The sequence below is a fragment of the Artemia franciscana genome, unplaced genomic scaffold (assembly GCF_032884065.1).
Source record: "Artemia franciscana unplaced genomic scaffold, ASM3288406v1 PGA_scaffold_23, whole genome shotgun sequence".
Lineage (NCBI taxonomy): Eukaryota > Metazoa > Arthropoda > Branchiopoda > Anostraca > Artemiidae > Artemia > Artemia franciscana.
In genome coordinates, this window is record NW_027062649.1 from 1796276 (window position 1) to 1865551 (window position 69276).

At 35.5% G+C, this 69276-nt stretch overlaps 1 protein-coding gene across 1 annotated transcript; it reads right to left on the reverse strand.

Annotated features, from left to right (window-relative positions):
• Nucleotides 1-3002: 3002 nt before the first annotated feature.
• Nucleotides 3003-51238, reverse strand: LOC136041441 (WD repeat-containing protein 74-like). The gene is made up of 8 exons (XM_065726109.1): nt 51131-51238; nt 46619-46758; nt 44141-44235; nt 41541-41763; nt 31627-31728; nt 27010-27107; nt 8886-9084; nt 3003-3232 (listed from the first exon to the last, which is right to left on the reverse strand). Exons 1-8 carry the CDS (start codon nt 51183-51185, stop codon nt 3014-3016), a joined length of 1131 nt encoding a protein of 376 aa, XP_065582181.1. The 5' UTR covers nt 51186-51238; the 3' UTR covers nt 3003-3013.
• Nucleotides 51239-69276: the final 18038 nt, after the last annotated feature.

Sequence of the window (69276 nt, forward strand, 5' to 3'; positions counted from 1 at the left end):
TTCTGCTTTTTAAAACAATTAAAAGCTTTAGCGTAAAGAGCGAGGGATGGCGGAGGGGACAACCCATTTCATATACGGAGTAATTTCTGTTCGTTTTAAGTTTTAATGTCGCTCCTTACTTTCAGTTAAAAAAACTAGTTTTTTTTTATTTAATAGATGAAAAGAATCCAAATCAATCCTTAGATAAGTTTTATGATATATGGACTGAAAAACGTGATCAATTTTGCCTGTATAGAATTCCAATGGGAGAGAGTAATGCTGCAAGAAAACCTTGGGTAAATGAGTCCCTTTTGAGTTTGATTAATGAAAAAAAACAATTATATAAAATCAGACTGAAGCATCAAATAGAAATGAATATAATGAAATAAATATAATAATAACATAAATAAATATAATGCGTTATAAAAATTATAAAAACCAGCTGGTAAGAACTCTTCGAGAAAGTGAAAGAGCTTATTATGAAGATTCATTTCAAAATTCTGATTCTTCTGGAAAACTTGGAGTTTGATCAAGGATAAAATTGGACGAAATAAACAATTGTTGCATCCCGGGGTATTATGTGACATAAAAAGTGAGGACCACAAGCTGTTGCTAATACGTTTAGCGAATATTTCATTGGCGTTGGACAGTCTGTCGTTTCTGCAGAAATAGGTTTTTCTTCTTGCAGGATGCATAGACATTATTTCCTTCCCTCTCAAGGTACGAGCATATTTCTGGCGTCAGCTAGTCTTGCAGAATCTCATAATACTATTGAAAATATAAAAGCAGGCGCTCAAGTCATGATCTTACCATTAACGTAGCCAAGTCGAAGATAATTCGTTTCAACCCTCTGAAGCGGAATATAGATATGCCTCTAGTCCCTTTCCCGATTGTGAACGAAATAAAAATCTTAGGAGTTACTTTCACTAGTGACTGTAGTTTCAGTGCCCATATTAATTTAACCGTCCACAAGGCTAATGCAAGCCTTCAGACACTTACCAAAATGAGGAGTTTTGGGTGTGATACTGAAAGTCTTCTCCATGCCTACATGTGTTATGTTCGCCCGTTGCTCGAGTACGCGTGCCCGGTGTGGGGTCCATATGCTATCCGCACAGCGTACCTATTACGCGACCTAGTCCGTCCAGAAAAGAGCAGCAGGGATTATACTCCGAAACCGTGACACACCCTATGATCAAGCCCTCGCTAAATTAAATTTATCTCCACTTAAAGTCTGGCTTGAACACCTTATTCAGCAATTTGGAAAATCCGTCCTAGCCAATAATAGCCATAGATCAATACTACCCGAACCAGCCCCTCCCAATAGTCGAACTCGGTTACAAAATAAACTTGTACCCCCTAAAGTACGAACTAATCGTTACGCCAACTCATTTGTGCCTTTCTTCACATCAATTTTTAATGTTGAGTCGTAGTATATGATTTTTGTTTAAATGTATGATTTTTGTGAAAAAACTGAATTTAGCTATGCTAAGATAGTTTTTAAATATACCGATCTCTCTCTCTCTCTCTCTCTAATTCCGTGGGATATGATGTACTATCAACAAAGTTTTTAAAAAATATTGCTAGATTGATTTCTGAATCACTTATTCATATTCTAAGTTTATATATCAGTATGTTTCCTAGTAGATGGAAAATTGCCCGGGTAATTCCATTGCGTAAAGAATCTGATAAATCTAATGTAAATAATTAGCGTCCCACTGCAATTTAATGGCCTTTATCTAAAGTGTTTGAAAACAATTTAAAAGAAAGGACTTCTAGCTATTTGGATAAAATAAATTTCTTTATCAAATATCAATTTGGATTTAGGGCAAGTAATTTGACACAACACGCAATTGCATCTCTTTTATTAGAATTAAATAAATTTTTAGATAATCATTTCCATGTGTCTACTGTTTTCTACAATGTTAAGAAAGCACTTGACACATTAAACCATGAAATTCTTTGAGACAAAATAGAAAATACAGACATACGAGGGATAGGACTAGACTTAGTAAAATCATACCTTTGTAGACGTAAAGTTGTGGTGGATGTAGATGGAAAACTGTTGAATCCAAAAAAACAAAAAACTTAATGATATCGGTGTTCCTCAAGGTTCAGTATTAGCTCCGCTCTTATTTCTAATTTATATTAACAACCTTCCGTAAAGTTTGTAGGGGAGTATTAGTCTTGCTATTTTATTTGCAGATGACACAGCTATATCTGTCAAAGCGAGAGATTCAACTACATTAATTGGACACTTAATTGTAACCGCTACTTCAATTTATCGACGGTTTGGTTCCAATAATATAGTACCAAATTTTACTGAAACTGAACTTATTGTTTTGGTGATTCAAAACGCACCTCTCAATTTATTTCTTGTCAGGAGCTTCAGGTTAGTCAGAATAACATTTGTTGGGTTCAGTCATATCGTTATTTAGGAGTTTTTCTTGATCCACTGATGTCTTTTCCTAATCACGTTGATCATTTAAGGGTTAAACTTGCTCAAAATAAGATGTCGATGCACAGTGTGAAAAATATTTAACCATCTGTTGATTTTACCCCCTTGTCCGGCTCGATGGTGGGCGGGGTTATACCGAATTCCTTTTGTATGATCTGAAAGGTCAAGGTTTTCACTTAGGTACCTAATGCTATTGCTTGCGAATAAATACAAGCTGAATGATAAAATTCAAATTGATCAATCACAAAAATCTCAGCTGTATTTAAAGAAGCAATTATTAAAGATTGTTTTTTTAATGTTTGTTTATTTACCTTTAATGTTGTAATTTTAATAATTTATTATGTTTCTCTTTATATGTTTTGTTTTTGTCTCCACGATGGGATGTCCTCCCATGCCCGCCCTGTCCAGCATTTCTTTTCTCCCATCCTTTCTTTTATTCCTTGTTTTTTAGGTTTTTGTTGTTATTGTTTTTTTTAATTAAGTTAATTTTGATACTATTGCTATTATTATGACGAGATTTTTGTTTTGTGTATGATGTTTTGTGTATGAATGACAATTACAAAAAAACTTCAGGAAACCTCATGTGTATTTCAACTTTTTAGAGGCATTGCCAGATACACACTCCATATTATTCCAAATATCATCATTTTCATCATCCGATATCGTGATTTCTTCAATACTATCATCCCCTTTGGGAACTGGAGTTTGCATTTCCTCTTTAATTTCTAGCTCTTCCGTTTCATCTAGGGCAAATGAAGACCTCATAAGGATAGAATTTAATCGACTCTTCAAATAAACCTGAAAAAAAGTAAGTTGAATGAGACACGATAGCCTAAAATAGATTTTGGTGCCATGTCAGAGAAAATAAGGAGTTTATTATCTTCTTAGAAACCAGGTTTCTAAGAATATTCTCATTTATGTCCCTGGAGGCTCACTGAAAGCATTTTGGGTCTTAAGTCGATAGGAAGAAGGTCTTCAATCACTCATTCACGTTCTTGGAGGCTCACTGAAAGCTTTCTAGGGTTTTAAGACGTAGTAAAAGGCTATTCAATGCGTCATTTTACGCATACATCCCTTAAACTCCAGGCCAATCAAAAGCAACGGTTATTAAGCTTTCGGACGAAAAAAAAAAAACAAAGGATAAAGACTTTCCCGAACTACTGATGGCGGATAGAGCGTCGAATCGACATTTGAGCCGCCGATTTTTTTTTTTTTTTAACAGGTAGCAGGCCTGTGACCCAGCCTTACGAGAGCGGGGATTGAATCCTGGGCCCTATATTGCCACGCAGGACATCACCTACTGTGCTACCATAAGGGGAAAAATCAGACATAATCAGTACTCCGCTACACTATGGGACATTTAACTCTGTATACAGTGCCATTTTAAACGTAACCTCATTTACAAGCATAATATCATAATACCAAAGCGGCAAAAATGCGCATTATTTCAAACTAGCAACACTCTCCAATAAGGGGTTCCACCCCTTATTTTTTTCTTTCTTCAGATAAATGACACGTTTTCGTTTCCGTAATTTCATTTGCTTAGATTTGTTTATATTATAATTGTCAATAAAAAGTTAAAGTCTCGTTGCTAAGCTAGTGATTTTGCAATAAGGAAGCATTCAAGCTAAATTCTATTTTTGTCTTCTTGATCTAGGCTATTGAAAGATAATATTATTCAAAAGAAGCCAGTGGTTTGAACGTTAATTTATCGGATTGGCCAGGGCCAATCGAAGGTCCACCCCTACGCAAAGTTCGTTGTATAGAACTAGTGATTTAGTTTTTAGTCAACATTGAAACTCCGCTTTAGGGAATCTGTCTTCAGAGTTTATAGATTTGGGTTAAAATGATCTTTGGAAGAATACATATGAGTTGTTTTCTATAGCCGAAAAATAGATTATTTTTCCAGGAACCCAGGCAGGGTAGGAATAGAGTTCGCGAGAAAATACCGTCATTTGTATATCGCGAAGGGGGAGGGCGTTTACTCTCCAAAGACATAGGTGGAGATATTAGTAGTGACCCAGGTTGTGGTACCCGTGGCCGAGAGTGCCCGTTTGACCATTCAATCACATTACCATACCCTGGAACAGGGTATACCGTAATAGGGTATTACCATACTCTATATTTACGGTACAGTAGTGGCGGCCGCGATGCTCTCCATTACAATATTTGGCACCAGCGTTGGTTCCATTCCAATAAGGGATGCAGCACCAATTTCCGCGCCAACAGAAGTACTAAAAACTTAGTAAACAAACTTCAAGTATTATTTTTTAAGTTCTTAATACGCTTTGTTCCACAATAACACAATCCAATAATTTCAGTGGCCATAAACATTTACAGTTAGCGTTTACGCCTTGATGAGCCGCTAATCAGCTCCAAAATAGTTGCTCTAGCAGTAATTTCTAAGGAATCACTGCGGAAAAACTTCAACTATGTATCTGAGAAATGTACGTAAGCTCAAAAGAAAGCAGACAATTTTAAAACCAGAGATGATATAAACAATCAATTGGAAAATGTCAACCAACAATAGTTGCGGTTTCTTATGTAGTTTTTTCTATTATTTAGTTTGGTCGAGCTTTTTTTTAATATATTTTTTTCATTGAAGACGGCTTAGCGGAGGTATTTTACAAACACGTCTGCTTTTTCTCTTATTCATTGGCTAAACAGTGCTCATTTGTCTGTCCATTTGTTCTCTTCATTCTTTCGCTCTTGTTTTTCTTGTACGTCATGTACATCCAGTGTGGTTCCCCAACCTATTTACGACAGACGTTGTCTAGTTGTATTGGTTGGGGATAATCACAGAACAAAATTTATCATCTTCAGGTAGATATTAGCTTTATCTTCACGAAATTATTTATAAAGAGATACATCTCTCACGATGTATTTTTTTTTTCTCGTGCAAAAATAAACTTCCCTATGTATAAACCATTATTCAGGTACATGAGAAAGGTTATATTTCTCTTTAATTTATAAGAGAGTGGAGCATTCCCGAGTGCTAATTATTTTTTATTTTTCTGCTTTCTGTGCTGTGCTAAAGTTCATAAGTTCACAATTTTATTACTCCACATTCACAAACAAATAAGTAAACTAAATTACAGTTTCACACTGGAGAAAACCTATAAGGGTTTGCGGTCGCGCAAAAGTCCACACAACTACTTACCTATTGATTCCACTATTTACTTAAGCCTCAACTATTTAATTAAACGTATTATGAATAAAGCAAAAATAAATAAACAATAACCTATACATATACGCCAGCATTACGCCTATGCATACAGCATACGGCAGTATATACACCGGCATTTGTGAAAAAATAGATAAATAAATAAATAAACTGAATTAAAAATAATAATGAATAAATAAGATATAAAAGAAAAATAATAAGACTTAAAGTCTATTTCATTAAAAAGTGAACATTGACACACAATAGACTTAATGAAGTGAAAATCTCCAGCCTTTCCAATGCGAGATTCGCTTTTCTCACCAGGTCTTTCACAGATGAGGCAAACAGAGTTAAAACGGCATCACCAGGAAACGAAATAAGACACATATCTTTCTAATAAAGACGCATGAGTTTAACAAAGATGAAGTAAAGCAGCGGACCTAACACTGACCCTTCACATCACACTCACACATTCACACATCACACACATAACACTACTTTCAGGAATCTCCCTGTGAGATGCCTTTCAAACCACTTTAAGCACTTTCCACGGACATCTAGCACCTCCATTCGACTTCGTAGCATTTGAACAGCAACTGTATTGAATGCTTTGCGAATATCTATAAATATAGACTAAGGTGTTTCACCTCTGTCCACACCACTGTTAATTGATTCCATAAGTTGCTGCGAAGCTTTCGTTGTCGATTGCCCTTAGCGAAATCCGAATTGGGTCTCACTCAGCAAGCAATTAGCATATAGGAAACTATAAACACATTTATCAACAACTTTTTCTAATAAATTCGTAAACAATGGAAGGATCGAAATCGGTCTCCCATTCTCAACTTCCTTTTTAAGGGCCACCTTATGAAGTTATATCATTTCCCAGCTTTTAGCTGATCAGGCAAAATGCCCTTTCAAGTGATAGGTTTATAATAAAAAATAGACACAGTAAAATATAATGCAATATTGCCTTAAACACTCGAAGAGATAAGCCGCCCACTCCCGCATAAGAAGTTTTATTATTTTAAGCAGTTCACCACTTGTACACGGATCAAGGTTAATTCATAACTCTCCACTCTAATATCACATATAATGTGTTCTTAAACCTGTTGACATCTATTTTTTGCACTATTAGAGAAAAAAATCACCAAACTTATTTAAAATTCCAGGCTTATCAGGGGCGATTCCTTCAAGCTGTACTTCATCCCCTCCAATTTCAGAATTCCCACCGATCACTTCATTTATCAGTTTCCATGTTTCTTTCTTGTTTCCTTTACTATTTGAAAACTTTCTATTATAATATTCGGCCATAGCTTTGCGGCGTAATTTGTTCACTAAATTGCGCTTTTTTTTAAATTCATGCGAACCATCACTTTTATCATCTACATATCAGAGACAACGCAGTAGCGACAATCCTTCGCTTTCTTTCTTCCAATATTCCACTAATTATCCATCGCTTACGGGCTTTTACGGGGTTCCTGTTTCTCCACTTTCGTTACCTTAATGGGACACGCACTATCATAAATAGGTAGAATAACAGACATTAGATTATCAAGTGCCCTCGTAGGAAACTCTCTCGTAGGGGATTCTTCTCCAGAAAATACGGGGCTTAAATCGACAACACTAACTTCCTCCACAAACTTGTTGAAGATTCCTTTTTCATTAACCTTGTCTTTATTTAATTTGTCTTTGGCCTGTGCAACTGACACTTGACAACAGTGTCTTTTAAAAGATAAAAGATACTTGGTCCTTCAACTCTTCTTCTTCTGAGTTTCACTTTCAATCAGACTATCAGCCACAATTTAAAGCCTCCCTTTATCATTTTCAATTGCCATAATTAGCCGTGTTCTAGAAATCAGATATTCTGACATAAAAGTAAAGCATAAAGTTTATAAAATGTAGAAGTCCGCATGTGTCAACATACATTTTGATATTTAGGCTACTGAATATTTAGTCAACTGAATTTACCGTTTTCTAATTAAAATCAGATTCTCTGACATAGAACTAAGAAATAAAGTGTATAGAAAGTAGAAGCCCAAATTATTGTGTCACCCTGTATCTTATTATTTAGGCCATTGAATATTTCATATACCGAATATAAGCATTTAACCAGCTGATTTTACCGTTTTCTAAGCAAATTGAGAAATTCTTGCCTAGAACTAGGAAATAGTCTATAGAAGGTTAATTTTCACATTTTTATTCCGCCCCTCATTTTAATATTCAATCTATTGAATGTTTTTACCGCCAATTTTTAATGTTAATACTGACGTTCTAATATTTACAAATATAATTCTTAGACAACTAAAAGATTTTTGAATTTGACTTTGGAGTTGCAGCTACCACACTAAGAACTCGTCGCAATACAAGATTCAGAAGAGCCCAAAAAGGTACTAGATTCATTGCTAATTTTATTTATTGTCGAATTTATGCTAAATTTATTTATTTCTAAATCTATATTTATTTCATGTATTTCTTAAACAGTTATAAGATCTAAAATAATAACTTGACTTATGAGCTGCCGCTACCACACTAAAAACTCGTCGCAATACAAGATCACCTGATTCAGAAGAGCCCAAAACGGTACTAGATTCATTGCTAATTTTATTTATTGTCAAATTTATGCTAAATTTATTTATTTCTAAATCTATATTTATTTTTCACTAGCGTTTAGCCCAAATACTGTTATTTTTACCTGTTTTCGCTGGGGAGCCGATAAAATAGCTAGATTTCTCTCGAATGAGTCTATTGATTTGATTGTAAGAGTTAACAACTTTCCTGAGCTTTGAACAATAAACATCACTGTTGAAAACCTTTGAATCTGGTGAATATGGTTGGCGAAAAGGGTTCCTAATGGAGACCAATTTTAGGATTTGAGTTCAAATTGTTCGTTGCGGCGGTAAAAGTTGCCACAAGAACCACCAGGTCCTGTCACAGTTATCTTTGACTCACAGTCTCCATAGCTCCTGGCAGCGGCTTCATCCGTTACACTGTTATTAATTTATGCATCTGATTCTGTTTTGGACCAAACTTAATGAATTCAAGACCTTACTCTAAGGCCCTAAGGCCACTAATATAATACCTTAAATAAGAGTTCCTCGAATTAAGTTCGTGGATTGGGAGACGGAGGTAAAGACTGACATTTGCGACATAGTCTTATCTTACTCTGGGCAGTCATTAAGTTCTGTATTTGGTGTCGCATTTCTGTTCTGTTTTGGAAGAAACTATATTAACTTAAGACCTTAATCTAACACCTAAGAACTTAAGACCTTAGAGACATTAATCTAATACCTTAAATAGGAGTTTCTTTGTATTAAGTTCGTGGATTCGTAGATGGCGGTCCAGACTGACACTAGCTACATACGGTCTCGTCTTGTGGCATACTACATCTCTAATTCCGCCGACTAGCCCCTTCATGCTGTGAACTATTCTTCTTTGTCTCAAGTCGAAGAGGCCTAACCGACCTCGGCCACTACCAACTACAACTTCCCTAAAAGAAATAAAGTGCAATTTAGTAACAAAGTAAATAATCGAGACTTAAGAAAAAGAAGGGAAAAAAGGTTAATCGATTTACGAAAAATTAAGTAAATTAGTCTAAGAAATTAGTTAATCGATTTAACATGGATTCAAAATGACCTCATCCCTAAGAAGCTAACTTTCGGATCTTTTAAAAACTCATAAAAAAAACTCGTTTTAAAACCGAAAAACGGTTACCAGACAAATGAGTGTAAAAGTATAAATTGGAAAATGGCCCTTTTACTAGTTTGGCCCTCTAATTTTGGAACCTTATTCATCTTCTTTTCATCTGGAATAACTTTTGTTATTAACTTATTTAACAGAACTAATTAGCCTACTTAACAGTACCAATTCATTTATTTGGCTTTCGGACCATTGAAAAGCTCATAAAAAACTGGTTTTGAAAACAAAAAACGGTTACCAGAAAAATGAGTGTAAAGCATAAATTGGAAAATGACACTTTTACTAGTTTGGCCCTCTAATTTTGGAACCTTATCCATCTTCTTTTCTTCAGGAATAACTTTTGTTATTAACTTATTTAGCAGAACTAATTAGCCTACTCAACAGTACCAATTCACTTATTTGGCAAACAATTAACGGGCAAAACAGGTTCGGCTTTCGATTTTCCAGCACTTACTGCATTTCATTTTAACAGGATGAAAACAATTGACATATTTCTTTTACCAAAAAAAACTATTTAATTGGTATCATAATTTTTAATATTTGTGCAATTTACTGGCAAGATTAAATTTTAGACAGTATAATTACGGAGATTGTTATGCGAAAAGGTAATTGAGACGTCTTGAATCTTGGGTTTTATACCAGCTATAATAATGAGGGCTATATAATAATCCGTCTTGTTCAATCAAGTTCAGGAATTTATTTCCTGATTTTTTCCCTTCGATTTTTTTTAAAGTTTTTTCTATATGTCAGTGCTATCGTCTACTACACTCCGGTAAAGATTCTTCACCCAGTGGAGCCAAGATTCTTTTTGTTTTCCTTCTTTTTTTCAGAGAAACTACACACCAAAACACGATAAACACAAAAAATAAAATCCTAAATTTTTGTTTTACGGAACATGAAATTATGGAAAAAGATTTCAGGATAAGGATAACTTAAATTAGGGATAAAATAAAAGTAAAAAAAGAATACTACGTCATTGCCATGCCCAAAGCTCGTATATGACATTTTAACACTTCTAAGATAATTATATCCCAATCAAAGAGATTGAGTATAGTAACATCTTAAGATTTGTTTCTTCAGATCTCAAGTGGACTGAATTCAAGAAGATTTTTCTGTTCCAGGGAGCTAGGTGTTATTACAAAACTCTCCTCCCTGACAGGTAAATCTTGCCTTTTTTCACGTCGTGCATAAGACCATTCAAAACCGCACACGCCCCTTTTTGGCTGTTTTAGACCGCTATCAGATGCTGAACAAGAATCTGTATGTGCGTGGGGTTGACATTTCAAAGGCGTTCGATTCCATTATTCATTCACAGGCTATTTTTTCTCTATTGAGAAATTGAATAAACCGTTTTCTCTATGGTTTTTATGGAATTGGCATGGCAGTGCGTCCTTACGGGTGCGGATAGGTAGCAAGCTTAGCTACTCCGTCACTGTTCGGAAAAATGTGAAATAAGGCTCTGTCCTTAGTCCAGCTCTTTTCAATAACGCCATCTGAACCGTCATTAAAAACATTCCTCAATCCCTAATTGAACCCTATATTAAAGCCAGCCACTTCTATTATGCACACCATTCTTCTGATATCAGATGATCTCAAGGTTCTCCAAATTGCAGTTGACATAGTCTGCTCTGGTCTCAGTGAGATTGGGCTTCATGTCGCCTTCTCTAAAACTGAGATTCTCGTCTACGCTTGTCTCAGAAACCTCCCTTAACTATCAATGTTGGCCCAGAAACTATTTCCGCGTCGTTTCCCCTGATATATTTAGTTCTTCCTTTTGGCTCAACGTTAAAAACTACTGAAAACTTGTTATCACAGCGTTGTAAGAAAAGCTTACAAAGTCGCACGGGATGCGTGCTCGAGCTAAAGGCCAGTTTCACAAAATAACCCTGGACAGCTTTCCAACACTTTTTCCGCTCCGCATGTCTTCTTCTTGGTCCGTTTATGGAATTTTTTCACATTATTTGAGTGGAAGAAAATTTTCCATTTTCCTTTAATTTCCTGTATCTTCGAAATGCTCTAAGTTTATTTCATCCTTGTACAGACTGTTGAAATAAACTATTATTATTAATAATATTCTTGCCCTCTTTTTGCCGATATTCGAAAAAGCCGTACCTCTCGTCTCCATCGTGCTGAAAATCTAGCAGATTTAGCGGCAGCTTCTTGATACCCTGATACCAAACCCCTGCCATCAATCCAAGATCGTTTCGACGTGGTAACTATGCCAGTCTTTTACAACAAAAAAAATGCAGTCTTTTACAACAACAAAATTAATAAAGCTCATTCCTGAAAGAGCTTTAAGCGTAAGTCGTCAGAACACAGCCCGGCAGGAATACTCTGAGCAGGTATACACCACCAGAAATATCTAAAAATAAACTTTGCTCGACAGACCCTCACCATCTGGAATAGCCTCCCAGCAAGGTAATTCCTGAAAATTCCTTGCTTGAAAAATTCAAGCGAAAGTACAACAAATATTTCAAAGTTGAACGTAGATGAGAAACTTGCCAGGACCAACGTCATGTCATATTATTGGAGCTGCGAAAGTTGTAATAAAAAAGGTAAGATCAAAAAAGCAATGTTTTTCCAATCACAATTCAATCATTAAGTAAAAAAAAATTCAACTGAAAGTAAGAAACAACATTAAAACTTAAAAGTAACAGAATATATTACGTATATGAGGAGAGTTGCCTCATCCTCAACACCTCGCTCTTAACGCTGAAGTTTTTTAGTACTTCTAAAAAAGCTTCTTTTCGTTCTAATTAAACGACACTTGTGTTTCAGGAGTCGTTCTTAAAGAATTGGGACAATTTTCAAACCTTAGCGTAAACAGCGAGGTGTTGAGGAGGGGTAACCCTCCTTGCGAAGAATTTCGCATAAAAATCCAGGCAAATTCCCCCAGTGGAAAATTTCCCCCGAAAAGTTCACCCCATGGAAAATTCTCTCCGTGGAAAACACAACAGCTGAAAATTCGTCCCCCCACCCAAAAAAAGTACGCATACTTTCCAAAGCAAATAAAATACGTATACAATGGGCAAATTTTATAACTTAAGACCTTTCCCCAGGGGCTGTAGGAGGTCATTTTATCTCCAAACGCGTAGTTATCGGGCACTTCAACTATGCTGAACAGGATGGTTACCTCAAACTTTTGATCGGACGTTTTTGGCGATAAAAGGGACATGGGAGGGGGCCTAGTTACCCTCCAATCTTTTAGTCGCTTAAAAAGGGCACTAGAACTTTTAATTTCGGTTCAAATGAGCTCCCTCCCGATATTCAAGGATCACTTGGTCAATACAATCATCCCTGGAAAAAACAAACAAAAATAAACAAACAAATAAACACGCATTCGTGACCTTTCTTCTGGCAAAATTCCAATGAGTAAGGTCAAAGGTCATTGCATTGACCTTTCAATGCAAAATTCCATATTTTCGCAGATAGAAGCTTGAAACCTCTAAAGTAAATTCTATCTGACACGCTGAATCTGATTGTGTGATTTTCATTAAGATTTCTTTGACTTTCATGGGGTGCCCCCCTTTTTTCGAAAATCAGACAAACATTCTCAGGCTTGTAGCCTTTTTAACACAAAGCTCAAGGAAACTTAAATATTTGGAATCAGCATAATAAGCCAATTCTTTTGTCATATATATATATATATATATATATATATATATATATATATATATATATATATAGAAACTGACGATAGGGTCAACAACAACAAAAAAACTATCAATATCATCTAGCGTTTGGCGACACTTGGCATTTTTTCAGTGTAATAATAAGAATAACCAATTTGATAAGTATAATTTGTAAAATTAGGGTAGTAATAAGTGTCTGATCTCACTTCCTGAGAGAAATTAAATAAAAAAAAACAAGTTTTTTTTTAACTGAAAGAAAGGAGCGACATTAAAACTTAAAACGAACAGAAATTAGTTCGTATATGAAAGGGGCTGCTTCCTCATCAAAGCCCCGCTCTTTACGCTTAAGTATGACTCTTTCTCTCAACTCTTCTTTTTAAAACAGTAAAAAACTTTAGTGTAAAGAGCGAGGCGTTGATTAGGAAGCAGCCCCTTTCATATATGAAGTAATTTCTGTTCGTTTGAAGTTTTAATGTCGCTCCTTTCTTTCAGTTAAAAAAAACTTGTTTTTTTATTTAATTTATCTCAGGAAGTGAGATCAGACACTTATTACTACCCTAATTTTGTCAGTACCTCGCTCTTTACACTAAAGCTTAAATTTTGTCACAATTCATTAAGAATGACCCCCGAATCACAAAAGCCGTAGAATAAATAGTTGAAATTACTAAAAATACTTTAGCGTAAAGAGCGAGGTATTAGGAGGAGGTGAGCCCCTCATATGCGTAATAATTTCTGTTCGTTTTAAGTTTTAATGTCGCTCCTTACTTTCAGGTAAAAACACTTTTTTTTTCTTTAATTTCTGAACGTTTTTGAATCAATGCATGTTTTGATTTTGGCTCTCCGCAGAGGAATAAATAAAACGAAATTTGCATATTTTTTTTTTTTGGCTAAATGGCTTTCTCATAGTTTTGATCGAATGATTTTGAGAAAAAAGGAGTGGGGGAGGAAGCCTAATTGCCCTCCGATTTTTTGGGTACTTAAAAAGGCAACTAGAACTTTTAATTTTTTACGAATATTTTTATTAGTAAAAGATATACATAACTTATAAATTAGCTTCCGTAACGAACTTTTGCATTCTCTTGTTTTTATTACATATATGAGGGGGTTCACCCCCTTGTGATCGTTGAAATTACTAAAATACTTTAGCGTAAACAGCGAGGTATTAGGAGGAGGTGAGCCCCTCATATGCGTTATAATTTCTGTTCGTTTTAAGTTTTAATGCTGCTCCTTACTTCCAGTTGAAAAAACTTTTTCATATTTATTTTTCATTGTTTTTTTTTAAATAATGCTAGAAAATCCTGCGCTCCCGTCATGGAAATTTTCTTCCCCCATGACATATTCCTCGATGGAAAGTTATCCCAACATATCCCCCTCTTCTCAACCCCTCCCCCCACCAAAAAATCCCCCTGAAAACGTCTGTACACTTCCCAGTAACCATTACTATATGTAAGCACTGGTCAAAGTTTGTAACTTGTAGCCCCTCCCACGGGGACTGTGGGGGAGTAAGTCGTCCCCAAAGACATAGTTCTAAGGTTTTTCGACGACGCTGAATAAAATGGCTATCTCAGAATTTTGATCCGTTGACTTTGGGAAAATAATTAGCGTGGGAGGGGGCCAAGGTGCCCTCCAATTTTCTTGGTCACTTAAAAAGGGCACTAGAACTTTTCATTTCCGTTAGAATGAGCCCTTTTGCAACATTCTAGGACCACTTGGTCGATACGATCACCCCTGGGAAAAAAAACAACAGAAAACAAACAAACAAACAAATAAACACGCACCCGTGATCTGCCTTCTGGCAAAAAAAACAACAAAATTCTACATTTTTGTAGATAGGAGCTTGAAATCTCTACAATAGGGTTCTCTGATACGCTGAATCTGATGGTGTGATTTTCGTTAAGATTCTCTGACTTTAAGGGGTCTTCCCCCTATTTTCTAAAATGAGGCAATAACTTTTAATAAGACTAAACTTGACGAAACTTATATGTCTAACATCAGCATTGAAATGCGATTCTTTTGATGTAGCTATTGGTATCAAAATTCCATTTTTTAGAGTTTTGGTTACTATTGAGCCGGGTCGCTCCTTACTACAGTTCGTTACCACGGACTGTTTGATATGATTACGAAGTTGGAACAAATGCCAAGTGTCACCACTCTTATAAGTTACTCATATTCTTTGCTTCGATCTTCCTGTTCTATATTGCCATTCTGATCCTCATTTTTAGACCAGCCAAACAAACGGTTTTGGGGAGTTATATCAGTAGTGTCTACACAGTAGATATTTCCCAGATAAAAAAAAAGCCCATACTGAGCATTAAGAAGAATACTTATTGGCATCGTCTAGCATATTTAGAATTCATAAAAGGATTCTGATGTCTGGTTGAAATGTCCATAAATCTTTTATTTTCGATTTATTAGCATGCTGAAAGTCGTAAAACAGAAATTTTAAAATTTGTAATCCTTTTACAAGTTCATTGTAATCCATCGTCCTTCCATTATCTATACTTGATAAACTCCACCAAATCTTTTTAAAATTTAAGGGTCAAAGTGCTGGCTTAACTCCTAAAAGTCTATGCTAAGAAGCGTATTTCCAAATAAAAACGATTAATGCTCCTAATTACGATAATGGCATGGCTTAATATATAGCCTATAAAAAAAACTGTTCGTGGTAACGACCTGTAAGTAAGGTGCGGCCTAGGCTAATAGCAGCCACAATTCTAACAACAATATATTGAGTTTTAACAACAATATATTGGTATAAATGTATGGGTATGTTTACCGGCACAATAGGTGGAGAGAAGGAAGGGCATCTTCAGTGTCGTCAAGGAATTTCCCATGAGGGAGGAGGCAAGTGTAACCAGTGACTTACGATTTTTTCCCACGTTTAAACCGAAATATTGGGTTTCGTGTTATTTTTATATAGCTTATCTTTTTTAATTATACTAGTTTTATTATAAATTTTATTTAAGTTATTTTTTATACAGTTTTTGACGATGAACTACAAGTAATTTAAGAACTGTAAGCTACTATTAGCAACAAACTCGTACTATTAGTAACTAGAACTATAAAAAAAGAAGAAAAAAAAGATATTAATATCTACATGAAAAGAACAGACTTTTTATGGTAATTCCATTTGAATAACATTCCTTAAATTTAAAATTACTCAACAGGTGGTAAGAGCCTGATCAAATTTGATGTACTTAATTAAAAGGGGTTAACACTCCTAACAGGGCCAGCGGTTTTGATGAAAATTACACCATCGAATTGAACATATCAGAGAACCCCTTTGCAGAAACCTCAAACCCCCTACATAAAAGACTTGAAATGTTGCATTTTTTTCGAGAGGGATGATCACGAATTTGTATTTGTTTCCTTTTTTCTTAAAGAGTAATCGAACTAAACCCAAGGTTCTAGAAAATCAGGAGAAATTGCACTTGTACTAGTGGCGGGAATCAGGCGTTCCCACCTTGCCCGATATCAAGGATCTTTGAGACCCGTTTGAACCATGTAGTGTGGTCTACTGCCAGCTGCTTTGCAAATGGGAGCCACTGAGTTGCCCATCTGAGACCAAACTCTCTGAACCCCCACCCCGCAATAGGTTCAATATATGATTTAACGAAGTTCCACCAGCTTTTCCGCTGTCTCTCTTGGCGTCTCTTCCATGAGCTAAGTGGCTCAGCCTAAAGGATTCGGCGAGGCAAGTACTCTGTTGGCCTTCGTAAGACATGGCCCAACCATTTAAGTCAGCGCTCCTTGATCGTGATAGAAACGTATCTCTTGATACCACAAATTCGTCATATGTTAAGCCTTGATGAGAAACTAGCCAATCATGATGTTGTTCTCTTACAAGAACACCTGCTCCCAAGTTGCAGTGTAAACTTTCTAAGGCGAAGTTCTCAACATGCTGTTTTCATCACGAATGCCCGACGTACCCGAGGCAGGCCTTCTGGCGGTCTTACCTGTATAATTAAGCGATCTCTGCCTAGCTATTTGTCTCCTAGCTGCTACCAATCCTCTGAACACTATCTTGCAATCCGGCTTGCAGACGTGATCATAATCAACGCCTATTTGCCCCATGATAGAAGATCTATTTCTTCCTTCTCCAGATATGCGAATGCCTGCAATAACTTTAAGACTCTCATATCTGGCATTGAGCGTCTGGGATACAAGTGGGTGCTTATAGGCGATAAACTGTGACATCACCGTTTCCTCGACACGAAAGGAAGCGCTTTTTCAGTGTCTACCCTCAGTATTTAAGGTCCTAACGAAAGACCTCAGTTTTACATATATCCACTGTAGTGGTTCTGTCTCAAATTTATACCACTGTATCTGCCATCATTCATTACAAACTTCAGCAGTACATGTTGATGAAGATGAGAGAGATTATGATCATTTACCTCTGTATTTTGATATTATGGTTACTTCTGACATATACTCGAACCAACCCTCAATGTCGCATAAGTGGTTTGAAAACGTGATTGGTCTAGTGCGAAAAAGCCTCTTTACCTTGCTACACTTGGAGCTCTACTGTCCACCGTACGTGTCCCTTTCCATCTTCTTTGCACAAATCCCTACCATATTATTGACAATGCTCGTGCTGATTTGAATCGCTATTATCGTGACATTATCTTATGTATAAAGCAAACTGAAGATGTGGCCATCCCGCTGATCCGTGTCAGGCGGAATACCCAAAAACCAATTTGGAAGTGTGATCCTTTGCTAAAAAAAGTTAAGAATAAGGCCAAATTCTGGTTAAGAATCTGGTCTGCCTGTGGTCGACCTTCTCGGGGTACTGTGTTTGATCTAAAACAAAAGACGAAACTCGAATATAAGCGCCATCTTCGTGCAGTTCGTTACTCTGGTGAAACTTTTCTGAAAAGTAATAGTGAGTGGCGAAAAGTGATAAATTCTGCCAAGTTTCCGGATGCAAGTTCTAGTGATATTATATCTCGTCCATCTTGGATTGAACATTATTCAAAAATATTTTCGAATGTTAATTATGCAGTGCATAAGCGTTTCTCATGTTTGCTTGAAAAAAATTTGCCGTCACGTTTATGTCAGAGACATGTGATTCCAGTTGAAAAGTGGGCTATTGTAAAAGGTATTAAGGGTTTAAAATCAAAATCTTTGGATGTTGATGGGATTAGTGTTTTGAATCTTTTTCCGAATTCTTTTGAACTGGTATCTCATCTCCAACTGTTTTTTCAAATGTGTTTGAGTAGTTCGAGTGTGCCCGACTCGTTCTTATGCGGTAGCGTTACGTCACTTCTAAAAAAAGGAAAAGATCCTGTTTCTTGTAGTTCTTATAGGCCCATAACGGTAGCTTGTACTCTTAGCAAGCTTTTTGAACACCTCCTACTACCTTATATCTCTAAGCTTGCTCTAAATGATGATAATCAATTTGGTTTTAGATCTGGGCTAGGCTGTCAGCATGCTCACCGTGCTTTGACTTCTTTATTAATAGATGCCCATCGCACTCGTCGCGTACTTCATTTCACAACCCTAGACTTGCCTAAAGCATTTGACAGTATTTGTCATACTCAAGCATGGACAGCATTATGCCAGAGAGGAGTAAATCCGTCGGTAATTCACGTGCTTTGTTTTTGGTACTCGCATTCTTACCTTCGCCTTAAGTCATCAGATAATTCTTATTTTGGTCATATCCCTGTTCGTTGCGGTGTAAGACAAGGGGGAGTTCTTTCGCCGTATATTTTTAATGCTTGTATTGAAAATGTATTATCAAAAATATCAACTACGTGCCTACTAGGACCATCTGATATCTCATATCTGGCTTATGCGGATGACCTTCTTCTAATTAGTCAAACTGAGTCTGGTCTTGTCCGTTCAGTGAAGTCAGTTACTTCTGCTTTCCGTGAAATCGGCCTGTACCTAAATATTGACAAGTGCGAGTTTCATGTTTTCAACGGTAATAATTGTTCAGAATCACTATACTGCGATGGTTTTAGAATTCGTCGTGTTAAATCGTTTCGTTGGCTTGGTATAACAGTTTGCGATTCTATGAATGCTCTCCGGTCTCGCGCTGTCAAAGACATTAGTGATAAGCTGAGGCTCGGTTACTCTAAGATTGTAGCAAATCGTGGACACTATAGGAGAAGAGCGCTAACTCGCCTTTACTCAAATTTTTGTGATCATTCTGTGCTCTTCTGTTCTGGTATTAGGCCACTTCTGTTGACTGGCGATCTAAAACGTATTCGCATAAATTATTACCGATACTGTGAATTTCTTTTATACCTACCTCGTTCTTACCGGAATACAAAACTGGTTAAAAAGTATTGTGCGACAGATATTACTGGTGCTTTCGAAAAATTATCTGCGGATCCAGCTATTGAAGCGCTTTATAGGCTAGGATGTTTTCATCGCCTTATCCGTCTTTTTTCTGTATGTGATTAAATTTCTTTCTTTTGTATTACTTTTGCTGTTTTTCTTTTGTATTTTACTCCACTTAACCTCTGTTTTGTGAAGTGGGTGATAAATAAATTATTATTATTATTATTATTATATCCACGTTTGAGTTACGATCATTCAGATTTAACCTAAGGATGCTACGCAGACAGGTATGATCAAACAACTTCAGTGCATTTTCATGTAGTCACTTTACTGACCAAGTTTCGCATCCATAAAGAAGGATTGTTTGAACCAAAGCCATGTAGACTCGAACTTTAGTTCTCACACTAATTTCACGCCAGTTCCAAAACGGTTTTCTAAGGGAAGCAAAGACCATTTGTGCTTTCTGCAATCGCTGTTGAATATCGGCATCAGAAGACCCATCAATACAAAACTGGGAGCCAAGGTATGTGAAGCTGTTGACCTGACCCACCTGTAATTGATTTACAGTTAACGAAATAGGATCAATGTGATTTATTACCATAAATTTTGTCTTCCCTGTACTGAATTTCAAGCCAATGCGATCTACCCGAGTGACTACCTCATCGAGTACAGATTGAACTTTCTCTGGTCCGAGAGGATTGCGACATCATCAGCGTATTCAAGGTCTCCAATTGAATGGTTCTGTCCAATCTGAACTCATGGACAAGAAGATAGTGCATTTTCAAGTACCCAATCAATACGGTAGTTAAACAGAATCGGAGACAGAACGCAGCCTTGTTTTACTCCAAACTGGAAATTCTTCAGTCTCTTCTCCGTAGACTCGAACTCGGCTCACAGAAGTTGTAGTATGCTTTAAGTAGTTAAGACAAATTTCAGGGATACTCCATCATTTTCAAGAATTTTCCTAAGTTTGACGAGTGATCGAATCGAAGGCGGAAACGAAGTCCAGAAATATCAGAATCACGGGCAAATTATACCTTTCAAACTGCTGGATAAGGGGGTAGAGTGCAAAAATATTGTCAGCGCAGCCTCTAGCAGAACGGAAACCGGCTTGATTTTCACGAGTTCTTTTCGCCCTTGCCCCCTTGAAGCGGTTAAGGGGATAATACCAAAATTTTTTACTGCAATGTCAATTAGATTTATTCCCCGATAATTGTTTCATTCAGTTTTATCCGCTTTCTTGTAAAAAGGGAGAATAACTGATGTCTTTCAATCCTTTTGGAAAGTGTTGGTCCTCCATACGTCCTCAAAGATACCATGGAGCTGCTCTGCTATGATCTCGGAGGAATGTTTGATATTTCAGGGGGGAGACCATCTTGGCCTGTGGTTTTGTGTTCTTCGGGGGCCTTCATCGCTTTGAGTATTTCCACTCTTGTTGGGGCGGACAGCTCGATACTGTAAGGTTCTTTTTTAACACTAGGCGGGAAGCAGCCAGGAATTGACGATGGGGATTGGTTGAGTAGTGTTTGAAAGTGATCTTTCCATTTGATCAAACGTTTCTTTTGACAGCTAATAGCTTTTCCTTCTCTGTCTCTGACAACTTCAGACACAGCGACTTTCTTACCAGTCGATTCTTTAAGAGCCTGGTAGAGTTTGTGGGTGTCATGAGCGCGTGCTACTTTTTCGAAAGACAAAACAGTCGCTTCCCTCATTTTGCGGCGGTCTAGACGAGCAGAGCGCTTGACCTGTCTGTGCAACTCTTTCATGATATGTCTAGGCCGCCCATCTTTTTCCTACGTTCTTCAACTATTGACACGGTTTTGGTGGTAATCAAGTGCTGTCGTTTCACCTTCGTTCGGCCTAGGATCTCTTCATTGGTCTCTCTAATCATTGTTTTGAAGGTCTCCCATCTTTGCTCAGGGTCGCGGTTTTCTTCTTCATTCAAGTTTAGGGCATCAAAACGGTTTGTTAGCTCCATATTTAGAGTTTGCCGAACTTCTTTATCTTGCAGCTTACAAATGTCAATTCGAGCTTTCGGTTTATTCTTTCTCCAAGATGTAAGACGAAGTAGTATTTTTGCAAGCCCCAGCTTCTTATCAGACCCCGATTTCGAGCCTGTGTCTACACCGTTATGAGAGCGGGAATCTATTACTGAGCTTCTCCAACGTTGGCGGACGAGAACAAACCAATTTGAGCCTTAGAAACAAAGTCGTTAGAATGCCAGGTCAGTAGATGGCTTGGCTTGTGCTGAAATATGTTGTTGGTTACAACAAGATGATTCATCAAAGCATAGTTTACCAGCCTTTGCCCATTTTCACATCTATACCCCAGTCCAAACTTTCTAAGGACTTGTGTCGGAGCATCAGATATATCATCTCTCGCGTTGAAGTCCCCCGCAATAAAATTGCAGGAAATTGATAAATAAAAATTGCATTGAAAATTGTTGGAAATGTAGACGACTATCTGTCCCTTGGTTCCCTTTAACGCCTGTCGTGCTCAGTTTTTGTTTTTAAATTTTTATCTGGTTTACTTCCATCTCCCTTCTACAATCTGTTTCGGTTGATATCTGAACAGCATAATCGAAACACGCGCTCTGCCTTTGACCTTCAAGTGAGACGAACTCAAAGAGTACGTTCAGATTTTTCCCAGATGTAGCATGCGCTAAAGTGTGGAACATGCTTCCAAAAGAGCTGAGATGTAGAAGCTCCCTTGGGTCATTCAAAAATAATTTAAATAAATATTTAGTTAAAAGTCAATAAGTGAAAGATAAAAAAGAAAGATAAATTAAATTAGATAAAGTTTGGATTTTTTAGTTTATTTATTAAGGTTAAGATTAAAAAAATTATATAATGAGGAGGCGTGTTGTTGTATCGAAGAGTGAAGTGGGAGCCGTGCTGCGTGTTAGTGAAGAATCTTTTATGTTTATGGGTATCAACGTGAGTTTTGTCACAGAGCAGTGTACTTTAAGTTTAGTTATTTCCTTCTTTTAATTAAACCCGATTGAACTTTGAGCTTTTGAACTTTGAACTAAAGAAGACAACTGTTCAATTCCGAATGGAATTCATCCTTAGCAGTAACTGTGGCATCACAAGTAGGGGCTTGTGCGGAGAGAATAGATACGTTTGCAGGGCTTCCTTTAAGCCTAATCATAACCAGTCTGGGAGAAACAGGATTCCAATCAAGCACTGCGTTTCTGGTTCTTTGGTTCATGATGAAACCAACGCCATGGAGTCCCGAGTTATCGTTTACTCCAGAGTAGAAAAAGTGGAACTGTTGTAACGTTTCGGGTGCTGTAATTACAGTAGAGCCAGAATCAGAGATTCTGGTCTCAGAAACGCATAATATGTCAATACTGTACTTCTCCATCTCATGGACAACGAGAGAGCTTGGGTAGCTTCTTCTTTAACAGATCTGACGTTCCAACAACCAATAGTTATTTTGGATTTCGCTTATTTTATGACTGTAATTGGTTTCTCAAGGATATGGCTGGTGAATTTTTCGACTTCGTCACCATATTCAAAGTCGTGTCGCCTGCCGGGAACGCCGTAGTATGGTTGGCTTGTATACTAAGGGAAGTGTATACTTAGTTCCACTAAGGGAACTACCTCACCGTATTCATAATTTTTCTAGATCTAAGGTTTCTCGGGAATAGAGTTAACTGCAAGGTCTCCAGTCATGCGGGTCCCCCGAAAGGGCCAATGCAGCCCTTTGCAGAGGTCGTTGTCCATAGATCTGGATCTTACGCCCTGCCACAGCTGTCCTCCTATAAAGAATCCTCCCACGATGGTGTTCTACATCACCATGCAATTTAACCCATTGCTTGGAAAAGGTTTGTAACTCAGGGGACGTGTCCACACACTCGTGGGTCCTGCTGAGTGTACATTTGAGGGGCCTTCTTCCTCCTCCACCTGTATTTACGGCCCCCGGGCGAGGGTACCCCAGTTTCCATTATGGACCCCCAGGGGCCAGGTCCCCCCTTGGTCCACACCTCCTATGGAGATACCCTACGTGTCTGTAGGGTGTTCCCCTATCCACCACCCGGGGACACGCCACAGTTAACTATGCCACTTAACTGTACCACAGTTAAGTGGTGTTGTAGCCCATTTTTGCAAAAAAAGGCAGTATTGGCCCAAAAAGCGCCAAAAAGACATCAAATTATCAAACAAATTATCAAAAGACAACAATATATATATATATATATATATATATATATATATATATATATATATATATATATATATATATTGGGCTTTCCAGTTTCAGATGAATTAATAACAAATGGTGGCGCATTCGTTACTAAAGATGCACGCGGTCCAATAGAAATGAAACGGTTAATACACACGTTTATTTTAAAGCTTCATTTAAATTAGTTTAAACTCGTTGTCAAAATTACGCTCAGTGGTGAATAGTTGTACATAAGCTGTAATGGAAAAGGGCCGGTGGATCTTTATGTACGAATTGGGGAGCATATATATATATATATATATATATATATATATATATATATATATATATATATATATATATATATATATTGAACTGAAGATTGTCCTTTTCAGCCAACCGTCTATGACTAAACGGAAAGCAGGTCGTCCGCGGTTAGGGTGGGAGGATGTGATTAAGAAAGATTGAAAGGAAATGGGAACTTCCTGGAAGGGTGGAAAGAGGAAGGCTTTTAATAGGTTGGAAAGGAGGAGGATCGTGCGTAGCTGTGTTAGTCTCAGGCGGCCTGATGCTGCGATGAGTTGTTAGCAGTAGTAGTAGTAGTAGTATATGGCTTCTTGTTTCCCAGGAACATTGCCCCCCCCCCACTAGCGTCCATAGCGTCCATACAAACACCCCTAATAAAATGATTCTTTCAAAAAATTCGTCTTGAAAACCATGGAAATGTTGAATCTATAATTAATTGTTTTATTTTTCAGATCCCTTCCCTCCTATTAAATATTAGCAGGGATACATTTTTTCAGCGATGATTTCATCCTGAAAGAATCGTTTTACAAATATTAAACTTGAATATAAAAGGATAATAGGGGTTGAAGGAGGCGTAGCAATACTCTTTTATATTTATAAGAGAGCCTTGGCTTAAACAGCTGGTAAAAATAAACTGTCAGTAAAAAGTGACCTTCGTCAATAGAATCGGAAACTAAAAAACAAAGTTTGATTACAACATATGAAACAACGAAATTTATAATTTATGCTGATTCTTAATATGCAAAAGCTGTTAACTTCAGGGTTGCTCATTAAATTCTAATAAAACCGACTCGTTTCTCAATTTTTGGCACTTCTTCCTATCTCAGAATAACGAAATCGAACCGAATATCGAAAGGAGACAAAATATTGGCATTATGTCGTGGTTGTAGCGGTAGCTGCAGCCTGGTAATATATGAACACGGTCTATAGAAATAGAATAAAATTCAATTATATGGAAGAGGGTAATTCACACAATTTTTGGAATAGGAACGAAACTTCCCGAAAAAGGGTGTTGTCTTGATGGTGTGGTATTGTGTTGTCTTGATATAATGAAATTCAATGTCTGAGAGCCCTATAGGCAGCGTCTCCAAAATGTTGAATTTCTCTTTTTTTGATGAAGTAATTGAATATTCAAATGATTACGGATTTAACCTCTGATCTCACTATATATATATATATATATATATATATATATATATATATATATATATATATATATATATATATATATATATATATATATATATATATATATATATATATATATATATATATATATATATATATGAGCCCTTTTTATATAAATATATATATATATGATATATATATATATATATATGAGCCCTTAGGCTATATATATATATATAAATGAGCTCATTTATATATATATATAATATATATATAAATGAGCCCTTTTTCTCAAATCATTGCAGTGCAATAGTTCAACTTTGAGTTAAAGAGTCGTGTTTGAGGGAGTAACCCTGGTACAATATCAGAAACGAGCAGGAGTAAAATGCCAAAACAAATTATCTGTTTCAAATGAAAGTAAAGAGCGACATTAAATCTTAAAACAAACATAGCCTAAAAAGTGTTACTCATTCCAATTAATCGGTCCTTGTCTTTGATCCGTGAAAGAATTGAAAAAAAAAATCAAACTTTAGAGTAAAAAGCGAGGGGTCGATGAGGGAGTGCCCTCCCCATATATGGAATAATTACTGATCATTATAAGTCATAATGTTACTATGTATTTCATTTGAGAAAAGTTTTTTTTTACCTACTACTAAACGATATTAAGGGTTAAACTCAAAAATGACAAAAACAAGAGCCAAGAACTCATATGGCACTTGTGACGAGGTCGGAAGAGCCAAGAGGTTCTTCCCACCAAGTTTCATTACGATTTCTCGACTCTAAGCATTTTCCAAGTTTTCCTGTTTCCACATCCAACTCCCCCCAATATCACCGGATCAAGCCGGGATTTAGAACAAGAGCTATGAGACACGAGGTTCTTCAAAATATCAAATTTCATTAAGATCTGATAACTCATTCGTAAGTTATAAATACCCCATTTTTTCCAATTTTTCCGAATTAACCGTCCTTCCCCCCCCCCCCCAGATGGTCAAATCGGGGAAGCGAATATTTCAAATTTAATCTGGTCGGGTCCCTGATATGCCTGCCAACTTTCATCGTCCTAGCTTATCTGAAAGTGCCCAAACTAGAAAAAGCGGGACCAACAGAAATTGCTGTCGCTATATGTCACTTGGTAAATACTAAGTGCCATAAAAACCGACATTCGCTTTTTCACGAAGATCAAATCCAAGTAAGACTGTACTAAAATGAACTTCAAACAGAAATTCCGCAGTGCATTATATGAAACAACACTTCAAGAATTTGATGAGACCAAACGTGGAACAACCTTACTTATTTTACAGAAGGGGAGAGGCCCTTCTCTAAAGGTAATATTAAAAATTTATTGTTCGGACTCTTCTCAAGATTTTCCGTACAATTTGCCTGTCTGCTCATTTTTGTATTATGAACTGCTTTATTAGTCATTATTCAATCGAATGAGCTCAGCGCTAGGAATTATTTTCAAACCTCTCTAAAATGACAGCGTAGCTTACAATCCACATATAGGAAGCGAATGATTCTCACAAACTTTCCAAGGCATAAAAGAAAAACGCTTTACAAGTGATTCTGTCTTCGAATTTGTGTGTGATCAAAACATCGAATTTACGATACAATATTTAGCTTGCATCTGAAACAGTCCAAGGTCTTTCAGAAGAAAATTCACAATTTTGGTGATTCCCAAAAGAAAGAAAAAAGGGGCAAATCGCTTCAAAAACCGTGAGAAAGATTACAACAATCAATTCACCTGTCCAGGAGCCCGTCAAACTTCTTTCACCAATGAGGTTTACCTACAATCAAGGCCGTATCCAGGATGGAGGTTGCGTCGTTTAAACACTCCCCCCCCCCAAAAAAAAAATTGTCCGACTTGTAAAAACGCAACAAAATGCAAAATTTTTCTTATAGGTTTCCGACGAAAATACTCACCGCCCCCAACCCCCAGAAAAAAGCAAAATCGTAGATACATCCTTGACTGTGATATCTATTCTCCTCCTGAATAAACAATTTATTCCCTTTTTATTTGAATCAGCTATTTATTTCATCTGACTCTCGAAAATTTTCATCTAGAACAAAGTTATAAGGATGAAATAGAATTAAACATTATCTTTAATTATTTTTCCTCTTTTAGAATAGGAAATCAACTTTTGGGTCAAGTCAAGGTCACAGCTGTCGCTTATTAAAATGGAAACTGTGGTAGAGAAACTCACCATTCCTTATTAGCAGTTGAGAGACTGGTCAGGGGTTCATCTTCAAAGGTAAAATCAATAACCGGACGAAGCTGCTCTTTGGGAGAATAAACTCGAATCTAAGAGAAAGGTGACATTAATATTTATAGATTTAAACATACAACCTCGAATATCACTAATTAGTCATTTACAAAAAAAGAACTGATCTTGAACTGTTTGTCAAAACTTTAAATGCGTAGATTTTAATTGTTCTGAAATCCAGAATTGATTATTTATGTTTAAATAAACAAAATCATTTTTTTTAGGCAAGGATTTATCAAAACTATTAAAAGACCATACAATATCCAGAGGAAGAAGGGGGGAGGTACGGAGTTTGATCCCCCCCCCGAAATGATTGTCCGGCTCGTAAAAACGTAAGAAAAATGCATATTAACACATTTGTGATGCATTATTAAAGTTCTTTTGCCCGCCCCCCTCCCGAAAAAACCCTGGATACGCCCTCGCCTCAAACACATTTTAATTTAACATAGTTTCCAAAAGACGAACGCTAGTTTAAAATCCATGGGACATTAACTCTCAATCAAGGCGACAAAAAAGCAACAAATAAGTATATAAACAAATTTTTGATCCGCTTTATTAAGTTTTTTTGTAACCCCCCCTCCCGAACAAAAGACCTGAATTCACCCTTGCTGTCTATATTAAATAAAAAAAAACAAAAAAAAACATCGTATATACCGAAGGTATGGTATAGCGACGGAAGGTACAAAACAGAACATTAACAATTTTGTTTTTTGGAACGAATTTAAATCTCAAGAGAAAAGTAATATCAACATTTGCCAATTCTGGTATATACTAAATATTTCATGAAGACACATCTTATTTTGTGAAATTTGTACAATATGGGTCATAAGTATTATACACCTAAGAATGTTTACGCACACATTTCGGAGAGCGGAGGTTGCATCTTCTTAATTCAAGCATAAGTCGCAGCGTTGTCAATGCGGTACACTTGTACCGTTTTTGGTACAGTTTAAAGGTCCTGATACAATTCGGCACATTCAGAAATATCTTGGTACAACACAATTTCTCCAGCACATTTTGGTTTTATTTGCTCATTTCTAACTCGAATATCTGTTTTCGTTTTAGCTTATTGAAATTTCGGCCTTGTTACGGTAAATTATTAACCTGCTTTTCAGACGGTACAAAATAAGCTCTTTTGGTACAATTTTAGTTGGAAAACTGGTACAGTTTATTTCAAAGTGTTGGCAACGCTGATAAATTGATTAGAAGCAACCACATACTCCTCAACTCTCAAGCCAAGAACCATCCTGCAAATGTAAGCGAACAATGGGATATATATCCTAGTATCCGGTTATTAAAATTCAAACACTAAGAAATATAAGAAAAATTACGTTCTCAGGGTTTTACCGAGTTTTCGACGAATATTTATTATTCTACTATAAATAATGAATATTCATAAGTTTTTGGTTTTTCTTCTTTTTCGCCTAACTTTCACATTTTTCAAATGCTACTTGCTTTATGCAGTTCATGAGTGAACCTGGCCAAAACTTAACTCTCTCCTCATTTTACTAAGATATGTCCATAACACGAATTATTTTTTTTTAATTATTTATTTTTCATTTTTTTTATTTATTTTGGTTTCCTTCCAAATTCCAAATTATCTGGGTTTCCTTCTACTTTTAATATCGTATAACTCTTTGCCATACTTTTTTCCTTTTGTATGATGCCAAACACCTTTTAATTAATACAGTTTATATATCATGAACTCATTAATCAGTGTGTCATTTACAGCATCCACTCAGTATGAATAACGACTATTATAATATATGTTCTGATGCACTTATATACATTGAAGCATTTTAATGAAATTAGAGAGCGAAATCAAAAAATCAAACGCAAATAAATTATCCTGACAGAGGCTGACACCCTCTCAAACCCCCACTTTTTATAATAAAGTTTAGTTGGTGCTTAACTGAAACCAGTTTTTAGTGTGAATAATAGAGTCAGTTCATACTTGCAAGTGCTTTATTTACTAAATATATAAAGCTTCCATTCCCGGGGCATTTTGAAAAAAACGAGGTTTTATTGCATTGCTCGTGTATTCAAGCGTTCGTTGTTGAAGCACTGATAGACTCTGCCATTGATACACACTAGGCTCTGCTTTATTAGAAATCATTATTAGTACACGTAAGATGAGTAGAAGAGACGACGCCTTCCTCTCCTTCCAAGACATAAGTTACTCTAAACCGGTAATTACGCACTAAGATGAATGAAAGAAATAAAATTGTGCTCTAATTTAGTTTTATTAGCGCTATTTCCCTTATTCACGCTATTGCAAAAAAATTAGGCACCGTTATTGGCCAATTAAGACAAGCCATTACACCAAATAAAGACAGAGCGTAGCAGAAAAACTTATTAATTATGCAAATAAATTCAGTTTATTATATAATGAAATGATCTTAGAGGTCTTCTAGAAGCTATATTTATTCGATAGTGTATACTGTGTTAATTTGAGTCTGATATTATTTACATACGTAAATGTTGAACAATGGGTTGGCCTAGACGAGCATAAAATTAATGTAGAATAACTTGAATACGTACAGGATGGGTCAAAAGTCACGAACAGGTTAGAAGAATTCATCACTTATTTTTATTCTCAAATTTTAATTTCTGATTTTGTAAATATTGAAAATAAAAAATTAACCAAGACAAATTTGGGCAAAAACCAAGCCAAAATACCCCAAAAACCAAGCAGATAACTGGATATTTTTTCCGATGCATTTAAAAAAAAAAAAATCTGGAAAATTAAATCTCGGGAAATGAGCCCAAAGTCGAGCTCACACAGGGACGCTCTTTCTAAAAGTATCCTTTGACCATAGAACTGTAGTTTCGATCTTATACTGCTCCAAACTGTCAAATTTTCAAATCCTTGTTAGTATAGACGTCATCCTTGAGGTCCTTACACGGGAAGGATTAGAAGCCCCTAGGTCCTGAGAACATACACCATATCTAAGAGTAGCCAAAGAGATTCAGTTAAGAATTTGTATATATTCCCCGGGTTCCAATTTGACAATGCCGCATTAGCATAAAGATGTGTATTGTACATCAATAAATGAGTTTGTCTCAGTGTCTATAGGTTACTCATTTGAGAAGCAAAGCTAATTATCTTCAGATTTTCAGGCAATCATTTTATATTTCAGGCCTATTTCGGATTTTTTGCAAAATGAAACAAAGGAGGTGAGTTTCATAATCGCTTACATTCCGTAGAAAGCAGAAACAGAGACCACTTTACTTCCCTACATAATTCAAAATAAAATTAATCAGCGGGAGTTTTAAGATGCATATATAGAACCGCAAGTTTCTGCTTCAACTCGAATATTATTGGCAGAGCCCAGAATTCTCTTTTCTCTGTCTTGGAAGTTTCAAGTGGTATATGTAACTTATAACTGTAAATGCAAGTCGTGATTTTATGATATATAAAATTTTATGTGATAACTACAGACATTTGTGTAACAAGAGGAGTCATACCCTAACCCAAAAAAAGGATAAGCGAAGATCGTGCGAAGCACGATCCAAACAAACACAGTTCGTTTAGATCGTGGGCAAACTTTGTTGGACTTCCATTTTATCAGTTACATTTGGTCAGGCTTAGTCAGTGTCTTTATTTTTGGTTGTTCCTAGACAAGTCAGGCTAGAGCTTTGATGGTATGTGTACATACGGGAAAGTTAGAATTGTTTGAATATTAAAAATCTGTCATGCCAAACTTGTTAAGCGTTTAAATCTCTAGAATCCTAAGCATCCATTGTGCCAGCCTCCCATAGCCGCCTGCATAAATTATCTCAATTATTGCTCCTAACCAGGGCCTTGTCTAGGGGTGAGGGTGGGGGGTAGGTTACTGGGTTTGACCCCCCTCAAAAAAAAAATCTGAGTCGTAAAAAAGTAAAAAAATCCATATAAAAAAAATATCCTGGATACACTCTTGCTCTTAACACTTGGTTTCTAAAAACATCCATCCGTTTTGACAAACCTGTCTCATCCCCTTCACTAGAGGCAAGTCCCTACGTATGCATCGAAAGCTGGCCAATTGATGACGTTATTTGTATTCCTCAGAAGCCTTGACAACTAAGTTTAAGCTACTAGAGCTCATAGTTCGACCCGACATCTTTCGCAACATCGGCTTAATATAAGTCTAAAATTTTACTTTCTTATCTGATTCTGTGCTCTCCCATAGCCTTTGCCGTGATCCTTAGGACAAAGTACATCAAAATGATCCATATAAATTGGAATACAATGCAACTGTGCTTAACTCCTGACTCAATACGAAACCAGCTCCTCAATTGTTAATCTTAGAGAAAAATGAAAAAAAAAATGCAGAGGTATTTTATTTTCTTATAAATAATAGTACCTAATAATTAGTACCTAATAATCAATACAACATTTACCGCGTTATATTTTCAGAAAGAAAAGCAATCATGGAAGTCGTTGACAATAAATTATATGTCAATATGCAATATTATCAGAATTTTAAATATTAAACCCCACAATTCTTTACATCAATATTTTATAAGTAAGTTTATCCTATACTCTTTCGAAGAAGTGAGGATACAATTACTCACATGGCTATGTCGGGATGTCGTTGCTATCCGCTCTGAATCCTGCAAAAACGCAATGTCACTAATCCAAATTGGAACTCTCAAGTTTAGAAAGTCATTTTTGACCTATGAAAGGAAGAAAAGAATATCATGTTAATTTAAGATAGCCACAAATAAGAGTACTAATAACAGCCAAAAATAAACTCTACTATATAGCTGTAAGAAAAATAGCCACAATAGTTGTTGCTATATAGCCACAATATTTGTTGCTACATAGCGCAATAGTTGTTGCTATATAGCCACAATAGTTGTCGCTATACAGCCACAATAGTTGTTGCTATATAGCCACAATAGCTGTTGCTACATAGCGCAATAGTTGTTGCTATATAGCCACAATAGTTGTCGCTATACAGCCACAATAGTTGTAAATATATAGCCACAATAGTTGTTGCTACATAGCCACAATAGTTGTTGCTAAATAGCCACTATAGTTGTTGCTACATAGCCACAATAGTTGTTGCTATATAGCCACAATAGTTGTTGCTACATAGCCACAATAGTTGTTACTATATAGCCACTATAGTTGTTGCTACATAGCCACAATAGTTGTTGCTATACAGCCACAATAGTTGTTGCTATATAGCCACAATAGTTGTTGCTACATAGCCCCAATAGTTGTTGCTATATAGCCACAATAGCTGTTGCTCCATAGCCACAATAGTTGTTGCTATATAGCCCCAATAGTTGTTGCTATATAGCCACAATAGCTGTTGCTCCATAGCCACAATAGTTGTAGCTACATAACCACAAATCGATGTTTCTGATAACATCGAACTGATAGAAATTTAATAAAGCTTTCCAATTCAGATAATCGCCTCCAACCTTTTCACATCTAAACATCGCTTAATTCATTTCTTTTCTACTATTGTTAGTTTACTTCACTTTTTACTCTATTTATTATCGTCCGTAGTGTTTCTACTTTAGTTTTGTTATTTTTGTTATTCTATTGGAGTATCTCAATCTGAATACTTCTAATATAGGAAGAAAATTAAACTGGTTTTAATTTGTTCTTTTTTTAAATTGGTACACCCTAAGGGCATGTAAAGTAGATAAGATAAGATAAGATAGTATTTATTTCAACAAAGCGACTATCACAAGCCCAAAAGGGCCGAATTCGCACTTCAGCGTCAGTACAACATCATAAATTGCAATCAATAAAAAGTCAAACGATAAAAACTCGTAAAGTTAAAACAGGGAAAACAAATTTAAACAAAAATGTAGCTAGCAAGAATTACAAAGTTTGCAATTGCAAAATAAACACTCAAACTATAAGATAAGAGTGGAGTGAGAAAAAAAAGGGGGGGGGGGGTATTAATTTAAAATTTCAACTATGTGAGGGATTAATGTTCTTAGATAAGATAAGATATTTAATTTCAAAAAATAACTATCACAAGCCCCGAGGGACGCATTCCGGAATTCGCATTCCAGAGTCATAAAACCATAAAAATAAAAACACATCATAAAAATAGCACAACAACTAAAAAACTGGTTAAACAATGTCAAAAACAACTAAATCAGAAAGGCAAAGCCATTCATTTGTCAAAAAAAAAGAAAAAATTAAACGGCAATATGTCAGAAAGTTGAAAAGGTAAGTCGTAAAACAAAACTAAAAGAGTGAGATAAAATTAGCGTTGAAAAGGTTTAAAAGAGAACATATAAACAATCGGTGGGAACAAACGAATCAAACGAACAACGACCTAAAGCACCTCACATGAAAGAGAAAAAAAAGGGGGGGAGGCGAAACTAGTTGGCTATTTTATTTATTTTTTCTGTGATGAAGGGGACAAAGGTTTTTTTATATCTGGAGGTAACGCAACGAATGGGGGACAAAACTGGGATGGGCTCAGAAACAGCTCGAGGCTGTCGTAATCTGGATGGTGAGTGACGTTTGGGGAAAATACTTGCCGTCCGAGGGTTCGTTATTGCATTTTTTGAAAAACGGAGGCACAACGACGACCTCCTTCGCTCAAGGGTTTCCAAACTAGCTTTTTTTAGGAGCAGAGAGTAAGGCACCTTGCCTTCTTTGAAAATTATTCGCAAGGCTCTTTTTTGTATTGACTCAATTTTGTCTGATTCTTCACGGGAGATGCCAGGGTGCCAAACTGGACAAGCATATTCAAGATGCGGACGGACAAACGACGTGTACAACCTTAAGGAGTGAGAAGGGGGGACGCTATATTTATTTAGGAGCTTAAGGAGGGCGATAGACGCATTAGCTTTATGGATGATATCTTTAACGTGGATATCCCACTTTAAATTTGACGAAATTGTGACTCCAAGTAATTTAACCGAGGATGCATAAATTTCAGGAGGGATAGGATTAAGAAAACAGGGCGAGGATTTGAGGAAACAAATCGGCATTATCATGGACTTAGAGGGGTTTACGGTCATATCTAGGTCCAAAGCCTCACTTCCAATTTCATTGAGAATACTCATAGGGTCGCTTATTAAATTTCTGAAGCAACTTTCAACAATCGTTAGGTCATCAACAAATTTCCAACGGTCAGGAACTTCCTTCGCAAGGCTGTTAACCATGACTGAAAAAAGGAGGGGGCCTAGGAGAGTTCCTTGGGGTATGCCATTGTAGATAGGGAGAGGATTTGAGTAATGGTTCTGGTATTTAACCACCTGCGATCTATTTGTTAAAAATGAGGCAACCAATTTTACCAGTAAGGGATCGATATTGAACTCGCTTTCTAGTTTCTCAATTAAAATATTGTGGTTAACAAGGTCAAAGGCTTTCTGAAGGTCAATAGAAATTAAGTTTAGCCAGGAATTAGGTTTTTCGAGGATTTTCCGATGTGGTCAATAAGAGAAACGAGGTAGTGGGAAGTAGAAGTTGATTTTAGGTTTCCAAATTGTTTCATGTCAGTAAGAGGTAGGATTTTTTCCTTTAGCAAATCTGCAAGGAATCCTTCATACAATTTTGAAAAAATAGGAGTAAGCGTAATAGGCCGAACACCATCAAAGCCAGGCTTTCCATTTTTCTTTTTCAAAGGGGTAATAAAACCCTGTTTCCAAATTGTTGGAATTTGCCCAGACTTAGTAATTTCGTTAAACAGGACAGACAAGGGCTTAGACAGGAAGTCACCGAAGGCTCTAATAAGGGGAAACGGGATATCCAAAGGACAAACACTTGTCTTTCTTAGTTTATCAATTCTTCTTTCAATCTCAGACGGGGAAACAGTCGGGAAAAAGGGGGATGGGGCTCCTGTTGATAATTGGATTGGCAATGCTGGAAGGCTCTGGACAATGGAAGCGAGAAATTTATTTAGATTATTTGCAGTAACATCAGGGGGCTCTGGTAAGTTGAAATTAAGCTGGTCAAGACTCCTGCCACATAGCTTTTTAACCTCGGAATACCAGTTTTTTGGCTTATTAGTGAACAATTCTTCGATCTTATTTTTGTAGTATGATCGTGCCAATTTACGAATTTCTCTTTTAATTGATTTCTTAATATATTGGCTTGATCGAGTTTACCATTCTTAAACAGCTTCAATTTGGTTCTAATTAGTGTTTTTATTGTTTGATTAATAAAGGGTTTGTCACTTGAGCACGTTTTAAACCTTTTTTCTGGGAAACAAATTTGATATTTATCAATTAGCTTTTTATGAAACGCGGCTGTTTTCTCATCAAGGTTTTGTAAACTATAAATGTCGGACCAATCTTCAGTACTCAGCCACATACCAAAAGAAAGAAGACCAGAATTTTGAAGGGGGCGGTAAGTGCTATAAGTCTTTGAGAAAGTATGCTTAAAAGTTAAGGAGGGGGACAAAAGAATGGAAAAATGATAACTCCCACCTAATGGGGGCAAAGTTGAGGGAGGGCTGTAAAAATTATACATATTAGTTAAAATAACATCAAGAGAGGTATTTCCCCGAGTCGTCGGTGTTTTAACAATTTGCTTTACTTTAAGTGAAGCACAAAAGGAATCCATTTTAAGGTCGTTGGCATCGCCAACTAAAAAAAGGCCAGCATTGGGGTACTTAGAAATAACAAAATCAGCACTTGCCTGTAATTGCTGGACAAAATTACGTTTTGACTCGATATTTTGATTTGGGGAATAATAGAAAACAGCTATTGCAATAATACTAAATGGACGAGGGAGTACTTTTGGTCTAACACTTAGCCAGAGGATTTCATCATACTCGGATAAATTAGGGACTTGAATAACCTTTGGGTAAAGGTGACTCTTAGTAAAAAACAGAACTCCGCCACCTTTTTTCCCGAGTGGGTGGTCTGAAGGACGGAGTTTAATAAACTCTGAATAGTTTAGGAAGTAGGAAGTTACTATGATGATACTACTTTAAAAAACACAACAAAACACTGGGATGCACAAAACAGAATTAAAAAGGAATTAAGTGTCTTTTAATGAGCCAAGCTTCATCCAGGTGTCATTAAAAAAGATGACAGGGGTGCCATGTGAGCTCCTTGGCCTTACTTTGATTTAAGGACATGATTGAGAATAGTCCTGTCAAAGGACTTCAAGTTTAGCCATCAATTAAAAGACTCTTTTGGAGAATTAAATGCTGCAAAATTATATTAGGTCAATTATGTAATAGGAGGGGGTAATTATCACAATCTCAATTTCAGCTCTATCCATTATGCGTAATTTTTGGTTGTAATTTCAATAGAAGAAAATCGAAGAGTTTTTTTTATTGGTGCACAATAAGGGCATGTAAAGTAGGAAGAATGAGTTTAAAAACCATCACACCTCTCTACAGTGGGAAATCGTCACTCAACAGCCCTTCTAAAAGCAGTTCTAATGGAAGACGGCAAACTTTGTCAAATAAAAATGATCAAGAGATGTTCTTTCGGATTCCATCTGGAATATACGATTGAATGAAAAATTCTCTAACTTGTATTTGAAAAGAAAAACATCCCTTGTGTACTATTCTAAAGAGTGAAAATTAGCTGATGGTATCGTGACTCATCCTCATTTCACGAGTATTTTTATTTGATAAGTAGCAATAGGGCTTAGAGTGATTGTAGACGCAAAATTGTTTTTTTTTTCTGTTTTTCTAACAGACCTTAGAACGATCCTGCATGTGTTAGCTGCATACTGATAGAGCGAACAACTAATTTTTTATCTATTTATTCAAGCATGCCATTATCAAAAACCATACAGCTACTTGGCAAAAAGACTTAAGAAAACTTGCGTTAGTTCTGGAACTAATATGGAACTTTTGCCCAAAAAATAATTTTTAATAGTAAATTCTATTGATTTTGGTCATTCTATTGAAGGTATATCCTTCAAACAAGAAGCTTGTAATTATTTTCAACAAAGTGAAATGGCGGGAAAAAAACAAATTTTTCCGCTCTGATCTGAAGCTAACTAAATAGTCATCCACATTCATTCTTTTATTCATTCATTTATTAGTGTTAAACAATTTAACAAAAATTTAGTAGAATTAAATCATAGGACTCAAAAACAAAGCTGAAGCAATCCAAATATTTAAACTATAATAAGTGAGAAGAAAGAAAGGACATCCAAAGAAAGGAACACTTAATATGTTACAATGAGAAAAGGAAATGCCAAAAATTTTGTTTCTTGTGAGGCAATAGGGACTAGCGAAGGGAGGAGATTGGATTTGATTTAGATCAAGAAGACATCATTTTTTATCGTTTGACTTAAAAACTCCAGCTATCAAAGCACAATCTGTTTCTGTAACAGAACCTAGCCTAAGGTAGAACGTTTCATTATCTAAGAAAGAAGTCGCAAGCACCAAAATACACAGTACTGGGTTTGACCTTCCTCCTCCCCCCAAAAAATTCCCCGGCCCACAAAAAAAGTATCAAAATGCATACAAACAAAATTTTGATGTTTTGTGAATAGTTTTTTCGTACCCACCCCACCTAAGAAAAATCCTGGATATGTTCTTACTGATAGGCAATAATAATCTTGTTAAAAAATAAATTACATAGTTTCAAGCAGAAGTATGGACCAGATAATATGGAGAATTCCCGAGATCAAATACTTAAATGAGTTCCCTAGAGCAGTTTCCGAGTGTAACGATGAGGATGTTTATTTAGAATTTTGTTATTAAACAAACAATTAACTTTCAGTTTTAGTAAGTAAAACGATTTGGAGAACAAAAAAAAACAATATTAATAATAAAAAAGAAAATATAAAATCACTGCACACTATATAACACAAATCTGTTAACTAGCGTCAGAAAAGAAACAGGAAAAAGAGGATCATGCTCACAAATGAAATTCGAAGTATTTATGCAGAGAGTATCGTAGAGGCCATCTTTTTGAGAAGGTACACCAAGAGGCTTAGGCTTATTGATTAGCCATTTTCAGTTGTAAACTGTCCCTTTTAAAGTTTTATCCAATGTCTCTTCTATTTCTTTGTTTTTTCTTGTATGTTAGCTTGTGTTTAAAGATGAATAAGAAAAAAATGCTATAGAACTGAAGGTTGGCTGAACATTATCCTTCCTAATGTATTTTCTGTACAGATTTGGTCTTTTATAATTATAAAAGATATAGTAAGCAGCTTATCTTCAAGCAATTGGTGATGCCACGATTCAGTACAAAAAAGAAATAAAAATACAAAATGAAAATATGCGATTAATAATATTAGCCACATAATCATGCAGTGCTACTGAAATGACGGGGTGTAACATTGTTTGTCTGGATTTTAATTGTTTAGTCTCATGTAATAATAACCTCTTGAGGCTTCTAAAACAGCTCTTTTTTTATATATGTAATTATGTTGACATTAATGTATCGATCTTTTTTCTCTCCTGCGAATTCGGTTACACAATAATTGGATTTGTTGCTTAGGGATGAGTTTGATGTGTATTCAGTAGATTGATGAAAGATTGATTGTTGGGTTGATCTTTATCTAATTTTTTGTAAGGTTTATTTTAATAAATGCTACTCTTTTTCCCATGCTAGTAATTACGGCTTTTTAGATTGATGAGTACTTTGTGGTGGATAATCAGATCTTACTGTAACTAAAATTGTAAGAGTTGGTTAAACTATAGAACCAAAATTCACCTGTCCTGCGATCTAAAAGTCCCTGCGATGTCCTATTTTAAAATGTTTCTTCCATTTCCATGATATATTATTAATGTTTGTATGGCTGCTAGCTACTATTTTCCATGGATAAGAAAATATGATTTGTAGCATTTAGTTAGATTTCCTCTATGAATATGAAAATAAGAAGGTTTCAAAATTAATGCCAGGCATAACATTGCAATGAAGAATACTGTGCCAACTCTTGAAGTAACATACCTTGATGTTTTGTGAATAGTTTTTTCGTACCCCCCCCCCCCACCTAAGAAAAATCCTGGATATGTTCTTACTGATAGGCAATAATAATCTTGTTAAAAAATAAATTACATAGTTTCAAGCAGAAGTATGGACCAGATAATATGGAGAATTCCCGAGATCAAATACTTAAATGAGTTCCCTAGAGCAGTTTCCGCATGTGTGGTACACGTACCCCCCCCCCTAGGGCTCCCAGTGTACCAGGAACAAGTATAGGGCGCAAAGCCGAGTTTCAGATGAAAATTAACATCCAGACTGCCAGAGACCTATATCATGACGATCTGTAATCGCAGCACTTATAACTTCGTCCTTTTCATTGATCCAAACAAATGGTATTTATAACAGGACTTACATTTCTAATTTATTATGAATAATTTTGTTTCGGTTTTATTATCATTTCGTATTGCTACTGCACTGCAAAAGGAAGAAATTAATCGTTATTAAAGTGCATCCATTTTTTCACAAGGAGTACTCAGGGTTACATAAATTGTAGAGAAGGGTGCACGAACATCGAAATGTCAGCTGAAAAACGATTACAAATGCCGTTAGTGAGTCCACGTAGCGTAAATCTGGTAGGAGGAGGGTTAACAGAGGGAGGGAGTACACAGCCCTTCTTGATTTCTAACAATATATTTTTTGTATCTTCATTTTCTTTGGGATTTCCATTGGAAAACTGGAAACAAAACACCCAACCCTTGAAATTTAAAAAAATACATTTTGTTATTTCTTGTTGACACCATTGAATCAGAGTTTAGTTACGATGTTATGTGCTTATTACTAGAAATCTTCCGTTTCACCAGCCCTACCTAGTCGGTGTTTCTTTTTAACGTCAATGATTAATAAGTTATTGTCAATTACCAGCAGTTTTGAGTTTTGAAAATTGAAAAATGGCACGCCACCTGAAGATTTGAAAATGAATTGTCCTCCCCCCCCTGAATTTCCACCGAATCTGAGTTTAGTTGCAATGCTGTGTACTTATAACACTAAAAACAGAAACGGCTGGTGAAACGGAGGGCTTCCGTTTCACCAGCCCCGTGTTGTCGGTGTGTTTGTTTTTATCATCAATAATTTATAAGTTACTATCAGTTACCTGCAGTTTCTGGGCTTTTAATCATTTGCTAGTAGGCAGTTCACTGAGAAAATATACTCTGGGACAATTAAAAATTAGATGGCGGTATTATTCAATGAAGACTTAATTTTCAAATTTGCCAATTCGTGCACTTTACAACAGTATATATTTTTAAATTTTAGCAGACTGTAAATTAATCTTATTTACAGTTACAATCGATAGGTGTACGTTTTACGTTACATAAAACGTAATTTTATAAAAGTACGTTACATAAAACGTTTTTACTTTATATTACGATGTTACATTTTTAGGTGATGGTAATTGATAAATTACCTTACAATTTTCTTATTCAACTGCAGAGCATAATATGCTGTGGAGTCAGTTATAAGTTATGATCGACTCCGACTACAGTTTCAATATACTGACTCTAACTCTGACTCCATTCAATAAAAATTTACAAAAGCTCCAACTCCACAGCCCTACATAATATTGCTTAGGACTTATTGCTAGTTGACTGAGTTTTAACATGATAAAATTATCATATTTGTTATAATTTTTATAGTGAATTTTTTTGTATAAAAGTTATTCCTCAAGTAAAAGAATAATCAAAATAAAAATAATAAAACTAAAAAATAAATCAACTTGTTTACTAACTCACAATACCTTACGTCACTTGATGTTAAGCTTACAAATGGAAAGGAGAGACACATACAGAATTTCTAGAAAAAAAATTAACAAAAAGCAATTCATGATTGCATAGACTAAGGAATGTTAGAAATTGATGCGAAAACTTAAATTACCGAGAAGAGCAAATTATTTTTTTTCCTGAGATGTAGAATTTATTTATTATAATTTTCTTTTTATTTAATTATTTTCCACTCGATCCATGCGATGAGGCACAGACCGGACCTATCTTAGGCCTCTTCATAGAAATCCTTCATAAAAATCAAAACCAATCCTGTTTTTCTAATATTTTTTCTTTTGGCTGTTTCATATTGTGCAGTTTTGAGGGTAGCATCCCCTTTTTGTCAGTATTGTCACGCTGGGCCACGAAAATAAGTAAACAAAAAATAATAAGTCGAATTTGACGACATTTTATCGGTAAAAATTCAGAATTAGCAATCTGTGGATTCTCAAAACCAATTACACCTTCAAATAAAGTATTTTTAGCTATTTTTTCACCAACATTTTTTTTTTAAATTCAGGATCACTACAACCAAAAACTGCAGTTGGGGGTCTTTGGAATCAAATTTTTTAATTTTTATCGATTTTTATGGTATATCGTATAAGGTTGTTTAAGTGTACACTTGACAGAATCAAACAGTCAGACTTCACTTTTTTGGTGCTTCTACTTTGCATTAAAGAACAAATTCTTAAACCGATGTGGCTATCGATGTGTTTAAAAGATCAGGACGAGAATGTTGCGCGACTGTTTATTTCATTATCTCGTGAATACCTTATTTGATTTACGTCTCTGTTCGTCAAACTCTATATTAGACCTATTCCTATCTTTTTACAAAATAATACTCACATTTTTGGCTTTAAAAAGTGGTTTTTCAGGATTAGCTAAATCCCACAATCGTAATGTATTTTCTTGGCCACCAATGGCAAAGACAGATGGCTTGGTAGGATTTTGGCGCATTCTGGCAATGTTTTTGCCGCCACCTCCAGATTCAAATTCAATCGCTTTCGATTCCTTTTCCCTTGTCCTCCATACTTTGACTGTGCCCGATTCAGCTGCTGTAACTAACGCCCTGTTGAAAATAAGTAATTTATTAACCACGGAACAAATAGTGTGATTTTTCTTAGATATCCCCATAATCACTAGAATCATTCTGTTTTATAGTATTTCTATAAACATAAACAATAAAGTCTAAATGTCACATAGTAACAGAAAACACTAAAAGTTTTATATACCTATTAAAACAAGAACTCTTTCTTTCACCTATAAAACAGTACAAATGTAGCTTAAATCTTTCAATTTAATATAGGCTTGTAAAGGTTGCAAATTGCTGGTAGCTGGATGTCACAACTAGAGAAAGATGATTTTTCTCCATGTTAGTGGTACCAAATACCAAGAACGTGTTTTGATTGTGTCCGATTGTGTTTTAATTTCAGGTGTTTAATCCCCACCCCCCCCCCCCCCCGATAAAAGGAAAATAACTAAAACAATTTTTTGTGATGTATTTTGTCTGTATTTTTTCATGTATCTTCAAAATTTTTCCGCAACCACAAGACACGCAACTTGATTTCGTTCAATGATAAAATCCTAAAGTATTCTTTAAACAGATTAGCATTGTTTTTGGACAATGTATAAGCAGTGGTGTCAATTCACGAGAATAAGGGGGGGTGGCAAAATGTGTTCTTTTTATCTAGGGGGGGGGGGCTTATTTTCAATGAAATACAAAAAAGACATTTCTTTAATAGAAATGCCAAGAAGAGGGTTGGGACAAAAAATACTGCGTATATATGCCTAAATTATCCCCCCCCACTAGTTAAAGCCACTGTGTCTACATAAAAAGGCAATAAATTATAAACTAGAATGTGTTCAAATGTGCAAAATGTGTTCTTTTTATCTAGGGGGGGGGGCTTATTTTCAATGAAATACAAAAAAAGACATTTCTTTAATAGAAATGCCAAGAAGAGGGTTGGGACAAAAAATACTGCGTATATATGCCTAAATTAGCCCCCCCCCCACTAGTTAACGCCACTGTGTCTACATAAAAAGGCAATAAATTATAAACTAGAATAACAATGACCTATAAGGAAACTTGAAATGGGTCTCAGATAGGCTGGATATTAAGACGATTTTCAGATAATTCAAAGGAAAATAATGGCATGTACCAAGGATGACTTATCCTTATTTGATTCAAGTTTTAAAATGAGTGATAATAAAGCTCGACAAAGATGAGAATAAGTCCGCTTTGGACACATTTTTAAGCCCAGGCATAAATAATGAATGCTCCAGCCACTGGAGCAATTATTCTTGAAGGATGAGCATCTAACATATGATAGGCAATTTTTTTTTTTTTTTTTTTTTTTTTTTTTTTTTTTTTTTTTTAATCGATCTTAAGTTTTTGGGAATAACCTTTAGAATATACATACTGATGGGTCAATCAAACATTTCGGCATTGAAATCATATTTGAAAATTTAAAGAGGGATCCTATGTAGCTTGGCATCTGAGAGTGCAAAAGCAGTTCATGATTAATAGTAAAATTACCTACATTTAGCTTTATATATAAAATAAGCACATTTTCCCTAAGCCTTCAACAATTTATGAATTCTTTTTCTGCCACCTCAATCATTCCAAAGTAAATACCTGCATCATCAAAAGAAAATCCATTACTAAACCACCATGCTGACTGAATAATGCTGTTTTAAGTTTAAAAAAAAAAAAATCGAAAACACTGAATTGGAAGTTTCTAACTAAGACATGAGATTATAATTTAATACATTTGACAATTGGTATGTTCTTTGGAAGCTGGACTCTACAAATTTTGGCTTACTGTGGGGCTGAAAGAAAGTTTTCTCACCAGACATTGCATGCCAAGAGGACCTTTGTGGGCAAGGTCTGGCCTGCAACAAGCTTCTTTATGGACTTGCTTTATTCTGCTTTATGCCAATGAATAAGACAGACCATAGCAAAGATTCTGGGAACTGGAAGCAAAGAACTTAACCCAATACACCAGAAGCTCTCTCTGACAATATTGTTTTAAGTTGTACACTATACAGTAGCTTTGTAATATTTTGATGTCAAACCTTGTACTAATTTTAACTTTTAATTCAGTAAAAAAAGGACTGATCATAAATCTAGAAAAAAAACAATGTTTCGAAAGTAAATAAATAAAACAACATTTAAAAAAGTAAAACAAAACTCACAACAAAAAGAATAAGAAAAAACAGCATTGGGCTTTGGAGATCCCCCTCTTCCCCTCCTGACAATCCCAAACACTATTTTAGTAAATTTAGAAGAATACTCTGGCTCTACTCTTGGGAAAACGGGGAGTTTAGCGTCCAATGAAAGCAAGAACTGTGATTGAAAGCAAGAATGAAAGCAAGCACTGTTGAAGGTACAAAACATTGACCTTCTAGTTTCTAACTTGTTGACAAAAAAGGAGATCGAATCTTACCCTTCAAATCGTGCAACTCCAACAATAGGCCCACTCCCAGCTAGAGTTTCCATGCAACTAGAAAAGCAGTTGAACTCTGAGTCAAACGTTCTTACCTAAAAAAAAAACAGACAATATAAGCAATATAGCTAGACACTACCTCTTATGTCCGATTAAGTAATAAATAAAACACCATTTAAAAACGTAAAACAAAAATTCCACAACAAAAAGAATAAGAAAAACAGCATTGGGCTTTGGAGATCCCCCTCTTCCCCTCCTGCAATCCCAAACACTATTTATTGTATTAAATTTAGAAGAATACTCTGGCTCTACTCTTGGGAAAACGGGGAGTTTAGCGTCCAATGAATGGAAACCCAGCTGGAACCAAACTCTAGCTGGAAACCCAGCTAGACTTTCCATGCAACTAGAAAAGCAGTTGAACTCTGAGTCAAACGTTCTAACTTAAAAAAACAGACTTGCAAAAACTAATGTAGGATACAAAACAAAAGATGCAGGAAACACTAAATCATAAAAGAAAACTAAGAAAAGTTGGTTGTGTGAATATAGGTTCTGCATTAACCAGCTGGACCCTGCTTCTTCTATCCCCTAAAAAGATCTTTGTGGGCCCTGATCTTAAGCAATATAGCTAGACACTACCTCATATGTCCCACCAAGTTTGACTGAAACCCAATAACCTAGTAGATATACTGATGACAAGAATTCAGGAAGGATCCAAACAGGACCCTTTAGAATTTGGCATAGAACTTTAACAAAACCACTTAATAAGACTGGTTCAAGATTGGACTTGAAGAACCATCGCCCTGTTTTGATCTCTTTAATAATTTATTAAGATGGGAAAGTTGAATCTAGGAATAATATAAAATTATTTTGGTGACAACGTTTGTTGGTCTGCCTCCCAGCAAAAGTTCCAGCAGATGGGATCTTTTAGTACCCACTTTCTTTGAGGTGGTTATTTATTTTCAGCATTTTTACAACCAAAGCATGTTTTAAATTAAATTTGCATTGACTTTTCCTGAGCTATTTATGATATTTCCATCCCACTAATTGTGGAAAATTCTTGGAATTATAGTACTAGAGGAAATGTGGTGTTTCTTCAAGACAACGTTAACTACCTCACATATGGTGTGAAGATAATTAGTTCATGAGCCACAAACATTTTCCAAGAACTACATTTAGTTATTAAACATTACTTTTATAGCAAAATCACAGAACTCCAGTTATTTCCTTGTACAATAAAATCAAAGAGGTTACAAGAAAGAAACATATTTCCAATTGAACATTATTTTGCATTCAGAGGTGTAAAAAACCACCACAGCCTTACCCTTTAACAAAAAGGAAATATCGGACCAGTCTTGTTTGTTTAAGTATAAAATTCAACACTGTTTCTTTTTTAGGGGCATTGGAACTGCAGGAAGCTGACTGTCACCAAATAATAAGCAATAAAACATCTAAATTTGAGTCACAATTAACATCACACAAGAATATTAAGGTGAACAATTTTTGGGAGAATATGGTTTAAAAAACGAGAGATCTCGACAGTGTTTATTTTAAAGGATAGGCAAAAAAATTGGAAAAAACATGTGTAAAAAAAAAGTTACAAACACCCTTCTAAATTCACAAAGATGTCCACACAAGATTAATATTTTTTTTGTCATGGTAAACTAGTTACTGACTTCAGTAATATTAGTGAGTTTGTAGTAATGTGTTAAGCTGAACAAATTAAACATTATTGGGCAAGTTGGTAATTTTTTTTAGCGGCAACAAGTTTTGGATTTGCTTAAACCTCCTTCAATCTTTTGTTCACTATACATTTACCCCCTCCCTCATCATTCCGTCTCTATCAGCCTTTGGGACTATTAAAATGGTCAAATTTGCTTCATAAGGTATAAGTTATAATTTCCTTTATAGTGTATAAACCATACACTGAATTTTAGAAACAACTGCAAACCTATTTTTACTTGTTGTGTTTTATGGAAATTACCAGTCATCAGTCAAGCAGTATACATTAGCTTTATCAACTCTTGGAAGATGCTTACCAACTTCTTGCTTTGAAACATTTGCCTCTGTGGTTTGGCAAGGGATTAGACAGCTAGTGCACCTTTATGGTCTTGGAAAGTGGCTTGGAACAAGGGCCAGTGGTCTCATTCAGTCCAAGTTAGTTATATTTACTTTAGGCTAATGAACATATTCATGAGTTTATTTTGCTGTCAAAGAAGACTCCATTACCAAAAATGTTGGCAAACTATTATGAAAAACTGGCTGGTAATCTTTTTTACACAAAAAGTCAAGTGAACATTTGTACGATTTCTTCTAAATAACAGCAGTAGCCACGGAAGGAACAACCCTACGTGAAAATAACAATTGCAATAACAACTGCTCAGTGATGCAACTGACAATTATCACATGTTTCGGCATTTCAACTTTTTTTTCTGTAAATCCATATTTAGCCTAAAGAAAAAGTTAAAGAAAGTTTATTACTTTCTGACATCGTATACCAATCAGGACATCTGTTTCTTCTGAATCTCCCCATGCTAAAGAGCAAATTTCTTCCTGTTTGTCCAATTTCTTTAAATTATGGAAGTTTTTGACAATAACATTTTGGTTGTTTATATTGATACCTGCAAGAAGAAAAGAAATAAGTGCAAAATAAGCAATGTATCAAGGTTCTGACAATTGTCTTGAAGTTCAGTGGAATCAAGCTACAATCAATTTATGCTTGTCAGACCAGTTTGATTAACAGAAAAGCCTAATTTAAGCTTTAAGCCAATATTACCAGTTTGATTAACAGAAAAGCCTAATTTAAGCTTTCTGCCAGTCTTATCAGTTCGATTAACAGAAAAGCCTAATTTAAGCTTTCTGCCAGTCTTATCAGTTTGATTAACAGAAAAGCCTAATTTAAGCTTTCAGCCAGTCTTATCAGTTTGATTAACAGAAAAGACTAATTTAAGCTTTCAGCCAGTCTTATCAGTTTGATTAACAGAAAAGCCTAATTTAAGCTTTCAGCCAGTCTTATCAGTTTGATTAACAGAAAAGACTAATTTAAGCTTTCAGCCAGTCTTATCAGTTTGATTAACAGAAAAGCCTAATTTAAGCTTTCAGCCAGTCTTATCAGTTTGATTAACAGAAAAGCCTAATGTAAGCTTTCAGCCAGTATTACCAGTTTGATTAACAGAAAAGCCTAATTTAAGCTTTCTGCCAGTCTTATCAGTTTGATTAACAGAAAAGCCTAATTTAAGCTTTCAGCCAAATCTTTGTAGCAACATGCTCAGGTTGTACTGCAAACCAATTTGTTTATTAAATGGTATACCAGATGTTATAACTACAATATATAGTCTCCATGAATGTGTTTAGTGTGTTTATGTGTTTAGTTGTCCATTTCTCATTTCTGTAATGACTCTAAGGGCCAATAGGACTTTAACAGCCATGGCTTTGCTGATCAGAGACAGAGGTGTTGTCTCTATTTTTATTTTATTGCTTTTGCAATGCAATAAAGCTATGAGACCACTATTTTAATTGAATTATATACCCATTGAATTAACAAAAATAATGATGGACATAGCAACAAATAGAAAAAAACTAAAGAAACATCCCTGAACACAACAAAACAAAGGAACCAACAAATAAACCAAACATTACAGATAAATAAACAATATAACTATTAAAACAAATCACCCAGTTACTCTAGAAGTAGATGTGCCACTGGTGGTTATGAACCTTTGAATTATGATTTTGAATATACTTTTCAACTGCTATATATGGTTCTGTGATCTTTTAGATTTTTATCAATTTTGTATTTCCATTCCACAGAGGAAGGCAAAGTAGGTGCTTCACAAACTTGAAATAGCAAAATTTTTTTTATCTAATTGAGTAAAAAAATTCCAAAAGGGGATGCAATAAAGAATATGGGGTATTGCAATGGTGTTTATACAGAGCTGCAAGGGTTTCTCTATTAAGGCAAAGCTTTGATTTAATAAATGAAGCATATATAATGCAAATACAGCATTGAATATGATCTACTAGCAGCTGACAAGTATGCTTAAGATATGAACCAATTAGGAGTCCTAGGTATGTTATCTGTTTGACAGGTTTGACTTCAGAGCTTCCCAAACAGACTGAAGTGGGTCAAGCCAAGTTTTCCCAGTTGAAGAGCAATATTTCTGATTTTTCAGGTTTAAAATCAAGACCTATATCAACTTACCCTTTGCTTAATATTTCAAAGGTATTGGAAATTCTCTTTAAGGACTATTTGATATTCAGAATATCATCAGCACAAGAAACAAGAGAAAGGTTAAGAACAAGCAGGACAGAAGATGAGGGAAACTGTGTTTGAGAATTCAGGACATAATCATTCAATAGTAGCCTATTGGGGAGGAAAGAATTAGAGAAATTGTTTTAATTTTTTTTTTAACTTCTTTGTGAGAAATCAATGCTTACAGATTATATAACTTAAATAAAATAGATTTTTTAATCAGATAGTAAGTTCAGAACTAATATTTTAGCCCTTTCTATACCAATAAAAGTTTTAAAAACACTTAAAACTGAATTCGCAAGAAAATTGATTATTCCAAAAGAGCATACAAAATGGCATCTAGTGGTATGTTCACTTTATTTGTAGGTCAATAATGTGAACTACTCAATATTTATCCAAAACTGGTAAATTTGCAGTTTTCAACATAAGGTAAAAGAACTCTTTTTGGTAAAGACAGCTTTTCTTTGGCATTCCAGAAAAATAGAGATGGGTTTCTAGACCACCCCTATTTTACTATAGCATGATGCAATTTAAGGGTAGTAACAAGAGCTCACCTTCCTGGTGAAACAAGCTTTACAAAATTTTGCTCAATTGGATACAGTACTGATTTTTACTCTACATTTTGTTTTTATCCAATATCCCCTTGTAAATTTATTGAAAGTAGTAGTGATCAAAAGTTTTGCAAGCAGTTGTAGTCATAGTTGTAATCAAAGTTGCAAGTAGTCATAGCTGCTAATAGATGCTGTTGCAAGTCATCTTAGTCATAGTTGTAAGTAGTTTCAGTAACAGTTGTAGTTGCATTGCCAGTAGCAGTTACAGTAGTAGGTTATAACAGTAGAAAGCTAATATCCTTAGCCTGTTTGGACACACCTTCAATAAAACATTGGTAAAATTCTAGTTTAATGACTTTTGGCTATCTTGGAAAGGGGTTAGGTTAGGAAAATGAAACTTTCAGGGATGGGTCTATAGGCTGAAGTATGTCCCAGGAAGGTATTTTGAAGTACCTACCTCTGCTCCCTCTCCATCTAAAGGGTCCTGACCTTTGATGACCTTTAAAATATGTGAGTTATAAAAGTGAAACCTTGCAAAATAGATGTTCAGCTTGAAAGAAGTACAACAAAATTGTTTTCAACTTCACAACTTTGCTCAATCCCAATTTACAAGGTTTTAAAGATATGCAAATACATTTCCTAAATTTTGAAAAAAAAAAAATATTGATACAACTCAGAATTCTATTCAAATAACAGGAATTGCATTTTCAGAAGTAAAGGCAGAGAAAAAGCAACTGGTAACTGAAAATTAAGGTAAAATGTTGTTTTGTCAAAATTTCAATAGGTATAGACCTGTCATGTAGGCAACTTTTATAACACACATATTTTAAAGGTCAGGACCCTCTAGAGGGAGAGGGAGTGGAGGTACGTACTTCAAGATACTTTCCCAGGATATACTTTAGCCTGTAGACCCATCCCCAAAAGTTTCATTTTCCTAACCTAACCCCTTCCCAATATCTTCCCAGGACATACTTTAGCCTGTAGACCTGTCCCTGAAAGTTTCATTTTCTTGACCTAACCCCTTTCCAAGATAGCCAAAAGTCACTAAACTAGAATTTTACCTAAAGCATTCCCCCGTTTCCCAATGATACTGGTTTTGGTAAAATTCTAGTTAATTGACTTCTTGCTATCTCAGAGAGGGTTTAGGTTAGGAAAATGAAATTTTCAGAGATGAATCTACAGACTAAACTATGTCCTGGGAAGGTATTTTGAAGCAACTACCTCCACTCCTTCTCTCTCTAGAGGGCCCTGACCTTTGATGACCTTTAAAAATATGTGTGATATAAAAGTGAAACCTTGCAAAATAGATCTTCTGCTTAATTGAAGTACAATAAAATTGTTTTCAGCTTCATAACTTTGCTCACTTCCATTTTATAAGGTTTTAAAGATATGCAAATACATTTCCTAAATTTGAAAAAAAAACATTGATATGGCTCAAAATTCTGCTCATATAACAGGAATTGCATGTTCAGAACTAAAGGCAGAGAAAAAGCAACTAGTAACCGAAAATGAAGGTAAAATGTTGTTTTGTCAAAATTTCAATAGGTATAGACTTGTCATGTAGGTAAATTTCAGGGCACTCTAGAGGGAGAAGGAGTGGAGGTGGGTACTTTAAAATACCTTCCCAGGACATACTTTAGCCTGTAGACCTATCCCTGAAAGTTTCATTTCCCTAACCTAAACCCTTTCCGAGATAGCAAGAAGTCAATTAACTAGAATTTTACCCTGTTTTTTTATTCCTAAGATGGCTAAGATGAAAGTGAACACAACACTTGATGCTTTTTTATGCTCTTTCATGATTCAATAATTGCTTGTAGCGAAGATTAAATTTCAACCCTTAAAGAGTCAAAAGGATTCAAAACGTGATTTCTGCCTGAAACGTGAAAGAGGACTAAATTGTGAAAGAGGATGGAAAAGGCATCAAGTGATGTATTTCAGATACCAACTAAATTATGTTGAAAACAGCAAATTTATCCTACTTTATTTTTTTAATTTGTTTTTTTAAGAAGTGATTAACACTATATTCATGTAAATAAAAATCTACTGTAGCTTCACCCCAGTTTGGCTAAAATCTTGGAGATAACCTTGCAACAACCTACACCCTAAGAAAAAAAAAATCTAAAAAATTTGAAGCACACTGATTTACCAAACTTGACCACTTATTGCGTGTAATATTTCATCTTTCACTACCTTTTAATATGCCAGTCTCTGCTCCAACATACAAATTGAAATCAGTGTGCTTCATTATAATTTGAAATCTTCGCCGTAAAAAGCTAATAAGGGCGCTATCTATGTATATTTTATGAAAGGCAAGATTGACAACAAAACACTTTCAGGGCTTTTCTGATATTTTCCATCCAGGGCTGTGTTGGGAAAGTCTAGTGTCGGAACAGGCTACTTTCTTTAAAAAGGATACTTTGAGCATTTTTCCAAATCTAAACATATAATTTTGATTTTTGTTCTTTTTTAAGAAAATGAGCACGCGTTTTTAATGTTTGCATATAAGGATATTGTCCTGTTTGGATGACGTGCTCTTTTTTTTACTTCCCTTTAAAATATCGGGCCGAGTTGAAAATGGAACTTGATGAAAGTTGCAAATGGAACGAATATCAAACTTTAATTTAAACTATGTATATTTAATTCGAAATGAATTTTTTATTTCCTTGCGCCTGATGATCTTTAAGGAGGACTAGTTTCAACACAGGCACTCTTTGGAACATTCCTAAAAGCTTATTCAGCAGGCAAGTAATATTATGCCAAAGACTAGGAGGGTAATTATAGTAGAGGTATAGATGTGATTCCCGTTATGTCAAAATATCTTATTTCTTACAGTACATTATTAATAAGAAAAATTAGCTGTCACCATTGGCCTTTGGCAACTTTTTTATCCAGGAAAGTTTAATGCCGAGGAGCATCTTGCCAATAGTTGTGAAAATCCAGGAGTATTAAGAAACTAAAAGATTTATCACCGTTTACAAATGATGGATCCAAAACGTTGCAGTATTAACTTTAGCACAAGTCAGCTTAAAAAGTTTCGTATTTTCTTTTTTTTAAATCCTCTTTCTTATAATGAATAGCCTTTCCGTTTTTTATCGAATGATAGCCTATTTAGTTTTATATTTTAGTTTTAGTTTTTTTTTTTCTCAGTTGGGAATCGTAAGGTCGGGCCCTAATAAGGTTTATCCCAATTGTTATGTGATTTATACGATTTTAAGAGTGGCGACAATGGAATACTCTGGAGTTCACTTGAGAAAGCCTGTGATTACTTCTTTACTGAAAACCTTTTTATTTACCAGCATTGATTTCGCAGCATAGATGACGAAATTTCTTGATCTGTCAGTTTTTTGGAGGGATACCAAAAGTCTTTTTTTGTTTTTTTGGAAACTTTGGTCTCAAAAGGTTTTGACAACTTCGGTCTGAGTTACCTTTTTGTAATTCTTGCTTGAGTCAAGTTCCATTACATTCAAAACAATGAAAAAATTATTTGCCTGTATTCGGTGATGGTTTCAAATAAGAGACCTGCACAAACTGTGCTACTCTTGTTCTCAGATGGAAGATAGTTGAAAGATTCCCCCAGCCCTGTATATCTATTCACGTGAGATTTAGGCAAAAATTTAGGTTTAAGATTTTCTTGATAAGAAAATCGATGAGGACTTACTGAAATTGACTTAGTTTATTATTGTATTCAGTATAAAATTTAGAGATTAGGCAAAAACAATCAAAATATCAAACCATATTTGTGTATGTGTTTTCGCGATCAGTTCCTTCTCACTACTTACATGCAAACTCTCATGGAAATTGAAAATCTTGTCTGGAATATGTACCAGCCAGCTTTCATTTGATTGGGACAGCAATCTCTTCGCAACACAACCAATATAGTAATTTTTGAAGCTAGAATAAGGACTTCTGACTTTAGAGCCCTATAGCTATGAAGACCATAAATCTGTGTCCAATTTTCATAAGTTATTTATAGATTTATATATATTTAAAAATGTTTAAATTATATTGTACATTATTGTATTGTTTAAAAATGTAAATTTATGCATTTCTGGGCCCTTCGCGAAAACATCCCATGGAATTAAGCTGCTAGAACAGCGACTTCAAAAACCCATAAACACCAAATTTAACAAAATTAACTTTATTTGAAAAAAATATATGTACTTGTTGCGTTTTCATTTGACAATTATTTTTCCATTAAAGATGTTCTTTATATGGATAACAGAATTATCTAAATTAGAAAGGGGTGCAAAATATCTATATTTACGAAGTTGTGGAGAGGGGGAGGGCGTGGATCCCAAGATCCTATAGTTATTACGAGCAAAATTCTTATAGTATCATGATTTTAGTCAGAGGAAGTGCAATAGCACTGCCTAAGTAAAGAGCGAAGTGGGCTCTATATATATATATATATATATATATATATATATATATATATATATATATATATATATATATATATATACATTTATTATTAGCATAATAGTTCTTCCTACAACTGGGGGCGCATAGGGCAGCGACGATTGACCTTCCATCTTGTGCTAAAGACTAAAGTTCATTCAAAATATTTTGAAGGCGCGTTGCCTCTTTCTCCAGGGATCTACCAAGTGTGCAGTGTTGTCTTCGGCTCCTTCGAATGCCAGGTGGAGTCTAACACCAAAAATCGTGTGGGAGGTGTCCTTTACTCATGTGGGTCAAATAGCCCCAATACTTTTATCTTCTTCTTCCGATCTCGTCGGTCACCAGTGGTTGTTCTTTGTCAGCCCTAATCTGGGCATTTGTTACTCTATCGGACCAATGTACCGCAAGGATTCTACGCAGGCAATTATTCTCGAAGCCAAATAGTCTTTTCTCAGCATGCTTTTAAAGGCTCTAGGACTCGCATTCATATAAGAGTACAGAGAGTACATTACTAATAAAGGACTCCGATGCACTTCGTCTGGAAGGAGTTGCTGTAGATGTTTCGGAGGGTGCTCATTTAATTGGGAATTAAAGATTCTAGTGCCCTTTTTAAGACTCAAGGGTGATTGGAGGGCAAGCAGTCCTCATCCCACACCCCATTATTCTCCTTAGATCCAATATTATTCTCCTTTCAATCCAAACATTGAGATAGCCACTTAGTTCAGAATAGTTGAAAAGTTAAATAACTAAGCCTCTGGGAATGATTTGACCTCCATAGCCCTTGGGGTAGAAACTGAAAGTTATGCAGCTTGCCCATTGTTTACATATAGCATTTGTTATTGGGGAAAGGGCCATGTTAGATTTTTAGTTTCTAAAAAGGCTATACAAACAAATAACAATACCATTTGTGTGCAAGTTGTCGAAACAGCGTATCTCGCCGACAGGTTAAGGTATCAAGTTGGAACTTTCAAGCCGTTATGAGGGGGATGTTCAATTGGCCAAAAGGCAATGTGTAAACGCTGATACTGCTACTACTACAATTACTTCTATTGCGATTAGCACTAAGGCTAAGGGTGTAAAGGCAAAATTCTAGAAATTGTTTAGGGGAAAGTATAATTAAACCAAAACATACCATGTGCATGCAAGATGTCAAAAGGGCGTTTTGGTAACTTCTTCATCTTATAAATGGCTTGGAATATTAAGTAGAGAGTTAAAAGGTGTGTCGAGAGCAATGTTAAACTAACCAATAGGCATTATGCACACACTACTACTACAAGTACTAATACTACCACTAATACTACTCCTGCTAGTGCCACTATTACTAATGCTACTACGACAACTACTAATATTAATACTGCTACTACTACTATTGCTACTACTACTCCCACTACTACTACTACTAATCCCACTACTACTACTACTACTGCTACTGCTACCATCACTACTACTACTACTACTACTACTACTACTACTACTACTACTACTATTATTATTACCGCTACTGCTACAACTACTACTCCTAATTCTATTACGACCACAACTATGACCACCGAAGCCAAGAGCATTAAGGGGAAACTCTCACGAAATGATTAGTGGGATGTTCATTACTTCAACTGTTAGTCTACTGCTTCTACTAACGGTAAGGATAATAAGACAAATCTTTCAGGAAATGCAAAAAAGGATGTTTAACTAAATCAAAACACACTATGCTTATATAGGTTTTTCCAAGTGCGTACATGCAGTATCTCAGTAACATTTTGAATATTAAGTTGACACTTTTAGGACAAGTTGAGGGGATGTCGAACAAATCAAAAGTCTTTGAGCGTTAAATGAGTTTTTTTAGGGTGTTTTGAGTGGGATGTTGGAGCAACAAAAAAGCCTTATATTGATGCTACTTGTACTACTACTGCTAGGTCTACTTCTGTTATTGTTACAACTACTCTTATTACTAAGGATACTGTCGGTCAATAACACTACTACTATCGATAACTGACATATTTGATAGGAGTCGTGAATAATGAATATGAATGGGTCAAATATTACACTAGTGAGTTCTCATCCCCTGATATTACTTTACAAGATGAATTTTCCTCAGCGGTAGACAGGACCTTGGGTGACTATGAATATCGTCGAGGGCTCATGATAAACCAAAGAAAAATTAGTTAGTGTATTGTGAAACTTAAAAAGAAATATTCACGAGCAATTGACCAGTTGTGTGACATACATCTAGGACATGAACATTTAAATCTCTTACACCACCTGGGAATACTGTTTCAGATAATATTCAATATTGGGTTAGTTCCTCATGTTTTTTGTGCTGGTGTTGCGACCCTTGTGATTAAGAAAGGAAAAGATAAAAGTAAGTGTAGTTCGAACCGACCTATAACTCTTTTACCAGTATTATGTAAATTATTAGAGCTGTTAGTTATCGATGAGATTACACAATTTATTTCTATGCCAGACAATCAGTTTGGCTTTAAAAAAGCTACAGCTATGAAAATATCCACCGAGTTATTGCAATTGTTCTGTTAGACGTAGAAGAAAATAAGGATATTGTTATTATGGCTGTTCACAATGTATCACGGGTGTTTGATTCGGGAATGTATCCTCAGTTACTGCTTAGATCCAGCCACCGTGGACTTGATAGCTCAATCCTAACTCAAAAAGATTTTGTTGTTTCAAAAGCTATAATTCGCGTTTGGAAAGGTATTAGACAGGTCGGGGTATAATTGCCTCCGTTTTATAATAAGAATGTGCTAGAGGCCAAAAAGAAAACTCAGACATCGTTTATTTTACGAGGCCTTGATTTGTCATACTTAAATTATACTGACGCTGTCCTGAACCTTAGTTGAGCCATTTCTGGTATTGAGGAAAATTTTGAGATTTTACGTTCCGAATATAGAAAAATAGGGATTGAATTTCATGCTGAAAAGAGTGAAGTTGTGTAAATTAGTATGTCACGCAATCGCCCCATCCCTGATATCATTTGTCTTGATGGTCATCCTGTCAAGCTGTCACCAAGTATCAATTACCATGCATTACCCATTGGAAGTGACTTAAAGCATACTCGAGCACTTTTATTAGAGTTTCTAGGTCCGAAACTTCGTAAAGCATACGACCTGCTTGCTCCTTGCAAAGCGCACTATAAAAGAAGAGGGCTCTCTAAAATTTATAGCGCGTTTCCTGTGCCCCATTTGTTAGCTTTGTCACCTTTTTGGAATGTTTTTAGTACGTCAAATAAAGGATCTTGTCGGTTATTTTTTTCGTTACACTAAGTTCCTACTGGGTGTACCTCTGTGGGCCAAACCTCGGCGTATAGTTTCTGTATATGGAGTTGTCGATCCGTTTGCTGTTGTCACAGAGCGTAGGTTACCCTTTGAACAGAATTTGGATTCTACAAGTAGTTTATTTAGTGCCTTGAAATAAATGTTTTTCCGATTGAAGTTGCTTTTTGTTTCCTTTTTTCTCCTTGTATGCTCCATCTTGACACCATTGTGTCTTTATCGGGGTAATAGAGTTTAATTCATTCATTCATAAAACATACTTTAACTCCTCGCATGAAACTGGTGGAAACAACTTGTAACATTTCAATTCTACAAAAATGTAATTTTAAAGAATGGGTTACTTGCATATTTAGGCCCCAGTTCCTAGGGCTACTTGATTCGTATATCCTCTATAGGCAAATATTACGGAGCCTTAGAGGAATTTGAACAAAATGATAGTTTCAAAGGATGAGCCAAAAATTATTGGAGGGGAGAGGCGTAACTCTAGGTAGAAAAGGCACAGGGGATGGCTGACTACCCTTTGATCTCTTTTGAAACTTCGATAATACATTGAAACTTTTAGTTTTCAGTGAAAGGGGCCCCTCAGAAATTTTTAAGACTATTTGTTCTATACGAAGGGGGGAGGTGCCTTTCAAACGTGAGGTTTTATGAAGGAGTAACTCCCATCATATATGTAATAACTTTTGTTCGTTTTAAGTTTTAAAGTTGCTCCTTACTTTCAGTTGAAAAAACTTATTTTTTTTATTTAATTTCTGATCGTTTTCTAAATAATGCCAGGAAATCAGACTACTTCTCCAAGGAAAAATCCCTCCTCCTCAACGATTTATTCTCTAAACAATTCAATCTTGGTGAAAATTTACACCAGGAAATTACCCTTAACATCTCCATGCGTAAAATTGAGTCGGCAATGAGAAAGCAGAACATAGGAAGAATTACGTATAGGAATTCTGGCATATTCCTCCACTGTAAATTTTCACCCAAAAAATACGCACCCTGAAAACTTCCCTCCAATGGAAAATTATCCCCATGGAAAATACTACCCATCGGAAAATGTCTGGATACTTCCCAATAATAAATCCTATACGCAAATAATCAGCAAGTTTTTTTTACTTAAAGACCTTCCCCAGCGGGTTGTTTGGGGAGGAGTCATGATATCTCCAAAGACATATTTATTCGGACTTTGAACTATGCTGAACGAAATGGCAGTGACAATTGACAATTTTGAGAAGAAAGGGGCGTGGGAGACGCCTTTTTGATCACTTAAAAAAAAGCTGTACAACTTTTAATTTCCGTTTGAAAGAGCCATATCACAGTATTCTAGGACCACTGGGTCAATACGATCACCCCTGAATAAAAAAAAAATCATCCCTGACCTTTCTTCTGGCAGAAAACACAAAATTCCACCATTTTTTAGATAAACTCTTGAAACATCCACAGTAGAATTACCTGATATGCTGCATCTCATGGTGTGATTTCCATTGAGATTCTGTCAGTTTTAGGGGGTGTTTTCCCCTTTTTTCAAAAATCAGGCTAATTTTCTTAGGCTCGTAACCGTTGATGGTTAAGACTAAACTTAATCTAGCTAATATATTTAAATTCACCATAAACTCCGATTCTTTATATATACATCTATTGATATCAAAATTCTGTTTTTTAGAGTTTCGGTTAATTTTGAGCCGGGTCATTCCTTACTTACAGTTTGTTACCACGAATTGTTTGATTTTAAAATCTTCTTTTGCAGAAAGAGGTTGTTTTTTATATGAATCACAAACAATATTACATTTGCTTGCTTATCAGCTCAAAAGGAAGGGGAAGGGAAGCACTATGGGCACAGTCACAGAATCTCCCGGTTGGAGGTGGGGTTCAAAGAACTCACATTGAAAACCTCTGATAATTAATCTTTGGTTATTTAATCCTACCTAGTAAATACTTGGAGGAGTGTATTTTGTCGAGAATTATTATCATTCTCTTGTATTTTTATAGGAATATTCAACTTGAAGGTGAATTCCTTCGTTTAGCCCTTCCTCAAGTTACAATTGTACATACCCCCCCCTCTTTCAAATGCAGAAACTCTTTTTAAAGTTTCAGCTTCATATCCCAAGTCATTCCCAAAATATTACAAATAGGCTATTTTTATAATCTGGCAACACATAGTGTCTTGTTTTTTTCTTCGCCACCCAACTGTGAATAGATTCCATGTACCATAGCAGCGTATGGTGCAAGAACAGTTGGGCTGATCAGGGCAGATCCTAGTTAAACTGCCCCCTCAACGCAAAATTTGAAGTCCACTCTCCCCTTACTTCTCCTATACTACCTGACAGTTTCAACTCCGTCCCCTAAACTGTTTCAACCTAGACACATAAACTGTCTTTCGGTTTATCTGTAGCCTCTACAAAGCCATACATCAACGTCCACTTCCCCCTCCCCTCCCCAAAGATTCAATTTGACATCTCAACTCGCTCCTGGGACATTGCGGATATGCCAGTTTAACAACCGGGCAATACATGGTATCTTTTGATTTGGTTCGCCATTCAACAGTGCATAGGTTATAAGCCCCATAGGATATCATAGTACAAAACATTTTAGTAGGTCTGAGAAACAGCTTTTTAGCTCCTTCTCTTCCAGCCAACACAAAATTCAAAGAGCCCAGCCCTTCCTCATCCTATCCCAAATAGTTACCGAAAGCCTCAACTTCTTCCATCAGACTGTTTAAAAGACATTAGATATATAATACTTTAATGACCAAGACGAACATAGTTTACCTCTTCTCCTCCCCCAAGTCCGAGTTTGAAGTCCCCATGATCCCCAACACAAACACGCTGGAAGTTTCAATTCGATACGCTCAGCCGTTCCTGTTGATATTGGTAATAATTTAAAATATCAGGGCGCACATAGCGTATTTTATCACTCAAGTATGGCTGTCGTTTGCATAAATTATTTTGTAGCTCTGATAATCCATTTTTTGTTGCTCTCATGTATTTTCCACTAGGGGTAAAATCTAGTTTTTGTGAAAAAATAATGAACTGCTATAAATTTCTACCCTAGAGAAGTAAACCCATGGAGAACTGCGAATCTTGGCCCAGCAGACATTCCCCGAGAATGGGAAGCCTACAATACAGTGAGTAAGGGAAGCTTATGGTCAAGCAAATTCCTAAGTAACATCCGAATTTCAGATCGGAGGTGAGGCAGAAAACGTATGGTCATGCTGGAAGAATAAACATGCTAGTAAAATTATTTTCCAAGAATTTCTAGCTGATCAGATTGTTAAAGCTAAACATGGCCACGATTTCTACTAAAATATGTCTGGGAATGACAGGTAATTTACATAATTGAAGAGAATTCCCTTTGGGGTGGTGGGGGCAATTTTGACCCCGTAGGCGCACTTATCAAAATTTTCGACATTACTGAATAAAACGACTGTTTAGACATTTTGTTCAATACTGGGTGCTTTTCAAGAGCCCAGTGACTGAAAGGGCCACAGACCGGAGTTTGGGTCTTAAAAAGGGAGCTAAAACTGCCAATGTTCGATCGAATGAATCCTCTTCCAAATTTCTGCGACAACCCTTTCACTCAAAATGGCAAAGAAACAACATTTATTTGGCTCTTTCCTTCCAATGGATCAAACCCTTTTTAGGGGAATGACTATGAGGCGCCTTAGCATAAGAACTTACGTTTTTTTTCCTTTTTGTATATCCAACCCTTCAGTTTTATGGGGGCCCATGTCCCAGACAAATATTTTTGCGTAATTGGTTCCTCTTGGACTAATGACTTGGCGTTATATGAATTATGGTTGGAAGTTACAAAGTTATCAGGGACATAAAACTTCTGGTGTATTTCCAGGCCCCTCCCCCTCCAAAAACAAAATATTTGATCCTTTTTACCCACAAAACAATGCCTGAAAACTTCAGATCGATGCACTTCACATCGAACAAGCCTCCCTTTTTCATTGTGAAACCTAAGCATAAAAATTTGGTAATGCTTTATTTACCGCTCTTGCCCAGGTACTGTGGTGCTATGTCATACTTGAAGGCATATTTATTTGACATTTGGACTGTTTTAACCAAAGTAACAAAAGGTTACTTTTTACCTGTGTTGCAAAAGGTAACTAGGATCTTTATTTTCCAATTGACGGAGCCCCTTTCAAAGATTTTATGGGTACCCTGGAGGGGGTCAGGGAAACAAAAAGTTTATTGAAATCATATGGCCGTTTAGTTAGGCAGTGTTAGAGCGATATCTCTCATTACATGGACCACACCTAAAATAGGTGTAAGAGCCTGATTTTTTTTTCCTTAGTTGTAAGCTGGGGAATTACCATTTTAAGAAAAAATCCTGTTTATGCATATTTTGGATAATTATTCTAAATGTTTTGAACTGGAATTGTTTGGAAGTGTTCTTTAAATATTTTGGTAATTATTAAAATGCTGATTATTACTATCCTATTATCATCTAATGTTTTTTATCATCTAGATTACAATCTGGTATTATCTAAACAATCATTATAATATAGTATCAAATTTTTTCTAAGTATTTTTAGTAAAAAGATATTCTTCTTTTTCTTTTTAGATATGAAGCCAAATTTCTTATACAGCCTCGAGTAGTTTTTTGTTTATTTATTCAAGAAAATCATCTCAGACTTTTTCAGTTTACCTTTTATGGACCGTACTAATAGACAATAACCCATAAAAACCCTAAAATATAAAATTCTTTAGCGATTGAAAATAAGTCAAGCCTTAGAATTTTGGAACTTAAAACAATCAGAAATTATTCCATATTTGAGGGGGACTGCCTCCTCCTCAACCTCTCACTTATTAAGCTAAGATTTTTCAGTGCTTTAGAAAAGCTTCTTATTCAAATGCAACAGCCTTTAAGTTTCAGTAGTTGTTCTTAGAGAATTGGGACATAAAAGTAAACTTTAACGAAAACAGCGTGGGCTTGAGGGGGTAGCAACGCTCATATACGAAGCAATTTCTGCTCGTTTTAAGTTTTGAATTTGCTCTTTGCTTTTAGTGGAAAAAATTATTTGTTAAAATTATCTTCTAATTGTCTTTGAAACCGTGCCAAGACCTAATCAAAATATGCTCTTGGATTCCGACCCTATGAGCCCCGATTTCTCGCTTTTTATTTGCATATATAAATTTTTTCCAGAATGTCGCAAGAGGGCTCATTCTAACGGAAATGAAAAGTTCTAGTGCCCTTTTTAAGCGACCAAAAAAAATTGGAGGGCATCTAGGCTCCCTCCACCATTTTTTGCCAAAGTCAACGGATCAAAATTTTGAGATAGCCATTTTGTTCAGCATAGTCGAAAACCGTAATAACTATGTCTTTGGGGAAGACTTACTTCCCCACAAACCCCGGGGGAGGGGCTTCAAGTTACAAACTTTATCCAGTGTTTACATACGGTAATAGATATAGGGAAGTGTACAGACGTTTTCAGTGGGATTTTTTTGGGTGGAGGGGGGGCTATTTGGGAGGATCTTTCCTTGGAGGAATGTGTTATGAGGGAAGAGAAATTCAATGAAGGGGGCGCAGGATTTTCTAGCATTATTAAAAAAAATGAAAAAATAAATATGGAAAAGTTTTTTTAACTGAAAGTAAGAGGCAGCATTAAAACTTAAAACGAACCGAGATTATTACGCACATGAGGGGTTTTCTCCTCTTAAATACCTCGCTCTTTACGCTAAAGTATGTTTAGTAATTTCAACTATTTATTCTACGGCCTTTGTGATCCAGGTCATTCTTAAAGAATTGGGACAAAATTTAAGCTTTGTGTTAAGAGGGAGATATTAACGAGGGAACAAACCCCCTCATATACATAACAACAATATACGAATATAGAAGTTCGTTACGTGAGTTAATTCTTAAGTTACGTATATTTTTTACTAATAAAAACGTTCGTTAAAATTAAAAATTCTAGTTGCCTTTTTAAGTAACCGAAAAATTGGAGGGCAGCTAGGCCTCCTTCCCTTCCCCTTTTTTCTCAAGTCGTCTGATAAAAACAAAGAGAAAGCCATTTAGCCAAAAAAAGAATTAATATGCAAATTTCATTTTAATAATTTTTGTGCGAAAAGTCAAAATTAAACATTTGTTAATTCAAAAACGTCCAGAAATTAAATAAAAAAGAAATTGTTTTTTTTAATTGAGAGTAAGGAGTGACATTAAAACTTCAAACGAAAAGAAATTACTCCGTGTATGAAATTGGCTGTTCCCTTCTCAACGCTCCGCTCTTTACGCTAAAATTTTTTACTGTTTAATAAAATAGAATTGAGAGAAAGAGTCTAACTTTAGCGTAAAGAGCGGGGCGTTGAGAAGGGAATAGCCCATTTCATAGACGGAGTGATTTCTGTTCATTTTAAGTTTTAATGTCGCTCCTTACTTTCAGTTAAAAAACTAGTTTTTTTATTCAATCAAATATAAGATATAAACAGTTCGTAGCAACGAACTGTAAGTAAGGAGCGACCCGGCTCAATAGTAACCGAAACTCTAAAAACCGGAATTTTGATACCAGTAGTTGCATCAAAAGAATTTCATTTTAACTCTGAATTTAAATATATAAGTTTCATTAAGTTTAATTTTACCCATCAAAGTTACGAGCCTGAGAAAATTTGTCTAATTTTCGAAAATAAGGGGAAATACACCCTAAAAGTCATATAATCTTAACGAAAATCACACCATCAGATTCAGCGTATCAGAGAACCCTACTGTGGAAGTTTCAAGCTTATATCTACAAAAATATGGAATTCTGTACTTTTTGCCAGAAGACCGATCACGGACACGTGTTTATTTGTTTGTTTTTTTTCCCGGGGGTGATATTATCGACCCAGTGGTCCTAGAATGTCGCGAAAAGGCTCACACTAACGGAAATTAAAAGTTCTAGCACCCTTTTAAAGTGACAAAAAACATTGGAAGGCACCTAGGTCCCCTCCAACGCTCATTTTTCCAAAAGTCACCGAATCAAAATTCTGAGATAACCATTTTATTTAGCATAGTCGAAAAACCTAATAACTATGTCTTTGGGGACGACTTACTCCACCACAGTTCCCGTGGGAGGGGCTGCAAGTTACAAACTTTGACCAGTGTTTACAAATAGTAATAGTTTTTGGGAAGTGCATAGATGTTTTCAGGTTTTTTTGTGGGAGGGAGGGGTTGAGGGGCAAGGGTTTCGTGGGGATCATTCCATGGAGGAATTTGTCATGAGGGAAGAGAATTTCCATGGAAGGAATTTCCAATCACACCATCAGATTCAGCGTATCAGTGAACCCTACTGTAGAAGTTTCAAGCTCTATCTACAAAAATGTGCAATTTGGTATATTTTTCCAGAAGACAGATCACGGTTTGTTTGTTTGTTCTTTTTCCGGGAGTGATCGTATCGACCCAGTGGTCCTAGAATGTCGCGAAAGGGCTCATCCTAACGGAAATTAAAAGTTCTAGTGCCCTTTTTAAGTGACCAAAACATTGTAGGGCACCTAGGCCCCCTCCAATTTTTTTTTCAAAAGTCACTGGATCAAAATTCTGAGATAGCTATTTTGTTCAGCATAGTCGAAAAACTTAATAAATATGACTTTTGGGACAACTTACTCCCCACGGTCTCCGTGGGAGGGGCTGCAAGTTACAAACTTTGATCAGTTCTTACATATAGTAATGGGTTCTGGGAAGTGTATAGACGTTTTTATTTTTTTCGTGGGGGGGGAGAGGTTGAGGGGCAAGGGTTACGTGGGGGATCTTTTCATGGAGGAATTTGTCATGAGGGAAGAGAATTTCCATGAAGGGGGCTGTAAGATTTTCCAGCATTATTTAAAAAAAACAATGAAAGAATAAATATGAAAAGGTTTTTTCAACTGAAAGTAAGGAGCAGCATTAAAACTTAATACAAACAGAAATTATTACACCTCTCCTCCTAATACCTAGCTCTTTACGCTAAAGTGTTTTTAGAAATTCCAGCTATTTGTTCTACGGCCTTCGTGATTCAGGGGTCACTCTTAAGGAATTTGGACAAAATTTTAGCTTTAGTGGAAAGAGCGAGGTATTGACGAGGGGCGAACCCCCTCATATACGTAATAAAAACTTATGAATATAGAATTTCATTACGTGAGTTAATTCGTATGTTTTGTATATTTTTTATTAATAAAAACGTTCGTAAAAAATTAGAGCTCTATTTGCCTTTTTAAGTAACTAAAACGTTGGAGGGTAACTAGAACTTCTCCCCTGGTTATTTTTTCTCAAAATCGTCCGATCAAAACTATGACAAAATCATTAAGCAAAAAAAAAATTAATATACGCATTTCGTTTTAATTATTCATATGCGGTGAGCTAAAGTCAAAACCTGCATTAATTCAAAAATGTTCAGAAATTAAATAAAAAAACAAGTTTTTTTAACTACAAGTAAGGATCGAAATTAAAACTTAAAACGGACAGAAATTATTCCGTATATTAAAGGGGTTCTCCCTTCCACAACGCCTCGCTCTTTACGCTAAAGTTTTTTTTTTGTTTTAAAATGTTCGTAAAACATTAAAGTTCTAGTTGCCTTTTTAAGTAACCAAAACGTTGGAGGGTAACTAGGCCATCTCCCCCGGTTCTTTTTTTTCAAAATCGTCTGATCGAAACTATGAGAAAGCCATTAAACCAAAAAAAAAAAAAAATAAATAAATAAAATAAAATAAAATAAAAAATGCAAATTTCATTTTAATTATTCATGTGCGCAGAATCAAAATCATAACATGCATTAATTCAAAAACATTCGGAAATTAGATAAAAAATCAAATTTTCTTAACTGAAACTAAGGTGCAACGTTAAATTTTAAAACGAACAGAAATTACTCCGTACATGAAAGGGGCTGTTCCCTCCTCAACGCCCCGCTCTTTACGCTAAAATTTTTTACTGTTTTAAAAAGTAGAGTTGAGAGAAAGAGTCATACTTTAGCGTAAAGAGTAGGGCGTTGAGGAGGGAACAGCCCCTTTCATATACGGTGTAATTTACATATAATAATGGTTATTATGAAGTGTACAAATATTTCCAGGGGGACTTTTTCGCGTTGGGGTGGGGGTGGGGAGGGGGTTACGTGGGAGGATCTTTCCATGGAGTAATTTATAATGAGGGAAGAGAGTTTCCATGAAGGGGGCGCAGGATTTTCTAGTATTATTAAAAAAAGAACAATGAGAAAATAAATAATTTTTTTCTCATGGAAGTATTGATTAGTATTAAAACTTAAAATGAACATAAAATATTACGTATATAAGGGGTTTCGTCTCCTCCACAATACCTTGCTCTTTACGCTAAAGTATATTTAGTAATTTCAACTATTTATTCTACGGCCTTTGTGATTCAGGGTTCATTCTTAAAGATTTGGGATAAAATTCAAGGTTTAGTGTAAAGAACGAGATTTTGATGAGGGGGCAAACCCCCTCATATACGTAATAAAAATACACAAATATAGAAGTCATTTACGTAAGTTAGTCCGTAAGGTACGTATGTTTATTACTAACAAAAACGGTCGTACAAAAAATTAAAAAATCTAGTTGGATTTTAAGTAACCAAAAATCGGAGAGCAACTAGTCCTCCTCCCCCACCCCGTTTTCTATCAATATCGTCCGATCAAAACTATGAGAAAGCCATTTAGCAAAAAGAATAATTGATATGTAAATTTCGTTTTAATTATTCATGTGCGGTGATCTAAAGTCAAAACCTACATTAATTCAAAAACGTTCAGAAATTAAATAAATAAACAAGGTTTTCTTAACTGCAAGTAAGGAGCGACATTAAAACTTAAAAGGAGCAGAAATTATTCCGTGTATGAAAGGGTTTCTCCCCTCCGCAATGCCTCGCTCTCTACGCTAAAGTTTTTTGTTGTTTTAAAAAGTAGAGTTGCGACAAAGTGTTAAATTTTAGCGTAAAGAGCGAGGTGTTGTGGAGGGGAAAACCCCTTTCATATACGGAATAATTTCTGTTCGTTAATGTCGCTCCTTACTTGCAGTTAAAAAAAAACTTGTTTTTTTATTTAATTCTTATATGATCAGATAGTACATGTGGCATCCTCGTTAGCTAAACATGATTTTCAATATAACACAATATTTATTCTGGAAATAATAGTTTGTACAATACATATTGTATTACGAATAAAAATAACGATCAAAATTATTTGAAGCATTCGCAAAACAAAATCTACACACCTTTGGCAGCATTCACACTTAGCATTCACATTTAAAATCTCAGTTTTACAGATTTATATAGCATAAGTAATAATTACATATTTATTATTATTGATTATTTGAAACAAATAAGGACGACATGAACATATAAACTAAATGTTAAAGTATTATTTTAAATGTATGGAATGGAAAATTGTAATACAATTTATGAAACACACTGATGAACATAAACCTATGATAACAGAACAACACTTTCAGCAGCTTGGAACACGGGGGAATGGTGGCTGGTAAAGCCTAATTTTGGAGCCTTCAGTCAATTTGAATGAAAATTCAAATTGCACCTGATTGGTTTTTCTGTCGAAAAATTTAAACCCCTAAAAAGGAATAAAAACTTTACCTTCAGAAACTCAGAAGACCGTTTTAAAAGTTGTCTCTCTGATCCTCTATGGTTGCAAGCTCCTTATATTTTAATGATCATTAGACCTTTTTATTATTGCTATTTGTACCTGTCACTAACGCTTGATATACCGTGAAACATCTCAATTTAAATTAAAATAACCAATAAAGAAAAAAAAATACTTAATCTTACAAGTCAAAGAATTTTATAGCTTCACATATCTTCAGTGTAATCTGCAATGCTTACTATTCAGTTTTTCAAAATAATCACAAATGGCAAGATAGTATGAAGTGTAAGAAGGTACACAGGGAAGGGAGAGAGATATTAGAAATAACCCTCTCAAAGTATTGACATAATTTTCCTTTTTGGTGTTTTCTAGTATTACTTCCTCCTCCCAAATTACACTCCTGCACCCAAGCCTGATAATAGGAAAGAAGCTGCACATGCAAAAACAACATCAACAGGCATTAAAACTGTAATTATCAGAAAATATTGCGATCTAAAATTAGTAAACTAGGTAGTAAGAGTGTTATTAAATAATTTTTATAACTGTGTGTGCCAGATGGTAACATATTATTTTATGTAGCTTTTTTTACCGCTTTGAACTGCCTTTTTTTACTAATTGGTTATAATCAAAATCTTATTCCACTAACTTTTTATTTCTTGGGAAGGGGGCTAAAGCTAAGAGACACCTATTTGGAGGGGACGAAGAACCAAACACTTTTACAAGAAAAAACAAAAGCTTCCCAGACCGAAGAAACAAGTTTTTTTGTTAAAGTTGAAACTTGGAACATTCCAGAATTGCGCTTTTAGGAAATTGTTAGTTCTTAGAAGGGAGAATAAGGAAGATGGCCTTCCAAATGATGACTCTGCTGGGGGTTTTATTTTCAGCTTTATCCCGTTTTAGTACATTAAAAAAGATTTTCGTGGATCTTTAAAATGCTATCAAGTTTTTTTTATAGGATCTCAGGCACCAAAAGCAGTATTTCAGGGTGACCTTATACCCCAATTCTACTAAAGACATGTTTAGTCATGAACTTCATCTCAATACAAACTTTATTTTCATACCCGTTTAAATGTTCACTTATGCTCATTCATGATGTTCTTTTTTTCCCTCAAGGGTTGAATAAGTGTCGACTCTGTATCTTAGAAAGATTATAAACAAATTACGGAGAGTATATTTCTCCTTGTCTTGATTCCTGTGTAAGATGTATATTCCAAACTAACAACCACTCCGAAACAGTAGGTAGGTACTAAGATGAGTAAGAAAAATAGGATGGTGTTTTACAATAGCTTTGTAAGCGCTATTCGTCTTATTTACATTATTGTCCTAAAATTAAGGATCGTTATATCAATTATTTGCTATTTAAGCTAAATGACTAAACCTATTAAGACGGATCTTTAGTAAGACACAGACAGACAATTGAATTTAAAATAAGAAATTAACCAAATCTAGGACATTTCAAAGCTATCTAAAATAAACATTTTACACTAGGATATTTTGTAATGGGCCCTAGGTAGATCTTTATCTTCTGTGTGACAACTACTTAAGGTTATTCTTGAAGAAGAATAATCTAAATTAACGGAAACAATTCAAAAACATAACAAAGATAGGAATGAAAGTATGGAAAATGTGCTGGCTATTGCTTGCGCTGCGCCGGTCATCGGTATGGGTGGAACAGTTGTCACCTGACGCAGGGTTCTAATTTTTTTCGGCGTCGAAAAATCACCATAGCCTGCGCTGCTTCTAGCTGCGATACGGATTTCATATTCAGTGTCAAAATGTAAACCAGCAATGGAGCATGGTCTTGAGTCTAAAAGTATAACAAAAAGTTTATCTTTGTCTTAATCTTCTGCAATTTAATAAAGACACCAAATGTAACACTCAGATAAACGGTTAGGAATATACATAGAAGCATTCTACCAGGAACCAGGGTCGTATATTAAGAAAGGATAACTGAGCCTTTGAACGGTAAAGTCTACGATAAAGTATTATGGAAAAGTTTCTTAGAGTGCTCGATTAGTCTAAGGTGAAAAATTTCAACTAGATATTGTGAACTATTTTTTGGGAAAATATTTTTCACCCCTTCCAGGTGAGAATTCCGCAGGTACCAT

What these genes read in the sequence shown, in the direction of transcription:
- LOC136041441 (XM_065726109.1), bottom strand. Translation starts at nt 51,185, where the DNA reads ATGAAGCACACTGATTTCAATTTGTATGTTGGAGCAGAGACTGGCATA. An exon ending in CGACATCCCGACATAGCCAT is followed by an intron (nt 27,108 to 31,626) that starts GTGAGTAATTGT and finishes CCTTTCTCTTAG; the next exon opens with ATTCGAGTTTATTCTCCCAA. An exon ending in TCAACTGCTAATAAGGAATG is followed by an intron (nt 9,085 to 27,009) that starts GTGAGTTTCTCT and finishes TATTTCTTTTAG; the next exon opens with GGAAGTTGTAGTTGGTAGTG.